Here is a 72,089-nt window from a genome sequence, read left to right on the forward strand (position 1 = left end):
CTTCCTGCTGGGGTCACAAGGGGCACTGGTGCCTATCTCAAGCTGTCAATGGGCAAAAGGTGGGGTACACCCTGGACAGATCACCAGTCTATTGTAGGGCAACACAGAGACAAACAACCATTCACACACACTCACACCTAAGGAGAATTTAGAGAAGCCAATTATCCTAACAGTCATGTTTTTGGACCATGGGAGGAAGCCGGAGTACCCGGAGAGAACCCACGCATGCACCAGGAAGGACATGCAAACTCCATGCCGAAAGACCCCAGTCTGGGAATTGAACCAGAAACCTTCTTGCTGCAAGACAGCAGTGCTATCCACTGCTCCACTGAGCAGCCCCCTGGTAAACCATAAACAGCATTTGAAAAACATAACCTAATACTTAGAGTCCAGCACAGTATTAGTCTTGTAATGGTCTGGGGTTGCTCAGAGGATTCAGGTTAGCTTGCTGGAACTGATGGAAATAAATAAATTCTTAAATTAATAAATGAACCAAAAAAAAACAGGCCCAAATTAAAACATTTTGGCAAGGATCTGTAAATTCCTCCCCGTTATAAAAAAAAAAGGCTCTAAAAGACCTGTAATTATAAACACTTGATTCCACTTGCCATTTGTGGTACAACAAGTTATTAGGTTTGGGATGGGCAGTGGCCCCCATGACCCAAGCAGGTAAGAAGCAGAAGAAAGATGAAAATGTGTGATTGAACAAATTATTGTACCTACTTCCATAAATATGTAATGTAATAGAATGTTACAATGATAGCATTTTTTTTCACTCTTGAAAGTAAGAAAATCAAGAGGCATACAACTCAAGAGAGCTAGATGTATGCTTTTCTTCATAAGTCACAAAATGGAACAAACTAATGAAGAAAATACTTTATCTAAAGTTGCCCAGATCTACAGGAGTAGCAGAAATAGAAACATCTAAACAGAATATCCAATGCACACTGGGAGAGGGTTGTGTGCACATCTTAACCAGGGGATGCCAATAATTACCAGGGTCTGTTCCTTAGTCTACATCGTACCCAGCTAAATGTTGCAGTCATCAATTCTATGCATTCATATAACCTGGTTTTATTAATCACCTCCTTCCTTAATTAAATGTTGCATGCAAAGTCGGCCATTTTATGTAAGACCTTTTCTCTGGAAAGCAAAAAAGTAAAACTTTAAAGAAAGCTTGCAAGTAAAAAGAATTGCTGAAACCATGCTTAAGTCTGTAATTGGATCAGACAGTGATATGGATTTACTTGCAAACATCCTGTCTGTGTTCTACCGTCTCCAGGTCAAGGTACTGTTAGAGTAAGCTGACATGTATGTTGGCCTCCTGGATGCAGACATAGAGGCTCTCTGGTTTGTCTCAACCCCATACCTCTGAGGTTGCCACTGCCTGGGAAGTGACCTGTAACCTACCAGGTTGACTGGGCTGGAGGCAGGGCTTCTCAGCGGAGACATGAAAGATGCAATTGGAGCTCGGCTCTGACCGCAGCCTTGGCTCCAAGCCTGGGTGCCTGTTTTCTGTTGTGCTGGGTAACTGATTCTACCCTTCCACTCGACAGGAGGCTCAGGTAGGATTTTACGACAGGCAGCCAAGTGGACATTTGAGGCAAGAGACTGCTGGAGGTCTTGAAAAGCAAAGGCTTCATCCACAAGACCCAGGGGGTGGCGGGAGGCAGCCTCCCAGGGGGTGAGGGGTTTGAAGCCTTTGCCCAAATGGGGTGTCTGCGTCACCGTGGGGTTTGTTGAAACTCGGGTTGGAGGCTTGGGAGAGGAAGAAGCAGACATGGATTTCTGGCCTTTGAATTGCATCCTGGATGGGGGAGAAAGGGAGTAGCTTCTTCCCACTGCCTGTAGACAGATTCAGAAAGACTATTTTTAGAAACTTGCTTATTTGTCTGGCAAAAAAATAAATAAATAACATCTACAAAGATCTTCCTCATAAAGGTTGAATGTCATTATTAAAAATAAATGTAAATTAAAATAACTTCAAGGCTACAATAAGCCATTTTGTCAGAACAGAGCAGGATAACTCTTCATTCCTCAAAGCAAAAGTTTTAAGATTGTGATTGTATTCAGTGAATGTGTGTATCAGAGAGAAAAGAAGTGAAGGAAGGTCTAAGGTGAGGGTGCACACCAGTATTGTCTCCATGTTAGCACAGTCTGTGAAACACAGCAGACAAAATAAGAGGTAGGTGCTGCCATCCTGTGGATAGTTATATGTACTCTCTAAACATGTGGAGAGGAAAAAAGAGCTTAGAATAATAGGAAAAAGGTTAAATCCAGGAGAAAAGAAAAATTATTTAAATACTGCTGTTTTAAACCAAAAAAATCTATAATTTCTTTATATTTTCCTTCAAATGGAATCTTTTTCTTGCTTCTTCACTCATTTTTCCTGTCTCTTCTGTAAATGTAATTATGGCAAAGTATTGAGGTTATGTACTCAGAAAAGGAGAAATGGGAAGAGTGTAAAATAAGAAGCCTCAAATAGAAAAAGCTGATAAAGATAATGTCTTTGGAAAATTGGGGGCTAGATGAGACCCATGTCTAAATCTCAGGTTTGAGTCCATAACTCCAAGTCTGTTATTTTTATCAAACTAAAGAAGTTGGAGTAACGTGCTTCTTTGTAACCGGCTGCTTTTGATCGAGTGCCCAATGTTCCTATTTCAATTAGCCATAAGATAGCTGTGATGCTTTGATTTATCTACAGTATTAACCTACAGTATTAAGTTCTTATGTAATTTTTATTACCTTTTTTGTCTTAATGGTTCATAGTTCATGCACTGGAAAAAAATATAAATCTAGATAGGTCATAGTGCCTTTGTTCTTGGATTGAGGAGGTAAAAGAGACATTTTGCCGATGGAAAAAAACAATTTACATTTAAAATAAGAAAAGACAATTGCATTGTTTTATTTCAAGTGCATATTATTTAATTATCTTATTTCAAGAGTAAACACACTCATTTCATTGGCAAGCTATCTCATTTTACCTTCTCAAATTAAGGGTAAATACACTTAATTTTAGAGATTTTTTACTTATTTCTAGACTGTTTTTCCAGCGTTAGTATGATGTTTAATAACAGTGGCAAGTAATGAAGTGATAATATGAGAAAAAGAAATAAAGCCTGGAGAACTGTCACTCTATAGAGAGATGCTGTGCAAAAATACTAACACCCCTGAAAGTATTTCCAAGGTGATATTTAATCCAAATGTGGACTGAATCATTTTCAGTCTTTTCTAGGGGTCCACTTTTGTCCAGGACTGTTATGTGAGTTTATTTACTTTTTAATCATGCTGCTAAAATAAATGTTTGAAAAGCAAAGTCTGACTTTTGTTAACTATTGTTACTTTTGTCAGATTTAAGATATTTCTGAGACCATATGGATTTATATTCCATTTATTTTTTTATGAGTGTTCCACAATATCTTAGTTCCCTCATTCTGTTTTCATTTATGAGTAGTAAGTATTTAAATTTGCAAATATGACAACCATGCATATTTGAATGGTTTGCTCAGCATGTACTGTATATAAAGGTACATATGGAAAAATAATTTATGCCAGCTAAAATGCACTCACAAATCAAATTTGTACCTTCTATGAAGATTTCCTGAGTGTATAAAGATGTTTGCATATTTTCTAATACCTGTAAACCTTTTGAAGATTAGGTCCTAAAAGTAAAAGGTGACCATAAACTAACTGTGATACAAAAGTCTATAATAAGAAATTGCTAATCTTTTTGAAAAATGCATTAAACACTTGACCTCCTGAATTAAATGAGACCACACTGGAGTCAGCCAATACCTCTCATGAATATATTATCAGACTGTCATTCTCCAGGAATGTGCTTCCTAAGCACACCTTTTTTTTAAGATTATAAGATGGCAAGTCAGTTGCAGAATATTTTTTAGGATATAAACCTTGTGAGACTAAGGCCTCCTTTCATTGGGAAATCAGGAACAGAAGAAAAAGACAGAAATAGCAAGGAAACCCAAAGCATACCCAAAGTAAAAGAAAGGGAAACCCAAGAAAAGGAAACAGATGATTTAATGGCACTGCAGTTAATCATACATAAAGTGCACAATAAAAAGAATCAAGCAGAAACACAACAAAAGAAGCCCTGTACCATATGTACATTGTACTCATAAGACATAGTCCTTAACTTATGAGGTTTTAAAAATAATTATCGAAACAATATGTTAAACAGATAAGGATGTGTTAATGATAACCCTGAAAGAGGATAACTCACTAATGTCTAAAAGGTATTAGCTTTCAGTTGTCTGATGAGAAATCTAAGCCTACAGCACAATGTGGATGTCAGAACTGGACTTCTCTTAAGGCACTTTAAATATAGCATCTAACATGATGCAACAGCTGGTAAGCAGCTTAAAATAACACTAACCCACCTAAGAAGGAGATATTAAAAAGAAATTACATAAAAACAAAGAAACTCAAAATACTTTCTGTAAATAAGAATATTTTCATGCTTTTAGTGCTATATTTCATGTTTCCTTGCCTTGCTGCTGGATTGTAATTTCCAAGCTTGGAATCAATTATATATCAATTTAGTTCAGATTATTTACATGGGTCAATTCACATCACATCTCAAGGCACTTTACAGATATTTCAACCAGATCATACAGTCAGATCGGTTCAAAGCTCTCTATCTAAGGAAAACCAGCTGATTGCATCAACTCCTTGGCACAATGCAATCCCTCACTCAAGTATATCCATTCCATTCAAAAACTGTTCACTGCTCTTCAATTTCCACACACTAGATTGCAATCTTTTTGAACTACAGCAAAAATAATTTGTGGTTGTTTTGAACTTAACTTTACCTTCAAAGCCAAAGGTGATTTCTCATATCACTGACATTGCATTTGTGAATACAAACTATACCTTTCTCCCACAACCCCCTTCCCTCAATTGCTATCAGTTTGGAATATAATATTAGGACTTTTCAACATTTCATCTTTACACAATTAAACACATTTTCTCATATCCTATGTACCATTCACTTCTACTCCCCTCCATTTTGCTTTCCTTTTAAAATGCCCAAATGCTCCCCTACATTCTTAACATCACCTTAGATTTGCAGACAACTACCCAGGTTTAGCCTACTTCTTAAAAGAAAAAAAATATATATTTTACTAATCTGAATAAGGGCTGAAAGTTTGTAATCTAATAACAAATAAAAGTTTTATCATTATAACAATCCAGGAGGCGGAGGCATTGATTCCACCAGAAGGTTTGCACTATTTGTTCAAATTCTTCCACTGGCCAATTTGAAAGAGCACTAACTGTATAAAATAGGCAATGTTCCTGCCATTTGCCTATGAAAAATCACTCTTTTTCAGCTGATGTCGGCTTCCACACCTGAGCTGAACTCTTGTTAGCTGTAAACTTAGGTTTGGGGGCTGCCCCAGTATTGCCACCACTTACAGACTCAAGCCTGGGAGCTGAAGGGAAACTTGGTTCATTGTAACTACTACTAGGCTGTGCTTTGTACTGAAGTGAAGGAGTTGCCATATAAGGAGGGCTACTCGCTGGCTGGTAAGCAGGTTGCTGGTATGGTAGGTTTAACGGCTGAGGGGCTTGGGGATGATAAGGTGGTGGCACAGGCTGCTGATACTGCTGGTTATAATCTTGTTGGTACACACCACCAGGAGGTGGTGGATATTGGTAAACATTAGCTTGGGCATGCTGATACTGGGGATCATGCATTACAGGCTGTATGGGTATCCCATAGCCTTGGGGATAAGGAGGTGTAAATGGCCCAGCTTGCTGAATGGGAGCCATTTGTTCATATTTAATTGTTTGGGTGTCAGGATTTGTACTAGGAGGAGAGCTGGGCTTTGGTACAGGTGGCTTAGAAGCCTCAGCTCCTGGGCCAAAGATAAAGAGTGCAGAATCTAATTTATAAGGTTGATGCTTCATTACATCGATAACATTAAGCGGTTTCAGGGCAGGCATTGATTTCTCTTGGTCCTTTTTCTTTGCTTTAGTCAAAGGACTACTTGCAGGGGGCTGTTTTGTTGCTGCTGGAGGATAAAATGGAGACTGAATAGGATTGTAAGCCCTGGGAGGTGGAGCACGTACATTGGGTGTATATTTCCACTCATTTGGTAAGGATGCAGCTGGCGATGTTGATCGGCTTGCTTTGTTGGCTTCCACAGTCTCAGAGTCCACAACAAACTTCTCCATACGAGACTGTCTCTTGGCAAACATGTCAGCTCCTTTTCCTTTGACAACTGGCATCTCAAAAGCTGAACCTTGGGTCATTTTAGGATTTAAAACAGTAGCCATCGGGTTGACAGGTGATGCAGCTTTTTGACCAACAGTATAAGAGACCATTCGGCGTGGAGGAGGAGGAGGAGTCTGATTTTGCGTTGGATGCCACGGTTTGGGAGAAGATTGGGTGTTAACTGCAGACATAGAAACATTTACAGGTGTCTGCGATAACTGTGGTCTCCACTCATTAACCGGCGTTGGAGGCTGAGCTTGACCTGAAGACCATGTACTAGGTTGTGGCTGCTGAGATGTGCTTGAAAAGGACTGCTGCCAGTTGGACTGTTGTGTGAGCTGTGAGGGAACTGCTGGAGCCCAGGGTGGCTGGTGTTGCGCCGGATTTTGCTCTTGGGTCCAAGAACTTGTTTGCTGCTCACCACCATGTTCCGGAGGGTACTGAGCCCATGATGTCTGAGGTGGATTTTCAGGAACTGGTGCCCATGGATTCAGATTAACTGGAGCCTGTGCTTGACATACTTCCGGTGCATTCATCCACGATGGCTGACTTTGAACTTGTGATTGTGATGCTGGCCATAGATTACCATGTGGTTGCTGGTGAGGTGGAGTTGAGACCCAGGGTGGTTGAGGTTGACCAGGTACTTGGTTATTTGCCCATGATTGTGGCAAAGCTGGATGTTGCTGTCCCCAGTGTGACTGTGTTTCTGGCTGAACCTGTTGAACCGATGGAGGCTGTGGTTGTATATTTGGCTGAACTTGTTGAACCCATGGAGGTTGCACTTGAGGCTTTTGCTGCACTTGTTGAGCCCATGGTGTCTGCTGCTGAGAATCTGTTTGGGATGGCTGTGTCCACTGATTCCTGGGCTGTGTCTCCACTGGTACTTGTGGTTCATTCCACGATTGGTGTGTTTGCTGAAAAAGAGGCTTGTCCTTCGTGTGCATCCATTGTGGTTGAACCTGTATCTGGGATTGAAGTTGTTCTTGTGGCTGGGCCCAAGGTGGCTGAGCATTTGTCTGAGGTTGTGCTTGTTCTCCTGGTTGAGTCCAGGATGGCTGACCATGAGAAGTCCAAGTATTGGTGTTTGGTTGGTTCTGGGTAGGTTGTCGTGTTACCCATGGTGGCTGTGGTGGAGACTGACTTGGAGGTGGATTCTGAGGCTGCATTTGTGTTAATTGCCACGAAGAAGCAGACGACTGTTGATGTGCTTGTGACGATACTAAACCCCATGACATGTTTTGAGAAGTCTCAGAATGCTGAGCAGAAATCATGTGTTCATGTGCCTCTTTGGGTGCAACTTGTGGAGGCTTCTGTTGGGATTCTGGCTTTGGCAGAGTCCATGTTTGCTGCTCTGTTGTGGGATTTGCAGTAGTTTCCTCAGGGGTATGAAGGGTAGAGGGCTCAGGGGCAGGTGCAGTAGTTGGCTTTAGTTCTGAAGCAGGGCCATTTTCTGTAGTGGGGGCTGCAGCAGGTGTTGACAGACTATTTTCAGCACACTGAGGTATGTCCTGGTTGGCTGCTTCTATCTGAGCAGACCAAGGAGGAGAGTTGGGGTTGATCATAGGCTTTGGGGCAACGGGTGGAGGAATCTTAGGTTTAAGTCTTTGGGCCTGTAGAAAATTGCAAGCTTCAGCCCCTAGGCTAAGATAGTCTTCCTCAGGTCCAGACTCAAACCCTTTTTTGTCATTTCTGTTGAGAAGGTTCAGTAAAGCTGGGTTAGGCGATACTTTGGGGGCTTCTTTAAATGTGAACATAGGTTTGCTTGTATTCTTTTTCCTTGAGTCCAACAGCAGGCCGGTCCTGATTGCAGGAGTAGATATGCGCTCATCTCGGGAGGCTATATTTTCTCCTTGGCCCACAGAATCTTGATTGGTCCCACTTGTTGCATGAGAATAAGGGGTTGCCACCACATTTTCTGCTGTAAAGGGCTTTGCAGTACGATTAGAGAAAGAACCCTGAATTTCATTTGTCTCATGCTGAATTGTACCATTGGTGTTTGTAGAATAGTGGTGCATTTGGTGCTGCTCTTGGTGATATTGTTGTTGTTGCTGATACAGTTGCTGTTGCTGGTATTGTTGTTCATACTGCTGCTGCTGCTGATATTGTTGATACTGTTGGTGCTGCTGCTGGTATTTCTGTTGTTGCTCATAGTACTGTTGCTCCTGATACTGCTGGTACTGTTGTTGATTTTGTTGGTGCATATTTACATCCATGTAAGCATGGCCTTCTGGGGACTGTATATAGGACTGCTCCACTACTTTTTTCTCCAGTGTTTGTGTTGCTTCCACAGGTAATCCTTGGCGCCGAAGTTCCTCATGTTCAGCAGTAATTTCATCCATCCTCTGCCGCCTTTGTGCAAACATCAGGGCACCCTTGCCCTTGGTTTCAGGCAAACATTCCATCTCTACTTGGTTGTTCAAGTTATTATTCATTTCAAGAAGACTTTTCTTCAATTTAAAAGTTAGTACACCCTTACTACCTGCAGCAATCAAAGGCAATCTCTTTGTTGATTTAGGATCTATCGTTGATTGGAGGCTAAATTCACCAGCTGGGTTTTCTTGCTTCTCGTCTCCGTTCACTTCGTCTTCTTCGTCACTGAACTCTGGTTCATCCTCCCCTGTACCGTAGCTTACAAGTGTAAACTGCTTGGCTCTCTGACGATGTTTTTTAAACATCAACAACCCCTTGTTATGGGGGTTTGATGGAGCGGCAGACAGAAGGAGAGCAATACGCTTACTTTTGGACTTATTCTCCTTCAACTGTTTCTCTGACAGACTTTCGTTGCGTCTGAGCCCTGTGTAGAGAAGTAAAAAAAAAGTCCTGTGTTTAGAATATATCAAAGTACAATGAAACTCCTGAATTATAGGGGAAAGAAATTACCTTTTCCTTAATTTAATTTCAAAATAAAGTTCCTAATTACACATTTAGAAACTAAAAGAGACTAAATTTATGAAAAAAGCTCAATTAGGTTAATAACATTACATATTGTTATGATAAGGGTTGCAAAGGAAAAGTATTTTCAAGGCTTGAGAGTGAAATAATTGTTTTGGTCACATTACACATCTTGAGTCTAAACTGGGGGGTGAAATATTACTGTTATTGAGCAATTGCCAGGAACCGTGAAAGAACATAAAACCCTAAGAACTTATTGACATAAAAAAGGGCAGAAAAATATGAATCAAATTAAACATTTAATACAACACAGATAAAATATTTTTGTGCATCATGAGATTATATATGTCAATTGTTTTAGAAAATAGCTAAAGTGATAAGATAGAGTTAGGTTTAATATATACCTTTTTTCTTGCAATATGGTTAAAAGATTTAAACATTCAACAACTAAAACTAAAATTAACCCTGTGTTTGCATGATCATATCTTATATTCCTATTTGTCTTAAAGTCTCCTGCTTGTAACAGTACTGTATATTAAGCTGTGTGAAATAGCAATCCAACAGAGGACCAATTAAATTATCTGACCTATATGATATTTGTTTTTGTTGTTTGTTTTTTGATTCACTCATAAAACATAAAATACCATACATCAAATCAACTATTTAGACTAACAAGCCAACTATATCAAATCTAGAAATAGCATGCATGAATTGAATCTAAGAGTTGGTTTGTCTTAAGAAGTTGTTATCTGTAAGTTAATACAAATTACAACATTTGAACTGAACAACCTGACAAAGCAAAGTTATTCCTCAAAAAAGCAATCAGACAGGCTTACTTTTCAATGTTCACGCAGGAGAAACCAATGGGTGGAGAAGACAAGGCGAGTGAATAACACCCTCACTTTTTCAGCCCAGTTAAAGCACCCAGTTTGAAAGGATCAGGTAACAGATGAGGGGAACACATGCTGGTGTCTGTCAAGGAGCCACTTCTGCAGTCATCATCACTGTGCTCCGGTGATATTTCTGTCTTTTACACAGCTCAGAGAAGCTCCTCACTACATCTATATTTCCCCCCATACAAAACTTTTACAATGTTTGAAGAAATGACTGCTTTTCAAGAGTGACCAATACTTTTTTTGTCTTTAAAATTCTAACAGTTTGTGTCATACTTCTTAAAAATATCCTTTCTGGTTCTCCCATATCTGCTTTCATTGAAAGGAATTAGCTCCTGCCTTCCTGAGTAGTTTAAGGCATACTATTTTAAGAGTTACACACACACGCACACACACACTGGACATCAGCCTTTGGAATGCACACATGCCAACAAATGCACTGAAGTGATGCAATATATCTAGGCAAAAATAGAAAATGCTCAAAATTAACTTACTTGCGTGTTTTGCCCGATGCTTATTAGGTTTTCCTTGATCACCTTCAGAGTCAGAGTCTTCCTGCTCTTCTGAAAAAGCTGCCTCATCAGATGGAATTTCAAATGAGACAGTAAAAGATCCAGGAACAGGCTGACAAAGTCCTCCTCCTTCCTTCTCTTCCCTTTGCAACCCAATGTCTTCAATTACCACAGAGCCACCCACACTCAGAGCACCCCTCCCAGCTTCTGATGCATCAGGCGGCTGCAAAGTGACATCCACTGAGGGAGCCCTGACCACCAAGCCATGCTGTCCGAGTGGCTCTCTATCAGTGTATGGCACATGACTCGTTGAGGTGGTGTTAGTTGTTTCAATGGTTGAAAAGTCACCCTTAATCCCTTGAGCACTCCCAAGAGAGGTGCAGACCCCATTGTCCAAGGTCTGCTTAGACAGGGACACCTGAAGCTCCACAAATTCTCCAGGGGAGAAGCACCTTTCAACTTCATTTTCATGCTTTAAATCCAGCTCATGGTCTCCCAAATCATCTGATAGGTTACCTTTGATGGGGGCCTCAGTGTCACTGTCCAACTCCCGGTGGAGAACATTACCTTGGGGATCAAATATGCAGATCTCTTTTGGAATTTCAGTCTTTGGAGAAATGGTGTGGAGGGTGGTGCTTTTGAAATTCTCATCTGAAGAGACAGTTTTGCCAAGGTACGTTCCTTCAGAATCAGAGTCATCAGAGGAGATGATATATCTTTCAAAGAGAAGAGTGAGAACAAAACAGCCATGAAATTAAAAAAATCTATTATTTTGTTGTATTTTCTTTGTTCTTAAAAAGCAAATTTACTTATAGAAATGTGCTTTATGATTGATCATTTGTATCTTATTATTGTGTGTAGTGTGTAGGACCTGTTGGGTATTTAAAGTGCTTCATATGTAAAACTAATATTGGCCTTAATAAATTTTATCAAGTGCAGTTTTTTTTTTCTATAAAATTGAGGCAGCTATAAAACAAAACAAATAGAAGAAATATGATAGGTTTAAATATGTAAACTATTTTCTTGTTTGCACAAGACAGAATAATGTCCAAATCGTACCATTTAAACACATAAAATTTGATTGAAGCAATAAGCCACAAGGTATAAATTGTCAAAGCAATGAAGTAGAACTAATCCTCAGTCATTCTTAAACAAAAGGTCAGATCCATAAAGGGGAAAGTAATTACATTTACACCTCACTGGTACTAATTTCCAATTTGAAGGGGTTCTTCCAAGGAAATTAAACAATCTCATTATCTTACTGGAGTCACTGAACTCCAGTCAGTTGGATTCTGAAGAATACAAATGAAAAGGGGGACCAGGTCCTCATAGATTTAAAGAAGTACACTAAAGGTTATCAGCTCCATTATAAAAGCCATTCTATATGCAGAAGAAAGAAAAGGTAACAAAGTTTAAAAGTTCACTTTTCACTAAGAATAAAAATCAACCTACAACAGTGATTATCTACAATATTATAGCATGTCTAAGTTTAAGTCTAATATGAAGTTACTTGTACTGGTGCCCTATATATTGGGGAATTTGTAATAGGCCATAATAAAACCACAATCAAAGCTATCATTTTTACTATCAAATTACTTACATTACATTACTATCAAATGTTATGTCTTAAAGGTATAGAGGACAATCTTTTATTTCTGGGTGGATCATCTTAATAATTGGTCCTCCTAATTTTCAATCATTCTGGTGATATGTTTACATAAGGCCATCCTACATGCATCTTCCCCTTAACCATCTTTTTCTGCACATCGCGCTTTCCAGCGTATATCTTTGGTGAGATATGATTTCAGACAGTCATAGAAGCTCACCTTTCTCATCGCGGTTCTTTGAAAATGGCCAAGGGTCATAAGAGAAAAAGTGTCTACGAAGTGTATGAGAAGAAACAAAAGGCCTTAGAAGAGGCAGATAAATCCTGCAATGCTTTAATCGGAGAGCTCTCCTTGCAAAGTATTATAGAATTTGCTGTCATAGCGGCCTGCTGTCGCCATTAATTACATGACAGTGGCCACTAATAAAGATTGCGCAGGCACCGTGCAGTAGAGGAGGTACTACATGACAGGGAGCAAAAAGCAGTGATCATCTGTCAGAACGGTCAGGTTAACCAAGTTCGCTATAAAGTCCACTATATAGTCCTGCTCTACAGTGGGCGCTGGTTGGAAATGGACACTTCACTCACGCTCCGCATGTTTCACGTATTGTGTGAAAAACATGTGACTACTATAGCCACTAGGTGGCAGTCTGACTCCATTTCGGCGTCCCATGAGTCAGAATTACATAGGTCGAGTAGCAGACTGGAAGGGGTGTCATGGGTTGCGAGTTTATAGCGCAGAGGTTAAGCTGAGTGGTCTTTGGTTCAACAGACTGTGGGTTCAATCCCAGCTGTGGCCCAGTTGCCTTAAATGTTTTTTTTTTTTTTATTATTATAATTATTATCGCTTTTTTATAAAGTAATGAAAGTTAGAATGTAAAGTAATGAAACCAGGTTTTCTATTTTTGAAACAACAATTGGAGTTATTCGTTGGACATTCACGCATGAGCCTGTATAAAAAGAGGAGCTGACCAGCTCCTTTAGTCAGAGACTTGCAGTAGACACCGTGTCTGTACGTTTGTGGGCCTGCAGTCAACTGAAAAGCAGGTTTATTGGGGATCTTGGTGTGATATTGTTCTATTTTATTTTGTTTTTGATTAAAATAAAGTTAATGAATTAATTTAACATTGGGACTGCATAATCTTATTTCATGAAAATATTTATAGATAGATTGATAGTAGTTATAGATACACCTCCGATCTTATCTGAGAACTGTTATTTCTATTTATCTGCATCGCTATTATTTTATGAAAAATAAAATTAATTAAGTTGGAGCCGGGGATACGGACTGTAGCGCAACCAGAGAAAGGCGACAGAGACAGTGCTGCGGCTGGTGATGTTGAAATTAAAATCATATCCAAAGTTGATTCCTCATTAAGATAAGCCAAAGTTATTCAAAAGGGTATGTAAGAAAATATATTTTCTTTAGTTTTGTAAAATATAAGTGCCGTTGAAAGCTTTGTTTTTGTGTGTTACTTTCTTGCCGTGCAATACGTGACACCCCTCCCAGTCTGGTCAAGTAGCAGACTGGGAGGGGTGTCACGTGTTGCGAACTTATAGCGCAGTGGTTAAGCTCAGTGGTCTCCAGATCAACAGCTCGTGGGTTCAATCCCAACTGTGGCCAAGTTACCTTAAATGTTTTTTTTTTTTTTTATGAAGCATCTTAATGCACCTTTTTCCTCCCTGTTTGCACCTCCAGTAACTTCTATGCCAATATGTGACGAGTGAATTTCTCCGCTGTGAGATCAATAAAGCTCATCTAATCACATCTACTCCAATCTAAATAAATAAATAAATATACACATGTTCAATAAATAAATAAGCATTCAATTAATTACCCCCAATAAATGGTGAAATGATATGTTCTCATAATAAATCATTTATTTAAAAAATGCTGTTATGTTCCTTTTTTTTGTCTGTAAGAAGACATCCATCCAGCAGTTTTCATTTTCCTTAAAATCATATGTCATCAGAGCGATTTGTCTGTCTTGCTCGCAGCTCCCAGATCAGCTTCTCTGATTGATGCGGCGCTTCCAGCAGCTAAACTTCAATTTTTCCATCTCGAGCACCTTTTTTGTAAAGATCACTATTTTTTGAAAAAACACAGTTTTTGAAAGGTATTATATATATATAAACTAAAATGCTCTATTTTCAATTTCTTCTTTAAATTGAAAAACGAAAGAAATGGAAATGGGGTTTTTACAGGTTTGCTTTGAAAAACATATTTATATAGTAGCCCATAATATAATAGTGAAACATAAAGTCAGGAAAATGTGTCATAGAGAATGTTTTTTATTTGCATTTACACTCAAATCAATGTATCACTGATAGCAAATGACATGTACAGTATCTCTTGGCCCTGGGAATATTACATGCCAGTCGCTGCTCCATTCAAGGCTATGACCTCATCGATTACGTTGTCCAGGTGATCGATGTATTTATTACAGTCCTCTCTGGTGAGTTTGTCCCTCCAAAATGACTCTATCGCAGAGATCAGTTCGTCCCTGCTCTTGGGTTTGGCCTCGCAGCGAATGTATTGTTTCATCGCAGCCCAGACTAACTCGATGGGGTTGAGATCCGGCGACTCAGCTGGTGTTGGCACCCAGTTAATCCCCTCACTTTGGATGCAGGCTCTTGCAATGGTAGCCGTGTGTTTGGGATAGTTGTCTTGGAAAAAACGATGTGTAGACATGTAGAAACGCTCTCTCAAGTACGGACCCGCAACTTTTTTGATGATCTCTTCCGCATAAAAGTGTTGATCCATAATACCATCAAAAATGAGAAGCGGGCCAGGGCCAGCACGGGAGATTCCGCCCCAGACGTGCAGTTTGACTGGGTGTTTCGCTCTAGGTTTTGGAATGCCCCTAAATTTAGTCTTTCTCCAGCACTGCAAAGCAAAACGTTCCAATGCCACAGTTGACTCGTCAGTGAAGAAGACATTGTCAAACTTCTCACCAGTAGCCTTCCATTCTTCAGCTTGACGTAGACGTAGTTCTTTGTTTTTTTCCCGGGTCATTGGAGTAAATCTGGGCTTCCCAAACTTCCAGCCAAGTTCCCTCAGTGCCTTTCTCACTGTGCATGCTCATGTCTCATGCTCTTTTCCCACTTTGTGTTGTTTTAAAATCTAATCTGAAATATAGAAATAGAAATTATAGAAACAAGATGTTTCACAGCAGTTTTTTCAGGAACAGAATCAGGTTTATTGACATTGTCAGTGAAGGAGTTCACAAACTAGGGATTTTTTTATGGTACAATCGTGCAAGATGACACATATAATATGGAATAGGGTTAATAGAATTATAAAAATATCTAAACACTGTGGCAATATATAAGCAATATCTATACCGTATATCCAGGTCTGGGACGGATTTTAGTTACATGTTACATTCTAACTTTCATTACTTTATAATAATAATAATAAAAATAAAAAAACGTTAAAGGCAACTCGACCACAGTTGGGATTGAACCCGCAATCTGTTCAACCACAAACCACTGAGCTTAACCCCTACGCTATAAACTTGCAACACGTGACACCCCTCCCAGTCTGCTACTTGACCAGACTGGGAGGGGTGTCACGTATTGCACGGCAAGAAAGTAACACACAAAAACAAAGCTTTCAACGGCACTTATATTTTACAAAACTAAAGAAAATATATTTTCTTACATACCCTTTTGAATAACTTTGGCTTATCTTAATGAGGAATCAACTTTGGATATGATTTTAATTTCAACATCACCAGCCGCAGCACTGTCTCTGTCGCCTTTCTCTGGTTGCGCCTCAGTGCGTATCCCCGGCTCCAACTTAAATAATTTTATTTTTCATTAAATAATAGCGATGCAGATAAATAGAAATAACAGTTCTCAGATAAGATCGGAGGTGTATCTATAACTACGCAACCATTTTCATAAAATAAGATTATGCAGTCACTTGACTGCATAATCTTATGTTAAATTAATTCATTAACTTTATTTTAATCAAAAACAAAATAACATAGCACAGTATCACACCAAGATCCCCAATAAACCTGCTTTTCAGTTGACTGCTGATCCACAGGACAAAAAACTGGTCATAATCAGGGAAGCAGACAGACTAAAGAAAGCTAGGAAACGTCTCACCAAAACACACAAATAACCTGGCGCTGATGGGAGGCAAACAATCAGATTAGAACCGCAGAACCAGGGAGACAGGGAGCAAGAAGCAGAGGAAAAAACCAAACCATCAGCGCCAAGATCATGACATAAAAACCCCATTTCCATTTCTTTCGTTTTTAAAATTAAATAAAAAAATTAAATGGCAAAAATCCAAACGTGTCTGCTAGTTTAAAGTCCATCTTATTTATTTGAATATTTAACGAAAACATTGCAGATGCTTCACACGCACACAAAATGACAGAAAGATCCGAGCGTTTTAGTTTCTATATATATATAATACCTTTCAAAACCTATGAGTAATTTTAAAATCTAGTGATTTTTTGAAAGAAAATAAAACAATAAAAATAGTTAAGCATTTTAAAAAAAAGGAACATAACAGCATTTTTTAAATAAATGATTTATTATGAGAACATATCATTTCACCATTTATTGGGGGTAATTAATTGAATGCTTATTTATTTATTGAACATGTGTATATTTATTTATTTATTTAGATTGGAGTAGATGTGATTAGATGAGCTTTATTGATCTCACAGCGGAGAAATTCACTCGTCACATATTGGCATAGAAGTTACTGGAGGTGCAAACAGGGAGGAAAAAGGTGCATTAAGATGCTTTATAAAAAAAAAAAAAACATTTAAGGCAACTCGGCCACAGTTGGGATTGAACCCACGAGCTGTTGATCTGGAGACCACTCAGCTTAACCACTGCGCTATAAGTTCGCAACACGTGAGTCAGGGTGTCAGGTATTGCACGGCAAGAAAGTAACACACAAAAACAAAGCTTTCAACGGCACTTATATTTTACAAAACTAAAGAAAATATATTTTCTTACATACCCTTTTGAATAACTTTGGCTTATCTTAATGAGGAATCAACTTTGGATATGATTTTAATTTCAACATCACCAGCCGCAGCACTGTCTCTGTCGCCTTTCTCTGGTTGCGCCTCAGTGCGTATCCCCGGCTCCAACTTAATTAATTTTATTTTTCATTAAATAATAGCGATGCAGATAAATAGAAATAACAGTTCTCAGATAAGATCGGAGGTGTATCTATAACTACGCAACCATTTTCATAAAATAAGATTATGCAGTCACTTGACTGCATAATCTTATGTTAAATTAATTCATTAACTTTATTTTAATCAAAAACAAAATAAAATAGCACAGTATCACACCAAGATCCCCAATAAACCTGCTTTTCAGTTGACTGCAGGCCCACAAACGTCACCCTCAGCACGGCAGAGGTCCCAAGCGCCACCTGGTGGTTGTCCGGGTACATTGCAGTTCTTTTTGAAATAAAAAAACTGGCCTCAGGAAATACAACGTGATTCACGTGGGAATCACACAGGAATCACGCAGGAAACCGTCCATTTCCAACCAGTCCCCACTGTATATAGTGATTGAGGGATTTAAGGGTTAGGGCGGACGTTTGGACAGAGTAAGCTTGTATGAGCTATGAGAACTGCAACTTTTAAACAGAGCGTGTACAAGGAGAAATGGGCTTGTGCATGCTCTCGCACGCATTTAATAGGCATTCCCTCTTGGGAGCAGGTAGAGGGTTGTGCATGAGAATTTTTCTTAAAGTGGAGAGGGCAGGTCTTTTAAAATTCGTGAAAATCCTCAACAATACCTTTAGGTGACATATCATGTCTGGACGGTTTTGGGCGTTTTCCGTGAAGGTACATCTAATGTTTTGCCATGACATTTTGATAGTCTCCAAAGTTTTTAACATCATTTTATTGATGGCCTGTTCCCATTCTGATTTCACTCTGCTCTAGCAAAAAGGAAATTAGTTAGAATGTTTTGGATTAAAATTACTGACCAACAAAGTCATGACTTCCACATGATAGAGAACCTTTGGGATAAATTAAAACAGAATGCAAGTCTTCCTATCCAAGATCGTACTTGGCAAAACAAATAGGCAAATACTTCAATAAACAGTCTGAAACATCGGAGAAAGTGCTCCAAGAGAACTTCAAGCTGGCTTAGTAAAAAAAAGTGGGTAGACATTCTAATAAACCATAAGATAAAAGTCCAGTTTGTCTGCGAGTATATCTGAAAACCGAAAAAGAAATGCTTCTGGCAACAGAGTGATTGTTTTATCAATAATGGTAAAACATTAAGTTTACGATATACTATGTTTATCTTTGCCACCTATTGATTATTTTAACTAAATGTTATAAGATTGAACAACCTTTTGAGTAGTAACTGCAGACTGTTGATGGATGTTTCAATAAGTGCTAAAGCTTGTGAAAAGGTGAGATCAGCGCAGGGCTCCCCGTTGATCGACACCACCTCATCACCCTCCTGAACTCCTGCCAGGCAGGCATGACTGCCATCTTCCACCTGCAAAGGGAATAAGATTGGTAGAAAAAAAATAACCATCAGATAATGTGTATCTTCTAGAAAAATGATCTTGATCCCATAACAGTGATTCCATGTGGCTAAAGATAAATGGCCCTGCGGCAGCCAGAGACTTGACAAGGAGGGAGGGGTGGAAACTGAAGGACAGAGAACATGACCTGAATGTGAGAATTGCTGACCATCACTCATAGGAGTCACAACAGCTGTTTTACTATCAAAGACCACTCCTGAAAAATGTTGATTTAAAAGTTTATTGAGATGAGAAGCTGAAGTAGAAGGAAAGAAGTGTGATGAGTTGTAACAGAGTAATATGGGGGTTGCAGTCTGGGACAACTGGTACTCTGGGCTGATTAGGGATGGCAGATGCTGCCCAAAAGCAGAGCTTTTTAAAATATAGCAATTGGTCAGATAATCAAATGTGATAGAGTACCAGGGATGTAGGAGAACAGACAAAGTAGGTAGCAGTAGAGACGAAGAATGAAGACTACAGCAATAAAGGAAGTAGTATGAGGGGATGAGGATCTAGGGTCCTATACATTTTTCATAAAGAAATCAAGATGATTCTGGAGTTCTAAGTCAGTGACCAGGGTACGCATACCTCTAGGAGAGGTGAGTGCATTGCTGGAGGTACATGAAAAAATTTTATTTCTGAGGTAGCAAAATAAAATAGGGCTGTTCTGCTTTGTGGGGACCTAATAGAAAAATTTAACAAGCTTTTATCAACCAAAAAGTAAGTATTTCTTATACACAGATATTATTTTATTTTATTTTGCATTTATTTATATTCCTTACTAAGTTGCATTTTGAGATGGAAAGCATAACATGCTTAGGAATGAAATGCTCAAATTGAAAGAGTAATCAGTTATTATATATTTCACTTTTGGAAAATCGTCAATACTTATGAGTGAGAGGGGGACTTAGAACCACTCTTTTAAGTCCTTTAAGTTTGCTTCTAAACATACAAACTAAAAGTATACCATGAGTTTGTGGTAGGTATTCTACAACAGACAGATATAATATATGCAAATCCAGATAGTGAGGAAGGAAGGAAGGAAGGAAGGAAGGAAGGAAGGAAGGAAGGAAGGAAGGAAGGAAGGAAGGAAGGAAGGAAGGAAGGAAGGAAGGAAGGAAGGAAGGAAGGAAGGAAGGAAGGAAGGAAGGAAGGAAGGAAGGAAGGAGAAACTAAATAGGGTAAATAAGAGGTACAAATATAGATTTCCACTGTGATTTCTCTCTTGGATTATTAAAGTATGTCTGATTCTGATTCTGGATAAAGCGGAAGAATATGGATGGATGGATGGATGTATGGATGGATGGATGGATGGATGGATGGATGTTGAAAAACTGCAACACATGTTATATTTAAATCTGTCATCATGTGGCTTCTAAAGATGAAGTAATGAGTTGTTAAAAAAAAACAACAGAAAATAACCAACAACCTGCTATCCTTGCCGTCTGTGCTGGCCAAGCCAGTGGGTACTTATTTAAAAGGGCACCTCTTTAACAGTTAAACCAGTGACAGATGGTTTCATTTTCCAGTAATTGGTTCTTGCTACCTAATGATTTATTAATAGGAAATTTTTAAAAGGGGGAGATAAGCCATAAAATTAGCTCAAAAGGCCATTCATACAGCTATGAAGATGAATTATCCTATTAGTACCACACAGTCAGAGGATACAATTCTGAAAGTATGGTAGGGCCTATTGCAAATAGCAAAACTAGATTACATTTCTTATCATGTGCAGCGGCTACAGTTGCTAATAGGTTTGAAGCTTGGACAAACTTAAATACATAAACACTAGTTTTATTATTATCTGATATGGTCCCCTCTCATTGCCAATAGACCATAAACCCTAAAAATAAAAAAAAACGAAATGGTGCATCCAGTACACTAAACTTATGTTAATCCAAAAAGGTCTTGCCCAAAATCTTTCAGAGATTCATTAAAGTTTGGAAGAAAAAATTATTATAGCATGAAAAACCTAAGTAGGGACTCTTACCATGAGGATAGGGAGCAAATCCATTAGAGTAGCAATAATTTACTGGGTTTACATCTTATACTATTGCTTTTAATGGTAAAGTAACATTTGATAGTTTATTAGCTTATTATTTAAAACTTTCTCCAATTATTATCAATTTCTTGCAAAATATGTTATTTATCATGATAAAAATCTTAAAAATATGACACTATTTTTAGGCCCTCCTCTATAAAAAACAGCCAACATAAATTATTTCCCTCAAAATATGAATTACTATACTAAATTCAAAAACACAATGATGCACACCTATACACTCAATGTCGAAAAGGTGACACTTCAGTGCATCAGTTCTTTTTTTAACATTCTATTATAAGGACAATTACACTTGCAGTAAAAAGTAATAATCACTAGATGGCGCATTAATGACATGTTCAAAAGGCATAGATCTGTTTTCCACTCTGGTTTTAAGGATTTCTCAGTTTTTTGTTTTGTTTTTTAATTTACTTAAATCTGGCATGCAAAACCCCACAGTATGGCTTACTCAAATGCAATAAAAGCTGTTACAAAAAGAAAGTTCCAAACAGTTCTACGTGCCTTGTTACTACACTATAAGAGAAGCAAGTATAATACTTTATAGTACTCCCCCTGACTTTATGCTCAGATATTATATGTGGTGCATAAACAGACCCTAAAAGGATGTAAGAGCAGCCGTCCATCGGGAATCACATCTTAGTACTGGGAGGATGGACTCTGCTGGAACCAAGTGGTAACATTTCCAAACTCCAAAAAAGGAGGGGGAATGTTTGTCGCTGCTCTCCTTGGAAGCCAAATATACACAGTCAGGCTCAAAAGGCAATCATATTTTCCCTCTCCCTGTCTTGTTTGAAATTTACTGCACATGAAAGTGAAGCGTGAGTCATTTGTTTAAAGATGTAACAGGTAAATACAGCTGACAATAAACAGGTTTGTCCACTGTTGTACAAAAAAATTTTTCACATTTACTGCGCACTTCTTAGTGAATGGTTTTAATCACACAATGCTGTATGTCAGGGTAGCCAGTTTTCTACTAGTTTCAATAAAGCAGGCTTAAAATGCAAACTAATATCAGAGGACGCATTTCTCAGAGACTACAATAGCTAAATTGAATCACATTCTTACATTTTTGGTAAATCCCTTCAACGTGCCCCGGGTTAACCTGATAACTGGTCACACCAAAATCACCAAAAGCTATTCTGAAACTGCTGAAATAGTATGAATCGAATCAGCTGCTGTACTTTAACCCTTAGGATGGTTTATTCCGCAATGCAACACCATCCTAATGGACAGCAGCCTTACTTTGACAGGATGAGGCTACAAAGTTGGAAGTGCCACCGATGTCCCATGAATAGGATGTGACAGATATGGGTTTAACGCATCACAGTAACTTTACAGCAGGGGTGTCACACTGGTTCCAGAAAGGGCTGTGTGCCTGTATGTTTTCTTTCCAACCAAGCAATGGCACACCAGACTCCTGTCCTCTCATTAAGCGAATCCAATCTTAACATGATGACATGATGAGATGGATGGTGTCTGGTGTGTTACTGCTTGGTTTGAAAGAAAACCTGCAGCCACACGGGCCCTTTCTGGAACTAGTTTGACATCCCTGCTTTACAGAATAAGACATGTTACATATCAAGTTACTAGTACTGTCTAATCAACTTATTATTATTGTTCTCAAGTCCAAAGATTTGTAAGGTTCAACCACATGTACCACCAAGCTACTTTGCAAAGATTTTTTACAATCATTAGATTTTTGACTTTTTTTCAACACAATGCCTAAAAGTATTTTTAATGGATTTTTATATGACACATATTTTTTAAGTAAGCACCCAATATTTTTCTTGTAAGTGCATATGTGTTCTTCCTCCCTCTGATAACCAGTTTGTTCTTGATGTAAATCAATTAGTTAAACTAATCAAACTGTTTTAACTTAATATTATTATGAATATGACAGTTCTCTAAAAACCTCAAACGTTTCTAAGAGTACCTTAGTAACAAGAATGGAGCCTAAGCAAGAGATAATAGTGACATCTAAATCATCACTAAGTCAGAAAACATTATAGTATGCTAAAAAACTCAATTGTAAACTTAGCAAGGCATGGCTGTCCACTTAAATGGATAGACCATGGATACGGGGTATTTGTTGGTTTTAAGGTTTATGGTAACTTTTCAGGAGCTTAAGCGATCCACAACTAGATCGGATAAATATTAGTCGTCCACTCTGCAATTCTAGATTTCTTGAGTTGAGAAGAAAACAGATATTGAAAGACACTTATCAGAAACCCCTATTTGCAGTTTAAGCCTTGTATGACTGAACTTGTTTGCCTTTATATAAAAATTCAATGTTTGGTGAAAAACTAACCAGCATACGGTGACACACAATATAAAATTGTTACACAAATATAAGAAAAAATAGATGTTTCAAGTCTCTGTGTAAAGACAGTTGTCTATAATTCTTACTTTGACAGAAGTACACAAATAGTAAGAGTAATGCACCAGAATTGTGTTGCAAATTCAGATTTCAAAAAAGGGTACAGGATACATAGTTTTGAAATTCATGTTGACATTGAAAGTGATAGCTACAATAGAACCCTTTGGCCGTGTTTAAAATGTGCATAGACTCACACATTCTTACGTTCATACTTTTGGAACTCGTGGGAAAAGAACACTATTTCTTCACCAACCTCTGTCATTTGACAGGATTTGGGGGAGTTTCTGTCCCTAAAAAGAAGGTTTCATTTAGCAGATCATTATTAAATAATGGTGGAACAATTTTTAAAATATATGTCTTTTTATTTTCCTCCATAATAAACAACAGAGGGAAATCATTTCCTTTCTTCCCCTTCACAAATGGAGAATCTTGTCAACCAGGTTACATCCTTATCTTCTATTGTAGTAGATAATGTAGCCATGGTGAAAAAAAAAAGTTTTTTCGTAGGAAGCGTAGTGTAACAAAACTGGAGATGGCACTTTAAACACTCAGAAATATCATACGTAATCTAAAAAAAAAGTATATTGTCACATAAAGTGACCATTTCTAAACCAAGAGCAGTATATTTTAAGTATATATCTAAGTATATACGTATATTTTCTTCATCCATAGAAGACAATTAGAATAATTTTAGATATCTATTCATTGCAGCTATGAAGATCACACACAGCCATAGCGCTGTTCAGCAATCCATTCCCCCAGATCTCATCAGTATTGACTTTATGGGATTATTTATCTTTATAGGTGTTTGGTTATAGTATTAGGCTGCTGGAGGACAAAAAAGACTACATTTCCTCACTCTGCTACGTGCTACTCTCATTCTTCAGTTTTGCATTATTTGTTAGTTTAACTTTTAACATTATGCACTTTCTGCTACATTTGGGCTGTGACACTGTCCTGCAGCGAGGCATCACTGCTATCAACAACTTCAATTATAAATGGTAAAGCTTGACTTTTTAAGTGTATAGTCCTACTTCTCTCTAAGACATAGCTACTGGATTAGATTTTACTGCAGCTAACTTTATTTACTCTCTTTCGTTCTTTTGACATGAAAACCAGCTTGACTGTTTCTTTCCTATGCAGAGCACCATATGGAGCTAGTTTACTACTATCCTCTCTAACAGAAAGTATTCATAGATCAATTCTACGTTCCTTTTGTGTGTGTGTGTTTCTCTCTTCCCAATTGGCTAACACAGGATGTTTACACTGACCTGGTTCCTTTTGAGGTTTCTTGCTGTTAAAAGTGCTTACATCTACTTTGACACTACATGCATGTTCGCTGTGAGGGATTGCTGCAAAGTAAACAACATGGTACTAGCAAATGCTGCTGTTTTTACATACTCATCCAGAAAGAGGGAATTCTGGAAAGTGACTCAATGTAAGCAGTTGGTTTTCCTTAGGTAAAACACTTCTAAATAATCTTTCTGTATGCTTTGAATGAACTCTGTAAAGTGCCTTGTGATGACATGTTTTGAGAATTGGCGCTATATAAATGAACCAAATTGAATTACGTTGAACTTAATTCAAATAGCATAGTAAAAAGGTAATTTAACAATAAATAAATAATCTATTGAAAACAAAACAAGAAATTAAGCAAGGTGTTCTTAAGCAAAGTTGAACAGTGTGTCAGGATGCAAAAACAAAGATATGCAACTTAACCCTCTAACTTGGTTGGTTTAAGTCACCAGTAAACCAAGAAATGTGGGTTTTTAGCCTGTGGGAGGAAAACAGGATGTTTGGAAAATATCAGTGCATGTTATGATCTGGTTAACCAGTTGAAGACCAAAGCCCAAATCACTTTGTAATCAGTGAGACATACTACAAAAAGCCAGGTTGGATTTTTCTCTAGGATGTATCAGATCTTTCTGCAATGGAGATCTATCCTTAAACCAAAACCAGCAAAAATACATGATAATGTTAGACCTTATGTGCTGTCAGAAGGAAGATGATTTACTGAGAAACACAGAGCCAATACACATGCTGAGAAATTAGTTAAGAGGAGCAGGATAACACCACAGGCTGCAACTATGCAATGCCATTTTACTGACTTCTTAATAGCTTAATGAGGTATATATGGTGCACTATCATAGCCTGATTATCCACAACAAAATGCCTTTTGGACCACATCTAATTCAATAATCCAGACAAAGAGTATTATTTATTCAGGTTTGCAGTATAATTTTTCTGAACATATTTAGATGTATATATAATAACCCTATTTGACTGATTTAAGGTTGTACAGTTCACTTACCCAAATCTTATCTAATGCATTATGAGATTTTCCATTCCAGGTTGCATTATCTTTAAAAGGACGCCACAAAATAAGAAGAGCAGTACATTTAAAAAAAAAAGAAAAAGCCCTCAAACATTCAGCTGTTTCTGTACCTTTAAAAAAGTGATCTCATCAGCTTTCTGCCTGACTTGGAATAAAAAAAAAAAAAAAACTACCTCCCTTATATGGACAAGAGAATTAAGAAGTCATGCACTCCTCACCACCGCTCTGAGCATTCACTGAGTTTGAGCAAACAAAGCTTCCACTAAATCTAACAGAATTTAACATATTTTACATATTTCTTTGCCTACTGACCTAGCGTTCTTCCTCTCTCCACTAAAAAATAAAAGGGTTTCATGGAGATCTGGTTTCATGATGACTTAGACTGATCTCCTAGAGATGACAAGCAAACAGATAATATTAAGCTCAGTGTTAAGCTGCACAATTGGACAGCAGTGTTACAGTTGAAGAATACAACTTAGCCTTGGAGTCCTGATTATGGCCCAGTGTTTTGCAAGACCCTCTTACAAGACTGAGTGCAGAATTGTTTTACTTTCAGTCTTGATCCCCACTTAGTTATTCTTGTTTTACTTCTAAACCATGTTTATGTGTTGCTTTAGAGATCCTACTACTTGTAAAAAGACTGTTTTCTAAGGAGAAACATGAACATACTATCTAGAACCACAAAAAAAGTCAAAGTAAAGTCAGAAACAAACTTCCTGATTCAGTTATTTCATGTTCGACTATCAGTAAAATACAATCCCTTCTTGCTTTTAGGGTCTCTGTGGCTTCTCTTTCAGCTGGAGCTTTGATGTTGCAAGGAATGTAGCTCAGTGAAAACATTTACATCTTCAGTATTTTGACGACGAGTTGATGAGTGATCCATGCAGCCTGCCTTACAATACCATATATAGAGCCACACGAGCTCCTCAGAAAGAAACACACTTAATTTCACCACTGTGGCTGGACTGTAGTCTTTGACAGCAAATGGTAACATGATTTAGTGGTTTTACACTAGAGCCACATCCATCAATACTCCCCTCCAAATGAACATGCTATTGTACACCAATAGGCAGATTGGTAGGCAATCGTGCGTCTACTGAGACACAGAGCATGCTTCTCCTTGAAACATTGACATGTGACAGGAGGATGCTAAAACCAAACCACGTTTTCTGATATAAATTGGAAGAAAACCATTTTTTTCAATCCTCTTGAATTACAGGCTGCAAAATGTATACCATTAATTGTTTTACGAGATGACTTGAGTTCAAAAAGGTCCTGAGTCTCGGTATAATTCGTTTGTATTGTAAAGCACCTTACTGTGTGTAAAACAACTGACAGATCTACAAAAGGATTTGCCCTGAACTTTAATTGCAGTTAGGCATTTGATTATGGTATCAAGCTTAATCAAAACCAAATGTTTTAAAGCTATATTTTTTTGGCCTCCTGTTCCCAGAGTTAAAAATCCTTTTAATGAGACGATAGGGAGAATGGCTGACTTGCTGGACAGTTTTCCAACTGTACATGGAGTATTGGAAGAATGCAGATATTTATATATATTGCTGCACACTGCTGATCAGTTGGCTGAAAAAGGTTTGATACTTTTTTGTCATGATAGCAAGAAATACTAATTAAGCCCTTTGCTGACATTTTCATTCATAAAAAAAACACAAGAGGTGAAACAAAAATATAGGTTAGGTATAACAAGAGTGTTTGATTTTCCTTTACACTGTTCCATTTATGTTTGAGTGTTCCAAATGAGATGCCAGAAAAAGAAATTAAGTAATCGACTGTGTTGTTAAACAAAATTTAGAATAGAAAAGTTTCACTTTTTGTTCAGCTGTTTGATTGGAACCGAAAGTTTAGTGAACTGTGGATTCTAAATTGTGGTATGTGATAGGAAGGTGTTTAGAGGGTTTTCTTTCCTTTTTTTAGTTCTGGTTTGAAAACATCAAATAATTTCTATCATTATGTTTTTATGGTTAAAAGTAATTTTAAGGATTCCTACAAGGACTTTTTTGTGGCTGTTTAAAGCATAGATCAGTGCAACACTGCTGCCCCTCCCCTACTAATAACTGTACACTGCCTGTCAGGTGGCTGATGTTTCCCTGCCTTATAAGACTTTTTGGAAATACTTCCAGCATCTCAAAAAAGGAATACTTCCAGTATAATTCCATAAACCCGAGTAACCAAGATTTTTTTTAAATTATTTTTTGTTTTATGCTTTTGGAAAAACCACATGCAGGACATTTTTCTTCTTTTCTTTCGGGTTTTTATATAAAAGCCATTATCATGCAAGACATTTCTATATTAGATCTTTGTATTCATATCATAAAACTGTGTTTTTGCTTTATTTACTTAGTTTTATCGTACTATGATACTCTTGGATCATACATAACCTATGTTTCTCTTAATAACCTCATTTTTAATCATTTAACTGGACCTTTTTCAAAAAGTTTAACGTTCACCTTTATCCCCTTTAGTTGACCATCTGATTTAAGATATAACTCGCACAGTTTCTTGCCCAGGTTAAAACAAATCCCTTATTTTTCTTGCAGAAGTCCCTGCAAACCCATGAAAACCTCACACTGTCCTGAGCCTCGTACTCTCTTTTTGGCCTTGACCATATAAGGATGCTGAGGAATCTCTCACCAAAACACTGCCAACGCAAAAAAAAAAAAGTCAGTCGAGAAAAAAGGTGTTTTACCATATCAGGGATTTTAGAAGTAAATGATAAAAATATTTCCTGAATCTGGATCTTAAACTGATACCCTATAAGAAAGTGATATGAAAAACTAAACAAAACAGAATAAGGAGATACCTGGGAAACGAGTAAAGGTCTGTAAATGTCCCCCTCTCCCTCTTTTAGGGTGAATCCCCACGGTGCGCCTCCACGCAGGGTCAGGCAGACGTAGTCCCCGGTGCCCATGCTGCGCTCAGCCCCTCAGCCAGACTACAAGTAGTCCTCAACAATAACCGCATCCATCGGAGCGCTGCGTAATCCCACACCCTCCCACCCATTTGATCAATTTGAGTCCGCCCGCTTTTTGGAAACGTCATCACGCACAGACCTGCAGCGGGCGGTGCGTGCAACTGGTGGCTTCACAATCATCAATTAGAGTGAAGAATACAGAATATTTATATAAAAAAAATAATAATAAGAAAAGTTTTCAAAGCATCTCAAATGCTTTTGGTTTATAATCTGTTTGTTGGCTTTACCACTCTGACCAAAGAGGCCTACTGTCTCCAAAATGTTTGGAAAATTTTTTTCCAGCTGCTCAGGTTGCTAAGGAAGAGGATTAGGGCCACTGAAAATATAAAAAAAGTTAACAGATTTTTAAATTTTAAATTTTTTCTGTATAATATAAGAAAAAAAGTAGAAATTCTAATTCTCTTTCTCAGAATTCTGACTTTAATCTCAGAGTTCTGACTTTTTTTTCCTTAGAATTCTGACTTTAATCTCAGAATTCTGACTTTAATCTCAGAATTCTGACTTTAATCTCAATATTCAGACTTTTTTCCATTCTGACTTTTTTCTCAGAATTCTGAGATTAAAGTCAGAATTCTGAGAAAAAAGTCAGAATGGAAAAAAGTCTGAATATTGAGATTAAAGTCAGAATTCTGAGATTAAAGTCAGAATTCTGGAAAAGCACTGGTATGAGAACATGGCTACGAGATTGGAGCCACAATTTGTAAACCTTTATTAAGGTGATGAAACGCATTATAACCCTTATTGACTGTGCTGACGTGTATGGATTCCCTCTGTTTCACGCATGCGCACTGCTCGTTCAGTTAAGCTAGCTCAAACCGCTTCACACAAAAATGAAAGTGAAACGGTTACCCTTTCAAAATAAAATACAACATTTAGTTATTAACCAGATATTATAGTCTAAAGACGCTTTAGGAAGTTTCTTAAGATATAAACATTGTATTTAGGACAGATAGAGTCTGTATATCTAGCATAGTGTTTTTATGTTAGCTTTATTCATATCGGGCCAAACGGTTTATACACCTTTATTTGCTTTACTTTGAAAAGCTTTCACTGCCCGTAAAGATGGCTGATTTGTCGTGACCCAGTGCACTGTGGAGTTTGACGTGGCACTCCGGTTTTCTACGAGAAGAAGAGGAGCTTAACTGTCTCGCTGTTCAGGTAAAGAACCCTAAGCAGGGATGATGACACCTTTACAAACGAACTGAAATATATTTCCTCCTTCAGGTAATGATTTATTTGAAGCTCTGTTTCACAGCTGGAAACTTTGCAGCGCTTTCCTTTTACTCACAGAGAGAAATTAGTATAAAGTAATATAATGTCACGGTTTTATTAGAACGTTTATTAACGTAGGTTTAAGAAAATACGGAAATGATAACAAATTTTCAAACAGCAGATCTGGAAAGTTGCGTTTTAATTCATAAATAGCTGTAACGCTTTTCTTTTAGCATCATAACGGACTTTGACGTGGCAATTTTCGGAAGTTGCGCAGTTACTTAATAAGCCTTGAAGTCCAAACCACTAAATTGTCAACATTTGCAAGTTAAGCAGGGCAAAACGTCTCACAATAATCGATTTCCGGTGTTTGATAAAATTGGATGACACACAGCTGTGGCTTAATGATCCAGCTGTGCCCAGTGTTCTTGTTTTAATAAGTTAAATTAGTTGTTTGTTTTTTGATTCACTCAGTTTTTGTGTGTGTGTAAATATATACTTTAGGATACTTTTAAATTTTGATTTTTTTTTTTTAAAAAGCAGAAGGTTGGATGTAATGTTTATTGTTATTATCCTTTAATAAAAGAGTTATAAGACACATAACTTTTTTTTAAAGTAACAATTACATTTTTGCAGTTTCAAACTGCAGGTAATATTGCAATTGCTCAACTTATGCAATGTGAAACAGTTTTTTGTTGTTTTTATTTTTAAAGAAACGCTTTTTTATGCTCCTCAAGCAGGGGCGTAGCCAGAATTTTTTATAAGGGTGGCCAGGCAATAATCAATGTACACTGAGGGGTGGCCCAAAGCGGATCGGCACCAGAACTTCACGGTCAATCTACACTGTTTCAACAGGAACATTGTCATCCATATTTTCTTAACAAAGACAAACTATACTTTACTACAGCCTTTGCTAACAAATAGATGCATATATTTAAACATTCGTAATTTCTAGATAAATGGTATAGTTGATAAAATTCTTTCAGTTTTGAGTTCTGGGGCATAAATCTTTTCCATTGTCATTATTTACCTACTTCTATCAATAAACATTCTGCCTAAAAGTGATATTAACAAGAACTAATATCTGCATAAATATTATGCATATGCATATTTGATAAGTTTTTATTAAAACTGTTATTTATCTTTAATTTCACTGAAGACTCCTAGATGACTTGCAGATGCACAGCATTTTCTCTTTACCCCATATAACACAGAATCTAGCTTTGAAAAGAGCATGAATTCTGTAGTTATCATTTTTGATGTTAGTATATTGATGTGTATATTTACCCACAAAAAAAATGTTTTGAATATTCCACCTAAGAGTATTACGGTTGCCACCATCAGTATTAGAGGGAAAAATGGTAGGGATGGCCACAGATTGGCTAAGGGTGGCCATGGCCACCCCTGGCCCCCCATCTCCGCCACTGTCCTCAAGGCAAAGTATGTTGGAAGAAGGAGGCTACAATAGTTTGCCAACTCATACATACACTGCTGTTTTGCATTCTTATTAGAGTCCTGTCATTCCAGTATCATTGGGTGAAGATGGTCAAAGAGTTGTTTTAAAAAGGTCAATGGCCACACCCAGGTTTTATTAATGACTTACCGGCAAAATTAAGATTTCACTTAAACAGAAGCTGCTTGACTGCACAAAGTAGGCAAAACAATGTCATATAACAATAACAACATACTGTTATGGTCCTATATAAAAATAAATAAATAAAACAACAAAGAAAACCATTTCAAAGCTTGCATATTAGCTGGAAACAAGGTGAGAGACACACTGAGGACTACATCATCTAAAAGTTTAAATTTAATTTAACAGCATTTTAATATCTGAAATACCCAAGTTAAAATGTCTAGAATTAGTCAGATATGACTGGTGCATAAAAGAGTTGATAAACTTCACTGATTCGAGCTAATCGGTTGAATTTAAGCTTTTAAAGTGTGGTGTTTCGTAGATGAAAATGTCCAACTCATGCAACATTGCTTTATCTGTTAGAAAGTAAAGTCGAAGGTCTCTCCCACAGCATTGATAACAGAATGAGGTCAAATCTCAGCTGACTTTTGTGTTGCTTGTTTACATCTGTTTTAAACTGAATACAACAATAAATGAACCACGAAACAGGGAACTACAAGCACAGCTATGTAAGTACTGTTTTATTATACTTTTTCATTCATTTGATGAGCTTTATGTTTCTCCATTTTAGCTTGATTAACATTCCCAACTGGTATGAGCAGAGAGTGACAGACAGAATGAGCCAACAGGGTTACGTAGCTGCACCCCCGTATTCCCAGGCCCAGCCGGGAATGGGGAGCTACCAAGGTGGGTTTGGAGCTGCCCCTGCCCAGCCCCTCTATGGACACTATGGAGGACCACCTCAGGCATTTAGTTCTCCACCAGCAGGTACAGTCATGTTATTTTTCAAATCTGAACAAATGTTATTTTCGGTTGGTTATCTTGTTTTTTTGTTTTTCACACAGTGTGCAGGTTTTGCAGATATTTTTACATTCACTTTGAATGTCAAGATTTAGCATTTTCCTAAATTGTTTGTGGAAACTCCCATTTATTTATGATCATCATTGAAAAAAACAGAATCTTCAAAATCATCAAAAACTTAATAATGAATTGAAACGAATTATCCCTTTTACAACAAGCTATTTTCACAATGTTTTTGCATCCGGTGTTTATATATTTTATAGCATGTTATTTATTTTGCTGATAAGCATTATATGTATATATATATGTATCCAAACAATAGTATCCAAACTCCTTGCACATTTTTATAATAGCCTTAAACTCTTTGTTTCATTGAATACCAACAGAAAATGATGGATAATTATGAAAAATGGGGAATCAAATAATGCCTGGTTTTTAATTTTAGTTTTAAAAAGAAAAATCTGGCAAGTATCAGCAACCATATGTGATTTCATCTCAGTAAAAATCCATCAGTTCTGTAAAAGCCTCAGAGGTTTTTTAGAGAACATTATTGAACAAACAGCTTCATGAATTTCAATAAACAAAATAATCTAGATAGTTGTGAAAATTCAGGTAATAAAATATTTATTTAGGTTCATTTAGTTATAGTGATGATAACTGTAGGATTTGTTGTGCACTTGATAAATTAGGCATTTAGTGAAGGTTTATGGGAAGTTAGACTTAAAAAGACATTTTAAAATGTGTCATAAGTCATATAGATGACAACAGCAAACATGAAGATTGGAGTTTGTTCATGGGGTAACAATGTACTTGGTTTTAAAGCACAATGGATATTAAATGCACAACAATCCGTGTATCATTCGTTCTTTCTATTTTCAATTGCCAATCAAAAAACAAAAAATAAAAAATTGACTGGTTATTTTGTTTTTTGTTTTTTATGGTTAAACCAAAAACGAAAAAAGGATTTGTTTTTCATATATCAATTCTAAGCTCAGATCAAGAATACGAAATGGAAAAACGGACAGCGACGCATAATTTGATTTTAATATTTAATCGGTACAGTTTACGTGACCCGGAAATAGCTCTTAGCGCAGCAGTTGGGGTAATGAAGTGGCTACCATGGCGACGCTAGAACCATACACTATGTTGATCGAGAAGCTGTTTGTTGTTGCTAGTTAAAAGTACAGTGCACAGAAAAGTTTCAAGACAAAAGTTATACCTGGAAAATCCTGCTGATTTTCTCCGTTGTCATATCCTCCTCCTTAAGAGTCACACGCTTGGATCCTCGAAATAACACGTAACTGTCCATGGCTGATAGGTCCGACTGCCTTATCTGGTGCAGCTTGATCGAACGTGGTGGGGGTAAGCCAATTGTTTTTTTAGCTAACGCTCCACCAAACTTCCGGGTCACGTAAACTGTACCGATTAAATATTAAAATCAAATTATGCGTTGCTGTCCGTTTTTCCATTTCGTATTCTTGATCTGAGCTTAAAATTGATATATGAAAAACAAATCCTTTTTTCGTTTTTGGTTTAACCATAAAGAACAAAAAACAAAATAACCAGTCAATTTTTTATTTTTTGTTTTTTGATTGACAATTGAAAATAGAAAGAACGAATGATACACGGATTCACAACATACTTTAAGATTCCGTATTTACCTTTTGACAAAGTTTTGAAAACCCGCCCACTTCCCAGTGATGCACTACCTTGTGTTGGTCTATCACATAAAATCCCCGATTAAATACGTTTAGATTTATAGTTGTAATTTGACAAAACATATAGAAGTTAAATGCATATAATTTACAGAGTGTAATATTTAGAACCATTTAGGTTTATACCTCATTGTTTAGGACAGCTACAAAAGATCAGATTATATTTCTGCAACTGCACACATCAAATGTCGCTTGCGTCTGGTTGCTAAGCAGTTTTGCTGGTATGCTTCTGCAATGTCGGTATGAAATTTCTAGGGATGCACAGCTGTTTCCCGCACAAGAGCAAGGGGGAGCCTATTCGAGAACCCGCTTCCAAAACAATAATGGCGCATTTGCAAGACATCACGGTCACGGAGATGGATCTAAAGTTGCTAGACATCGAAGAGGAACAGGTTCTGAGCTAACCTTCTCGATTAACCTTTCAATGTAGTTGTCCATCGTACTTGTTCCTCGGTTTTTAAAAATGGCGCACCCCGGCACCAAATCGAGAAGGACGACCACACAGACAGCTGGAAATCATACCAAGAACCAATCACAGCTGCTTTTTGTCTGCCCACTTGAGGTCTGTGTGGGTTTGCGACCGTCCCGACGCGTAGTCAGGATTTTTTTGAGGTGTGCGACAACGGTTTCAGAGCATCTGGGCGGGGGGGCATGGTCGCGGTCACAGAGACAGATTTGACGGTTACAGAGGCTATGCGTCAGAAGCATAAATTGGCCATAATGCTTAAAGCTATAATTGGTCTTGCCTAACACTGATTTTATTCATCTTAGTCAGCCAGGATGCACTCTAATCTCGGGTCTGAACACAGTCAGTGATTCATACCTGGATTTTCTCTGGATTTCAGTTGTAATAGTCTATACTTTGGTTTCTTCAGTGTTTGCTCTCTCATCTGCAGCTGGTTTAAACCAAAACGGTCCGACTTCTGGCTTCTATCTACCACAGACTTTATTTTTACAGGAATTCAAAGATTAGGTTATCTTTATCTTCAAACTGTTAAATAAACGGAAAGCTTCTTATGTATCAGATTATCTGACTTTTGTATACTCCCTTTCAGGAAGTATACACCTGTTTGTTTTTTTCTGTTGGTTCATAAATGTATTCTTTCTATATGCTAAATGTATATAATGTTTATAAGTTTATATTTTTATGAAGTCCTCTTGTTAAACATCCTTTCAACTTGCTATGTCCACCCTCAAATCACTCAATGAACCTACTCTGCATTCTTCCTCTTTTCTTTGTCATTCCCAGCACCAAATTTAAATTCTTTAATCAAATACATATCCAAATATCTAAGCCTTGTTCCCTCTAATTTTGACAATATGCAATTATTTAATGCATATCTAAAGAAGAATGTCTGCTATCGTTGCAGGTGTAATGAAATCACCAGCTTCCTCCCCTGGAGGAATGCCACCGCCTCCTGTATCCAGTCAGTACAATCCCAATGTGCAGCAGAATGGAGCTCACCCACAGAGGTAACGTCCACGAGGCAGCAGCTGCTTGAAAAGTGGAATTCAGTAAAACCATTACAAAGAGGGTAGCGATAATAAAAAAAAAAAAACTGTCATGCAACATGAAGGCTCTTCAGTGCAAATACTTAAAATATTATTGTACAGATAAATTGTTCTTTGATCTGTTGCTTTGGAGAAGTAGAATAACCCACCTGACCACTTGGATTGGATTTATATGTACAGGCTTGCCTCTCCATCAGCTGCACCCCCAACTTATGGCCAGCCTTCGCAGTCTGTGTACAACAGCATGGCCTCACCTGCACCACCTCCAGCACAGCAGCTAACTAATCAGATGAGTGCTATGAACCTAGGTGGCTATGGTAAGGTTGTTAGTTACTAATGCTTAATTGTTGTAGTCTGTTTAAACCTTAAAGGACAAGGATTTAAAAAAAAAAAACAATACTCATTTTTGATACTTAGTATTTCTTAATTCTATGATTAAATTGCATAGCCCCAGGTGCCATGCAGAGCCCCCCACCTCCTGCAACAAGCTCCATCGCCCAGCAGCGTTTCCAGACACCACCAGCAGCAACGGGTCACCCGCAGATGCATTCTGCCCCACTGTCATCACACATGGCCCCTCCGATTTCCCCACCACAGTCACCCATTACGAACATGCAGGGATCAGGACCACCAATGGGGGGACAGTCAATGACAGGACCACCAATGGGAGGACAGTCAATGACAGGACCACTGATGGGGGGACACTCAATGACAGGACCACCGATGGGAGGACAGTCAATGGGAGGACCACCGATGGGAGGACAGTCAATGGGAGGACCACCAATGGGCGGACAGTCAATGGCAGGACCACCAATGGGAGGACAGTCAATGGCAGGACCACCAATGGGAGGACAGTCAATGGCAGGACCACCAATGGGCGGACAGTCAATGGCAGGACCACCAATGGGAGGACAGTCAATGGCAGGACCACCAATGGGAGGACAGTCAATGGCAGGACCACCAATGGGTGGACCAGGATCTTTCCAGCAGCCTGGTAGTGGACCCGCTGGTCTAGAAGGCTACCCACAGCAGGCAGGTAAGTAGCGAGCAATAAATTCCACGACAGATTTTCTATTGTTTTAAATTCTGTATTATAAAAAATCACTAAATTTAGGATATTTATTTATCTTAATACCAGAGTTTATGATCGATTCAAGGCAGTTTAAGGAGCCATCTCCAGTTTTCCCCTCTTAGATCCTCAAATCCCTTTGAATAACCTTCTCTTTAGTACGGAGGTCTTCAACAGGGGGTCCGTGACCCCTAGGGGGTCCACGGAGGTACTGCATGGGCGTCGCAAAAGTTTTGGTTGATTAGACTTTTTTTTTTTATTCCTCCCCTGCAATTTTTTCCACTAATTGAAATGTCTTTAAATACACATTAAGATGAATTCAAAACACTGTAGTAAACAGATAAATGAAAGCAGAAGATTTCTTTCAGTCATCAATGCACTAATTTAGCGACACACAGGGGCTCTTTCAAGCTGGGCACTGTTTCATTCACAACACCTGTCCCATCAACCAGGAATCAGAATCAGAAATACTTTAATAATCCCAGGGCGAAATTACTTTCGTTGCATTACTCCATCTGTAATAGAGTGACTATAGGACCAGTTTGATATAACACTATTTCATACAATATATCTACTTAGGGGGTTAGATGACAATAAGATAGATGATAGATAAAATAATGTAATCATCCCAGTATTGATTTATATATGAGTTTATGGAATGATGTCAGATATTTCTTGTTATAGCTCTGTGTGAAAAGGGCTGAAATTTAGTGGGATCTGCTTCCAACAAAGATGAAACATAAAAGGGGAATAAAATAATCAGAAGTGTTTAGTTGTAGCCTGTTTTATAACACTGTGCTTATTATGCATTTAATATGTGCACAGGTCAGTTTGGAGGACTCATGTCTGGGCCTCAGCCAGGCATGCAAGGGGGCTTTCCTGGAGCACCAGGAGGACTTTCTGGTCCCCCTCAGAAAAAACTGGACCCTGATTCTATACCCAGCATAGTGAGTATCTGTAGACTGTATAATATATACTAAACATGGTTTATAAGCCATATTTTTCGGCCATAATTTCTGCTGCAATTTTTATTCTAACCCAAATGCAAAAAACACATCTTTTTTATTGTAAAGGATTACTGGAAAAGCTTTTTAATCTCTAACTTGTTTGTTTTAGACCCAAGTTATTGAAGATGACAAAGCCAGGCTGGGAGGACAGGTCTACAGCACAAACATCAGAGGACAGGTCCCGCCGCTCGTCACCACAGATTTCACAGTTCAGGATCAAGGTAACAAATATGGCCAATCTGTAATAATCCGAGATAAATATTCAGATTGCTGGTTTGTATTTTATTGATTGATCGATCAATAATATTCTTAATCTTAAGTCAAATCCTTGTTTTTATAATTTGAAATTCACTTACGTGTGTTTTAATAAATCAGAATCCACCAGAACTTTGGAGCTTTAGACCCAATAATGCTATTATTGCAGTGAGTGAACGCTAATGAGTGATCTCACACCATAAAAGTATTTTTTTTGTTATTAGAATATAAGAAATAAAATATGTTGGTTTGTTGTTTTTGTGGAGTATTTTCCATTTAAATGTAACCTTCATGTAACCTTTGGTTAGAGTTTAGGATTTCTTAAATTTAAAAAAAAATAAACTTAAAAGAATATAAGATTCAACTTTCTTAATTATATATATAAAAAAAAACATTGTATATAGTGAGTATGTATAGAAATTGAAAAGCTCTCTGCTTTCAAAAAATTAAGGTACATTTCTTTCCAAATAGATCAAAAATAGTTCATGATGCTGTTGTCCTACTTTTGTTAAACGTAATGTGGCCAAAACTGAGAGCCTCTGCAATTTGAAAAAAAAAAAAAAATTTAAATCCTCATCATATTGAAGAACAAGTTAATTGCCCAGCCCACTTCTGATTAAATAAACCTTTTTGATAAGGGATAAGTTTGTAATACTGAGGGATTGGTAAAATGAAATTTAGAGCTAAACGAATGATTATTTTTCAAATCGATTATTGGGTTGATAATTTTTTTTGATTAATCGATTGATTGGATTGCCAAAGAATCCTTAAAGAAGAATTTTTACGAAATTAAACCAGGTGAAACTCAAACTGTTCCACTTGAGGAGTTCTGGATAGAGCATATTGACGGACGAAAAAGTGTTTTTCATCTTAAGTCCAAAATGTTTAAAATTATTTTACGATTTTGGTATAATTACTGCTCTAAGTTGGTTGCTCTGTCAGCTAAAGAGGTGTTTGAGAGTCTCTATACTCCAGTTAATGATTAATCAATTACTAAATTAGTGGACAATTATTTCAATAATTGATTATTCACGATTAATCCGATTAATTGTTTCAGCCGTAATGGAATTCCTTTCAAGTGCCTGCATAATTAGCTACTGTACCCCTTTTTGAACACAATAAATAATTTCCAAGTGGAACAGCAGTTTTTGTCATTTTGAGGTAATGTTTGATGTAATATTACAGTTTATGAAAAATACTGAATGTTGTTTTGTTGACTTTAGGGAACGCCAGTCCAAGATTTATGCGCTGCACGACCTACACCCTGCCCTGCACCGCTGAGCTGGCCAAACAATGCCAAGTGCCTCTAGCCTCCATCATTAAACCATTTGCTAAGATGCCCAAAAATGAGGTAAGCTACCGTCTTATTCAGACCATCAACTAGAATAGGAAGATAAAGTTACAACTAACGAAAAACCAAAATAAAAATCTCCTGCTTGTCACTTCTAATGCCTTTGATTAAATGAAAATGTTTTGATCTTGGTCAAGCATTACTCAAACAGTAAACACTTTTCTTGGACATTCTTTTTTTTGTTTGAAATGTTCTTCTCCATTAGAACAGTTGCTGATGAGATCCAAAGGGAAAAAGGAAAAAAAAAACTTTTGTGGGATTACTGCATTAGCTCTAAATTATACAGTCTCTCCTCAAAGATGTTATTCTCTCCTCAATCAGTTTCACTTTTAAGGAACATTTAGATCAGCAAAGCTGTCTTTCTGCTTAAGTGATCACATAGAGCTTGGAATTTGGTTTTATTTAAATGCAATTGAATCTATCATTGTTCTGTGCTAGTTTGTCCTGTAAGTAACCTCTTCTTAAATAATTATTGGAAGAAGAGATGTTTTTCCCCTGCACTCACTCTGTCCCAGCCACTTCATGGCCTTTTTAGGAAATGTTAGCTTTCCCTCATCTGGCTTCTAGACTGTTCACTTAGTGTTAGACCTGCCAGGGCAACCAAACAACAAAGGTGGTTTAAAAAAAAAAAATCACATGGGATGAGATTAAATATCCTCCTATGGGGCATGAGTGTGACATCATGTAACTAGCACTAATCTGTGAATCTAGAAACATCTCTAAATACTGAACACTTTTTCTTGTCTCATTTTTCAAGTAGCAAGTAATCTTATTTAAAGCAGCTTTAGTTTCTCTTTTTCAGAGAGCCTTTAGTTAAACTTGATGGTCGCCGTGACGATGGTGGTGTGCTCTAGTTTAAAGTAGGGTTAGATTATAAAAACAGCATTTACACTCAACCTGCGGAAAAGGGAAACTGGATGGAAGAAAATATTTGTTTATTCCAGAAATCTAGCATTTATAAAAGGCTAAGTCATTAATGAAAAGAAGATGTAGGAAGTCCTGTTTGCATATAGATGACTCAGCAAATGTGAAATAAAATGTTCTTATCCAATGTCACCAAAATTAAACTGGGAAAAAATTTTTTACTTGGATTTCACATTGAACCAATGGTTAAACATGGTGGTGGCTGCATCATAACCATCAAAGCCAGAGAACGGCACAAGAAGGAGGTTCTAAAAAGAAACTCTATAGTTTACGCCTATCATATTTCTTTATGTGAAAACATTTGAAAATGTTGTCAGTCAATTTTACAGTACTGTGTTAAAAACAAAAAAAGTTTTCTTTGTAAAATTATACTGAGGATTTTGTGGTGTCATAAAACATAGACGATGTGGGCTTTAAATTCATTGAAGCACCTTTTACCAACTTAAAACAAACGCTTTTTCTGCGTCTGCCCTCTGTTCAGGCTCCTCTGTATGTTGCCAATCACGGTGAGACAGGCCCGATCCGCTGCAATCGATGTAAGGCCTACATGTGCCCCTACATGCAGTTCATCGATGGAGGCCGTCGCTATCAGTGCACTTTCTGCAACTGTGTCAACGAAGGTATGATGTGATGAGATGGAACTATAGATATTAGAATGAGACAATAGTAGAAAAATAAAGTTGTTTCCTTTCCCTCCTCAAGTGCCAGCCTTCTACTTCCAACATCTGGACCACATGGGCCGCAGGGTTGACTTCTACGAGCGGCCTGAGCTCTCCCTGGGATCCTATGAGTTTGTTGCCACACTTGATTATTGCAAGGTACACAACAACAAACAAATCTATCTGTCTGCTGTTTTTCAGCACACAGACAAACAAAAGATCAGTTGACGTCAGAAAAAACACCTGAATTCATCAGCGGTTTCCGGTTCATTGCTGATTTTAGGCAGTGATTAGTAAACACTATAGTCAGATTAATTTATAGGACATTTAATACTGTAAGCGAAACTTTCCAGAGACTGTGTTATTAATTATACTGATTAGTCTGACTATAACAGATAGTTGGGGAGGGGGTTAAGCTCACTAATCAGAAGGCGGTGGGGAGACAAATGATCTGTGTCCCCATGACGACTGCTACTAAGGAAAACAACATGAAAGGCTTCAAGTTAGCTGGCTAAGCTGAGTCACTGCGCTGATCTATTTTCACTTTGTTTACAGCAAATGAAAAACAGCCATGACAGCTAAATCTGTCAAACACAGATACAAATCTAGAGGTTTTTGCCAGACTAAAACAAAATGATGATGTTGACTTTTCTGTACAAATGAAAATCTGTACATTCTGACATCCACATATGTTCAGCTTCCTTTGACTGTCCCCCTTATCGAGGTTATTATCATTAACCAAAACTAATGAAACAGCAGAAACTAGAATTGAAAAAAACATTTTTCTTACCTGGAATAAAAATAATAAAACTAGACCTTGCCAAAAAAAACAAAAAAAAAAACAAAAAAAAGCTAACTGAAATTGAAAGACGAGTTTTAAAAATTAAAAAATATCACTGAATTTTAAGAGAGAAACTGCTAGTTTTTTGTTTTTTTCTTTATCGTTTTGCCAGTGCATGGCAGGTATAGCAGTCAGGTGCTGCAGTCTGTCCTTTTATTCCCTTAAATTATTCATTTACTTTTTTTTGTCTTGGCCATTGTATCTAAGTTGTATTATATTAAAGACTAAAGCTAATAAAAACTAAACTGAAACTAAGAATTTTCAAAATTCAAAACTAAGCTAATATCTAACAAATACTGAAAAATATTTAAAACTGAAATAGAACCGAAAACCAGAACTCAAAACTAAATAAAAATGAAAGCAAATTATAATTTCAACATTATTTAAACCTTGATGCAGAGTGCTTGCCTCTAGAACATTTAAAAGTCCCCTAATAATTAAACAGATTATAAATCAATGTGCATTTCTTCTCATAATATGCAAACTAGTAGATTGCTACAGTGAGATGTTGTGCTGATCCACCTGCAGCTGCAGTGGTGGGCGGTGCCTGCTGCGCCCCAGCAGAGCAATGCTGCGTTTCATTTGGTGGAAAAACAAAACACTCTGCCCATCAATCGATTCGGCTTGTTAAAACAGCCGTGTGGGAATCCTTCCCAATTTGGTTATCTCAGCCCTGCTTTCAAAGCTGGCTTTCTGTCTGCTGGCTGGGCCGAAGCACCGGTGTTTACCTTTCAGGTCGATGACAGCGTCGGAAGGATGCAGGGTTCACTTTTTTACAGTGCTTTTCTTACATATATGTGCTACACTGAATATAAGGCCAGTGGTAAAAAGAAACAGTTTGAAAGCAGGGCAACGGTTCACCTTTTAACAAGGCAGTGTCTTTGTCTATCATTTTGATCAAGATAAAACACTTCAAGTCTGTTTTTGTAATGTGGAAATAAAGTATAAATCAGCAAATCACTGTATGATCAAGGAAAATCAGATCAAATCAATGTGTAACGATTATATTATTTACAAATACCAGTTTTCAACTTGAAGAATAGTCAGATTTGGAATGTTTTAAGTTTCAAACATGCATGTATTTTAATTCATGTATTTTCCTCCTGCTTCATGAACATGTTCATGAAGCAGGAGGAAATCATTTTTAAATGAGCTGTTGAGCTTTTCATCTCTATATTAAGAAAAAAATAAATCAAACAATTTTTTTTTCTTTTTCCAGAACAACAAGCCTCCCCATCCTCCAGCCTACATCTTTATGATTGACGTGTCCTACACCAACATCAAAAGCGGACTGGTCAAACTGATATGTGATGAACTCAAGACTCTGCTGGAAAAGCTGCCCAGGTACACACCTTAATAATACAAAATTATTTGGTTTATTCTCAGTCTAACATAGCAGGCTAATAATAATAATTACTAATAATTGAATCCAAATTGCAATTATTTTCAACCCAAATTGTGATTTATTTATTTTTTTCCACTTTTATCGTTATTGTTTTTGACAATAAAAGATACAATGCACAAAACCAAACAAAGTGAACACTCGTCGAAACCCAAGACAGCAACAGGTTGTCATGATAGAAAAGTCAGACAGTTTCCGAGGCCAATTTGTCTTTAAATTGAGCTTTTTTCAATCACATTGGGGAAATTTACATCTGCATTTAACCCATCCCCTTGGGGAGCAGTGGGTTACCAACATGGGGCGCCCGGGAAGCAGTGTGGGGTTAAGGGTCTTGCTCAGAGAGCCAGAGTTGCAGTCTGTGGGAGTGGGACTTGAACTCAGAACCTCAGGATTCCAAGCTCTATGCCCTAACCACTAGGCCGCAATTGCCCTAAGATTCATCAGCGAAAACAAAACCTGCTTCTCTGAGAAACATCAACTTAACAGGTTGTTCTCAGAGTCAAGTGAATTTCAAATTTCCTAGATGTCGAGTTGTCACTATCAGTGAAACCATAAACGGCAGATCTTTTTGAGTGGGAAGAAAAGACCGCCTTCAGTAGGAGGGGAAAGAGACGCTTTGATTTATCTTTGCACTTCTCCAGGTTACTCCTTAAATGCTTCTTAAGGTGCAGCAACAACATTCGCTGCTTGGATGCTTACAGAAAGATATTGTAGATAAGAGTTTGTTTAGTTTGAAATACTTCATGATGAATTTATTTAAGATACTTTGTGGATGAAAAGCAAACATGTCTTTTTTTTATTTCATGGTTTGAGCAAAGAACTAAAGATCAGCTCCCCTGAAAAAGTGTTTCTTTTTTTTTTTTGCAGAGTAGGTTTGGTCATAGTTTTTCAAGCTCAAAACATTGCAATTTCTTTATCATTACACACTTCTCACTTTATCTGAGTATTTTTATTTGATTCTTCTTATTGTTCTGAAATGGATTTTAGTGAATTTAGTTCAGTCTCCTCTGTAGGCTCATGATAACTAGAATAGAGAGATAGAGAGGTTATTTTTTCCTGAGTAGGTTCATCACAAATATCCACTCAGATGAAGACAAACATTAACAAACAAACCCATCTTGAATCATACTCCAGTCCCGCTGGATGTTTATACTCGCCTGTTTGACTTGGATGGTCCTTTTGTTAAACAAAACGATGGTTGACGGTAAAGCCGGACCCAAGGTTAAGCCAGGTTATTTTCTGTTTCACGTCACGCAGCTTTAAATCAGAGGTTTTCAAAGTCAGATTTACTAAGAATCCTCACTTGTAATTTAACATTTAGGTCATGAGTCATTTCAAGTTTAAGGTAATTTATTGGACCTTGTTCTTTCCAGTGTTGGAAGATTATACATCACACAGCTGTAGTGAATAAAAAAAAAAAATAATTCAGCACAAAGGTCTGAGGTTACTCAGGATCCATTTCTGTAACTTCTCAGTGATTGCTATTTGGTTAAGTACATACGTACATAAAAAACAAACCTTTTTAGATATCTTCAAGCTTCTGATAGATTAATTACTGGAAAGTTTTCTTCTCCAGGCAAAAAACATTTTCCCTGTTTATATCCCAGTTTAGGAAATCTAGAAATGCACACAAATGAAAAAGATTTAAGGAAGATGAGTTCTGTTGAAAAACATAATCAGTACACCATAGCTGTAATGCACCTTTAGTGTCTCCATACATGATGTGTGTTTTACCATGGAAGCCTTTATTTAAATGTTTTTTAGCCGTTTTATCCGACCAGCTGCAAATTTTTGTCAAGCTTGAAGGTGACAGTTTTGGAGCCTGGGTTTCTCTCATCCTGGGGCATTGACTCTATTTTGGAGACGGACATCATATTTTTAACCAGGATTATTTATATTGGAGTCTGTATCCATATTTTATATTGATTATTTGGCTGATCCTAAAAATTGACTAAAGTTGCATGTCAAGTGAATTTCCACCCTGACTAAAGAGCAGAACAATAAATCCCAGAAATCAAGGATTTTCTAATCAGAATTGTAGTTTTGTTTTATACATTAAGAGAACAGGATATAGGTAAGTAAATGTATTTATTTTTCTCTTTATGGGAAAAAAATACTCTTAATAACCCTGACAACTAATCCATCTAACAATACAGTCAGTAATTTTGTTTGTAAATAATTTTTTTTCACTCATTTACTGCAGCTAATCTGAAAATGGTTGAGACCTAGTTCCTGTCTAAAAGGTCTTACATGTGATTTTTTTTATTATTATTTTTTTCTTTCAGGGAGGACGGAGCAGAGACCTCTGCAATAAAAGTGGGCTTTGTTACTTATAACAAGGTGCTTCACTTCTATAATGTGAAGAGCGCTCTGGCCCAGCCCCAGATGATGGTGGTGTCAGACACAGCAGAGATGTTCGTCCCACTACTCGATGGCTTCCTCGTTAATTACCAGGACTCCAGGGCCGTTATCTACAAGTAGGAATCATCCTTTATCTGAAAAACGAGTAGGAGACGTGTGTTATTGTCGTATCTATGGTCTGCAAATTATTTTGTAGAAACTGAGCTGGTGGAAAACTGACTTGTTGCTCTAAAGGACAGCCTGTAATCTTTGCTCTCTTCTCTTCAGCCTCCTGGATCAGATCCCTGACATGTTTGCTGACACCAACGAGAGCGAAACGGTCTTTGCTCCTGTCATCCAGGCTGGAGTGGAAGCATTTAAGGTTAGCATCAGTCAGACATCTGTCAGCATGAAGGGGGACATACTGTAGCCACACTTCCTGTCCTTTCATGTTACAAACACAGCTTTGGGTTTTATTTACACTGGAATGTGTGTTTATGTGTAAAAATTAAGTGCTCAGGTTTGCTCCTATCTGACCAGATTTCTGTCAGAAAACAGAGCTCTGTTTCATTTTTTATCACCTAAACCTGTTGGTGGTAAATTACAGGCAGACAGATTCCATTCACTGTGGCTGGCTAGAATTAGAAAAAAAGGGTCTGCATACAAACACAAGCTGAACTTGATAAGGTCTAAAATATGTAAGACATTTAAGGGATACCAGTATGTTTTCATTGCTTTGTATACAGTTACTTTAGTTGAGTTTAGGTAGAGCTAACAGGCTGTTTGTTTCTTGGTGGAAGATCAGGGTTCACAGTTATCTGTCATTCTGAAGCAACGCAGCAGAACTAGATTATTTAATTGTCCGTTTGCCCAATTCAGGATTCTTTGAACGTATTTTGTGTTAGAAAACAATGAGAATCTGTAAACATATGATCTATTGTCATCCCTCCAGGCAGCAGAATGCAGTGGGAAGCTCTTCATCTTCCATTCGTCTATGCCCACTGCTGAGGCTCCTGGCAAACTGAAGAACAGAGACGACAAAAAGCTGGTCAACACTGACAAGGAGAAAGTGAGCTGCCTTCTTTTCTATTCACTTAAATGTCCTAGATATTGCTTTGAATTGTTTGCTTTAAACTCTGTTTATGATCTGATATTGACAATGACTTACCAAACATTTCTGTTTCCATACATAGACTCTGTTCCAACCACAGAAAGGAGTGTATGAGCAGCTATCAAAAGACTGTGTGGCACAAGGATGCTGCGTGGATCTCTTCCTCTTCCCCAGCCAGTACCTAGACCTGGCCACCATGGGAGACGTGCCTTCACACACCGGAGGCTCCATCTACAAATACAACAATTTTCAGGTAAAGATTTCAGCCCAGCCTCTTGTCAGTGTTGGCAAATGCGTTTTCAAAACACAGATCACAACCCTGAGGTTTGTGTTAGAGGTCATTCTGTTTACAGTTTATGTGCTAATTTATACTGCAGAACTAGAACCAGTTTGGAAACAGCTGAAATTAAAACTCACTTAAAGAATTATATACTTTTTGCTCTATGCTCTAGTTAAACATCATTTAACTAGAGGACTAAATTTAACACTAAATCTGATTGTTTCATCTTTACTACATAGTTTGATCATGACATGTTTTATAAAAACTAAATTATTTTGGAATGTAAAAATATTCCAGAAATATGACCTAATTATGCAAAAAAAGTATCCACAACTCAGTAGGACAGAAAACTCAAACATAAAAAGGGTTGTAACAGGGACCCCTTTTGAAGGCAATAAGCTACAACCCAGTCTCATGGGAAAATGTACCCCCACTACGTTGGTCCACACTGCAAAACGTAGTGGAGGTACATTAATGCCCATTTTTTTGTGGTACTGTTACGTTTCTTCTGCCTATACGCTTTCTATTGTTTTACGTCCTAGTCACGTGACTTTCAAGATTCCAGCTGGGAGAAGAAAAAAAATATATATATGGCCGACATTCGCTCATTTTTTTGTGGAAAGATTAATGACTTGAGTTTGTTTTTGCATTAAAATGAGTTTTGATTACATTTCTAGTGAGAAATGTATAGTTTGTTGCCAGAATATTTACTCAGGGAATGTACATATTCACTTGCTTGTTCGTTTCTTGCAAAGATTTTTCAAGATAATGTGAAACTGTAACATTTTGGTATAAACATGGCTGAGATTTCTCTAACTTTTAGTGGGAAAATCAATAATTTCAATCAGTTTCTGCATTTAAATGGGTTTTGATTACATTTATAGCGAGAAGTGTAGGGTTTATTTACATAATATTTACTTAGTGAACATACATAATCACCCGCTTGCTAGTTTTTGCTACGGTTTTTCGGATCTCGTCAGGATTATGTGAAATTGCAACGTTTTGGCTGCTACCCATCGCCTAGCATTTAGCTGCCGCCCCGATTCAACATTGAATCCTTTGTGATTTAACTCCATCTGACGGATCAAACCCTCGCCACTGCGTGCGTTGCGTCTGAGGTTGATTTTCAGATCAATGCATTACGTCGTGGCATACGGGAGAAACTAATTAAACTAGTTAAAAAAAGGATCATGGGTTAAGATCGGATGTGTTTTATTTGGAAATCTACCGGATCCTTTGTGCAATTAACTTCCTGTTTGGTGCGATCTCATTGATGGGTTTTGACCAGATTTTGACCAAAGAGGAACTAAAAAAAAGCAAAACAATTTAAATACACAACCAGCATATCTGGAATCAATGACAGAGAGCATACATAATCACCCGCTTGCTAGTTTTTGCTGCGGTTTTTCGGATCTTGTCAGGATTATGTGAAATTGCAACGTTTTGGCTGCTACCCATCGCCTAGCATTTAGCTGCCGCCCCGATTCAACATTGAATCCTTTGTGATTTAACTCCATCTGACGGATCAAACCCTCGCCACTGCGTGCGTTGCGTCTGAGGTTGATTTTCAGATCAATGCATTACGTCGTGGCATACGGGAGAAACTAATTAAACTAGTTTAAAAAAAGGATCATGGGTTAAGATCGGATGTGTTTTATTTGGAAATCTACCGGATCCTTTGTGCAATTAACTTCCTGTTTGGTGCGATCTCATTGATGGATTTTGACCAGATTTTGACCAAAGAGGAACTAAAAAAAAAACAAAAAAACAATTTAAATACACAACCAGCATATCTGGAATCAGTGACAGAGAGCGACTGGGACCAGAAGTTTATTAATTTCTCCCCACTGATTTCCATTCAAAATGTTTTCGATCCCACCGGGCTCTAGGGAAGGGGCGGGCATACCGCCACCTACTGTTCATGAGTGTGTAGCAACATTGTTTTACATCTATTAAATTCTATTTTTTAATTTTGTATTCTGAAGATAAATAAATAATGCTTTCCTTAATCTATAAATATCTTTTATATTTCCTTTATTTCCCAATAATCCTTTAAGACTCCATTCTTGGCCTGTCCTCTTTTCAATTTCTTCCTTTCAGGTTCATATGTTTTGCAGTTCATCAATACGTGTTCTATATTTTCTATCTCTCCACATCCTTCACATTTATCATTATTTTTCCTCCCTATTAAGTATAAATTGTCATTTAAATAAGTATGACCTACTCTTAATCTGATCATTATTATTTCTTCCCTTCGGTTTCTCTCATTAATATTTCTATTTAAAACTGACTTTTGTACTTTATATAACCTTCTTCCTTTTTTATCTTCATTCCACCTTTTTTGCCATTTTTCAATTTCTTTCCTCTTAATAAATGATTTTCCTTCCCCTTTCCCTAAAGGAATTGTAATTGTTATTGCCTCCTCTAATTGCTAATTTGTCTACTACTACTACATTTTCCCACTTTGACCTTTTAAGGTTAGCATATTGACCAAAAGCTGACACCAAAAATAAAGCAATCGATTATTTCCAACAATATGCTACATTTAATGAAGACTAATACAGATTTTACTCTCTTATAAGAATTAGTTTCAGGTTTTATAGGGGAGAGTTTGTATCGGCAGTCATCTGGGAATCTTTTATGTATTTTCTGGTAAAGAACAACCTCTCAACCCATTTAATGTAAATGTTGCGTCGAACCAGAAAGTTATTTGAAGAGCATAGATGCATAAATATATGCATAGCTTTAACAAGGGCCTCATGAAGGTCTGTTCTGTTATTCTCTTTTGGAGAATATAGACATCGTGGGCATTCATTTCCCTGATAAGCTGGTGAAGATTCTTAGACATCCAGGTCATAATCATTCCAAAAAAAAAAAAAAAAAAAAAAAAAAAACTTTGGACTTTGTTTTTCAAGTTTGAAGACTTCCCATTCAAAATTACAGTAGCCCAACAAATCCTTGTTTTGGCTAAGAAAATATGCAAATTGAACCTGATGCCTGATCCCAATAGCTTGACTCTGAACCGAATTTGATCCCTATTACTTTTTGGCCACATGCACATTATTGTGCTGCCTGGTCAACCCTAAGAAAATGTTCTGGAACTGCCACTGAACTGACACCCAATGCATGGAGGGTAACCCAAAAAGGGCCATTGTTAGAGAAACTGGGTGCCTACAAAGTGCTGTTTTCAAGCTAATTAATCGAAAGTTAGCTGGAATGAAAAGTAGACAAATAACTACCCATAGCAAAACATATGAACCTGAAAGGAAGAAATTGAAAAGAGGACAGGCCAAGAATGGAGTCTTAAAGGATTATTGGGAAATAAAGGAAATATAAAAGATATTTATAGATTAAGGAAAGCATTATTTATTTATCTTCAGAATACAAAATTAAAAAATAGAATTTAATAGATGTAAAACAATGTTGCTACACACTCATGAACAGTAGGTGGCGGTATGCACGCCCCTTCCCTAGAGCCCGGTGGGATCGAAAACATTTTGAATGGAAATCAGTGGGGAGAAATTAATAAACTTTTGGTCCCAGTCGCTCTCTGTCATTGATTCCAGATATGCTGGTTGTGTATTCAAATTGGTTTTTTTTTTTTTAGTTCCTCTTTGGTCAAAATCTGGTCAAAACCCATCAATGAGATCGCACCAAACAGGAAGTTAATTGCACAAAGGATCCGGTAGATTTCCAAATAAAACACATCCGATCTTAACCCATGATCCTTTTTTTTTAACTAGTTTAATTAGTTTCTCCCGTATGCCACGACGTAATGCATTGATCTGAAAATCAACCTCAGACGCAACGCACGCAGTGGCGAGGGTTTGATCCGTCAGATGGAGTTAAATCACAAAGAATTCAATGTTGAATCGGGGCGGCAGCTAAATGCTAGGCGATGGGTAGCAGCCAAAACGTTGCAATTTCACATAATCCTGACGAGATCCGAAAAACGTAGCAAAAACTAGCAAGCGGGTGATTATGTATGCTCTCTGTCATTGATTCCAGATATGCTGGTTGTGTATTTAAATTGTTTTTTTTTTAGTTCCTCTTTGGTCAAAATCTGGTCAAAACCCATCAATGAGATCGCACCAAACAGGAAGTTAAATGCACAAAGGATCCGGTAGATTTCCAAATAAAACACATCCGATCTTAACCCATGATCCTTTTTTTAACTAGTTTAATTAGTTTCTCCCGTATGCCACGACGTAATGCATTGATCTGAAAATCAACCTCAGACGCAACGCACGCAGTGGCGAGGGTTTGATCCGTCAGATGGAGTTAAATCACAAAGAATTCAATGTTGAATCGGGGCGGCAGCTAAATGCTAGGCGATGGGTAGCAGCCAAAACGTTGCAATTTCACATAATCCTGACGAGATCCGAAAAACGTAGCAAAAACTAGCAAGCGGGTGATTATGTATGTTCACTAAGTAAATATTATGTAAATAAACCCTACACTTCTCGCTATAAATGTAATCAAAACCCATTTAAATGCAGAAACTGATTGAAATTATTGATTTTCCCACTAAAAGTTAGAGAAATCTCAGCCATGTTTATACCAAAATGTTACAGTTTCACATTATCTTGAAAAATCTTTGCAAGAAACGAACAAGCAAGTGAATATGTACATTCCCTGAGTAAATATTCTGGCAACAAACTATACATTTCTCACTAGAAATGTAATCAAAACTCATTTTAATGCAAAAACAAACTCAAGTTATTAATCTTTCCACAAAAAATGAGCGAATGTCGGCCATCTATATATATTTTTTTCTTCTCCCAGCTGGAATCTTGAAAGTCACGTGACTAGGACGTAAAACAATAGAAAGCGTATAGGCAGAAGAAACGTAACAGTACCACAAAAAAATGGCCATTAATGTACCTCCACTACGTTTTGCAGTGTGGACCAACGTAGTGGGGGTACATTTTCCCATGAGACTGGGTTGGCTAGTGTGTGTATCACTGAAATTCTCCCCTACATCTTCAGTTGCCCTCTAGTGGTAAGTGTGATTACAGTGCGATTAATAATTAAGACCTTGCAGCTAACTCTATTCAATCAATCTAACCTAGAGGTTAGACTGTAGTTCTCACACCTGCTGCCGCTGCCCTGCATATTTTAGATGTCTCTCTGCTGCAGCTCTCCTGATTCAAACAAGTGCATGACTTCCTTAGCAGCCTTCAAGTGCTGTAGAGGTCTGTTAATTGTTACATTATAGAAGTCAGGTGTACGGCAGTGAAGATGAATCTAAAACATGCAGGGCAGTGGTACTTGAGGACCAGGATTCAGAACCACTGGGTTAGACTAATTGTATATACGAATTGTAAATAAAACCAAATAGTGACAGTGGTGCCATCTGCTGGCAGGTGGAGACAGATGGAGAGCATTTCCTCAGAGACTTGAGGAAGGATGTACAGAAGAGCCTTGGATTTGATGCCGTAATGAGAGTTCGTACCAGTACAGGTAAAAAATAAACAAAAATAAAAAAATTATTATGTGTGGTGTTTTTCTCCAGAGCTCCATATGACGTTCTGTATGTGATTTTAATTTTTCCCCCAGGCTTCAGAGCTACAGACTTCTTTGGTGGCGTTTACATGAACAACACCACAGACGTAGAAATGGCAGCTGTGGACTGTGATAAGGCTGTGACAGTGGAGTTCAAGCACGATGACACTCTCAGCGAGGAGACGGGAGCTCTTATACAAGTACGCATTTAAGAAGCGACACCTGCTGAATACGCTGACATGGTTGTAGAAAACTTGTAATTGTTCTGTTTCCCAGTGTGCCTTGTTGTACACCACCATCAGCGGGCAGCGACGCCTCCGCATCCACAACCTCAGCCTGAACTGCACCTCGCAGCTGTCTGAGCTGTACAAGAGCTGCGAGACCGATTCACTCATCAACTTCTTTGCCAAATCAGGTCAGCTTTGGTTCGCTTAAAGCTAAACGCTGGATAGTTGAAGTCTCCTCCAGTTAAGGGGATGAAATCAGATCTAATGTGAAGCCTGTGGAGAATGTAATAAAGCTCATGGGCTGTTAGAAACCAGAGCTGTTAGAAATCTGAAAGCAGCAAAAACCAAAAACATTCAGAGTTTTTTCAGCTCAAAGCAACAGAAAATGAAAACATTAACATATCTTTGATCAGTTTTAGTTGTTGGTTTCTTTCATTTAAGGTTGGAAGAAATTGCCTATAAATATTTGTACCTTGCCGGCAGAATGTTGTGACTCTAATCATTCAAACTGGATTAAATGTGAAAGAAAACTGAATCAAAGTTTGTTCTTTAAGAACTGCTCACAGCAGTGGTTAAACATTCACTCCTTGTTTCTAAAATCTGTCTAGAGGTTTTAAGAGATGCTAGTTGAATGTTTACAGCATTAAGAGGAATCCTTTGCACTGTCCCCTCAGCTTACCACGCCATCCTGAACCAGCCGGTGAAGAACGTCAGAGATATCCTGGTCAACCAGACGGCCCACATGTTGGCCTGCTACAGGAAGAACTGTGCCAGCCCCTCAGCTGCCAGCCAGGTCAGGGAAATTCAGAAAAAAAGACGTGTTTGCATTTTGGCATAAAGGTTTCTGTGTAACTGTGTTTTTTCTGGTCTGTAGTTGATCCTGCCCGATTCCATGAAAGTTTTCCCAGTCTATATGAACAGCCTGATGAAAACAGCTCCTCTAGTGGGCAGCACTGAGCTCTCCACAGATGACAGGGCCCACCAAAGACTATCAGTGATGGCTATGGGGGTGGAGGACACCCAGCTGCAGCTCTACCCACGCCTCATCCCTCTGGTAGGAGTGAGAAGACAAACTGTTCATGGTTACTGGTTCTTTGATTAAAACATAGCGGGAGTTTAAGCCCGTGGGGCTTAAACAAAGCAGTTAACTGTAGATTCTGTCTTCCAGCACAACATAGATGTCAGTAGTGAGGCAGTGCCTGCTCCGATCCGCTGCTCTGCGGAGCGTCTCACCGACGCCGGCATGTTTCTGCTGGAAAACGGGCACTCCATCTTTCTGTGGCTGGGCCAGGCGTGCCCCCCAGATGTTATCCAGAACCTCTTCAATGCACCCTCCCTCGCCCACTTGCAGCAAGGACACATGGTGAGAAGTCCTCTATTCCACCTAAAAAAAAATCTTTTTTTTTTTCGGTTGAAGAATCATTTGGATGCCAGACGATGCTATAGAACATTCATTTAGCATCACAGACTCTTTTTTTAGACTTGAACCTGCTTTTTGTGTTCAGTTTTCCCTGCCAGAACTGGACAACCCGCTGTCCAAGAAGGTCAGATCCATCATCAGTGAGCTGCTCGACAAGAGGCCAAACTCCATGAAGGTAATGGAATGAACTGGTAACACTCAGCCTTTTCCCTTCCTCAATCCTCCCACTTTATTTGAGGGAATGTAAGCATAGAAGACACCTATTTTTATGATGAAGCATCAGATATAAGGATTGTATGTGATAGACCTATGCAGAGTTGTTCATATTTGAAAATGAGGCGTAGACCTTAAGTTTTTCAACTAATGATCCTTTTAGGACCACCTTCAGCAGACCATATTATACTTCAGTCTCTCTCAGCTGAGATTCTTTCCAATTCTTTACTCTCTACATTTCAGATCATGGATAGGATCTGTTAACACCAGCTTTTAATTCTTATCACATATTCCGAATTTGAATTAATTTGATCTACACTATTCCCTTTTAGCCTTGGTTTTAAGTTTACGGCTGTTGTCCAGCTAAAAGAAGAATCCAAGAAATATCAGAGGCCACAGTTTTTATACCCAATATAATGAAAGCTAACTAGTTCACTCTGATAGAATCTGTTTTTGGAGTGGCAGAAGTTTACCCTCTCCTCTCCTAACGTGGAATTTGCCCCTTGAATTTATCGATTAATCTCAACAATAAACTGAGCAGAGAAAAGCTTCCTGAAGGTTTAAACCCAGGATCTTTTTGAAGACCAATACAACCTACATAAAGTATTTTCTTTCAACACCACAGAAATCTGATATATCAAAATGAGATGATGCATGTTAAAAATAAAAATGCCCAAATGATGTTGGGTATAATTCTTATTGGGTGTAAAGGGCTGGTTATACTCCTGCAGCAGTGTGTCGCAGTGAGCTTGACGCAGACAGTTTTGATTTATGCTCAATATTGAAGTGTGGTCTGCACTACGTTATTCCACGCTACAACACAAGAGGGACAATCAGGAACTAGCTGTGGTCTAGATATGGCCGAGGTGGTGAGGAAGTGGAGACAAGTTTGTCAGACAACGGAGGGACATGAGGACGAAAAAAACGGGGATCCAGGTGGAAAAAGGGTCCCAGCGTTCTCATGCACCTCGCTCTTCTAGCTGATCCAACTTCTCGAGTTGTTTTCCACAATGGCAGTCATACAAACAAAACAAGCCGGCAAGCGCATGTAGATTTTACCAATCAGAAGCCTCCTGTCTGCTGCACTTCCTGCAGTCACCTACAATGTGGGAGTGGTGCAGCAGAGTGTCTACGGAGAGGGCAGGGATGTCTTTGGTCCACTGCAATACCTACGCAGATGATTTAGTTTCGAAGTATAAATCAGCCTTAAGACCCCAGCACAGAAAGATTTCGCTGCTGCACAAACCGCAGATAAAACTATCCAAAAAAACGTCACTGATTCCAGCTATTGCATCAGGAAAGTAGGCTTACCACTTAAGCTTTTTCTTATTTTTTCATCTTATTAAAATAAATTATGTATTAATCAAATGTTTGTAGAAATGAACAGTTTTTTACTTATTAAAATGTGAAAGGGTTGCTTAAAACTGTATTTTTAATTAACCTTTGAAGAATAACCTTTTACTGCTGTTATAGCCAGATGACTTTACTTAGGTCTTCGCCCTCATAAGACAGCTATCTCACCGTTCCTGAAGAAAAAGATTCCCCCAGCATGCCACCACTGTGTTTCACTGTGTGATTAGTGTATTCAGGTCGATGCTCACCATTTGTTTTTCCTCCTTTCATATAACATATCGATGTTAGAGTCTTCTGGGGCTTTAACAGAGAAACTGGATTAAACTGAGATTAAACTATACTCTAAACTCCACTTATTAGGTGAAAGTAATGGATTAAACTGGATTTTATTTGTTTTTTTTGTCATAAAAGGGGCTTTATGCAAATGAGTGACACACATTTCATTTAGTATTAGTTTAGTCATGAAAAAAATCTAGCTGTTTTGCACTTTGTTACATGCAATCCCAGTAAAAAAAATGGACATTTGTTTGTAGTTTGAACAGGAGTTAAGAGGTTAAAACAAGTTACATATTTTGAGAGGTGTCATGTTGTTTTGAAGTTTGTAGAGGACCCAAATGCTGAAGCTTCTTCCAGATATAATAACAAGTGGTTGGAAAAGAAGCAGAAATCCAGAAACGATTAATTAAGGAACACCTAAACCAGAACAAAGGGGAACACATAGCTTAGGGAAGGAATGAGGAGAATCCAGCAAACAGTAACTGCAGAGGAGGACTATTTATTCCAAACGGAACAAAGAATGGAGTAATCAACTAATTGGGAGCACGTGTGGGCAGAAGGATCTAGAAGGGGGCTACGGCTAACAAGGGGGCAATGGAGAGTACACAAGAAATACATTGAAACTCAAATACAATCAGAAAACAACTAGAATGACACAAAATGCAAATGGAACAAATTACCTAGAAAACACAGAATGACAAATCTGAGTGTAACTGAAAATTAAAATGAAAACTTAAACAGAACCAAAACGCCCAGAAACAACAGAATCATGACAGTGAATCACTTTGAATCTACAAGAGGAACCCTCTTTTTTATGTGTTGTTGCATTTAATAACTTAAATCATTTGACATTCATAATTTTCTCTTCTCTGCACAGCTGCTGATCGTCAGGCAGAAAGACAAACCAGAGATGCTGTTCCGTCAGTTCCTGGTGGAGGACAAAGGTTTGCACGGCGGTGCCTGCTACATGGACTTCCTGTGCTATGTTCATAGAGAGATCAGGCAGCTGCTCACCTAAACTTCCATGCCTTACACATTAAAGGTGTCCTATACCGAGGTTATAAGAGTTCCAGATGAAAACAGTCTTTAAGAGTCCAAAGCCTTGTTATACACACAGTATGACCTAAAAATAACCACTTGTCATTGCAGTAAATAAGGCCTACTTGTTGTGGATTGTTGTTGAAATTATTTTTGGCCTGAGCAATAAAACATTCAAATTTCATTAGGTTTGGTACGTTTAAGATCTTGAAAAGACAAAAAGGTTATTTGTAGGCTGTACTCTATACATTCTGTGTTAATCTTCCAAGAAGAAAAAAATATTTAAGTTGTTTTTTTTTGTTATTTTTTAAACAATAAATACTCAAACAATATTTAAATGCCTTTCAGAGGCACGTCTTACATGTTTATATTATCTGACTGGAAAATGCTTTATAATAATTGCATAATATTTGAAAATGTCAGAATGTCGGTGAAACAAGCCCCCATCAGCAGGAGTTGGAAATCTATCCTGTTTTTAACTCTAGTAGTGATTCAAAGTGTTTGATACACCCATGCCTCCCCTGAAAGTTGCATTCTTTGTCCTTTTATGGCAGAGCTTCCATCTGCACAACCTGCAACCATGCAGAAAGAGCTTTGTTTTGGTGTTCGGAGCTCACAATGAAGTGAATACAGCTGTTGCTTGGCAGCAAACGTGGGGAGGAAGAGAAAAATATCTTTTTCTCTTCCTTTGTGTTGTTTCTACTAAAAGGGAAAATATTTAACTGTGGGAAAACATCAGAAAAAGTTTTTATTTAATTGTCAGTTGTTGAGTTGATTTAAGATCAAACTTAAACCAGTCTAACTCGGTCAACAAATGCAAAGTTAGACTTCAGTGCCAGCTTTATGCGCTGACCCTCAGTGTATACGTCCATTCAATCTATGTAAAGAGAGCGGTCAGTACTCTATCATCTCAGTGGATTATATTGCCTCTGTGTAATTCGTCTTCATTCCAAATATCGTCCTTTTGTCAATGCAGCCAGTATATTCCCTTTTTATACATAGATTTACAAAATATTACAAAATGCCTTAGTTTGACTTGTTAAAGATGTTTAGCCAAAAATATACACAACCAGCAGTTGTGTCATTTAAGTTTGTATGCAAACCTATCTCAGGTGATCTCTGTCCATTATTATTTCAAGATGAAATCAGTGATATATTTTGAGCTGGAATGATGATGGTGACTAAGTGGTCCTTAGTGTACGTTTCATTTCATGGCTGTAAACGGTTTTTGGTAATTAAATTTTCAACACAAACAGTGTCACTCCTTTTGTTTCTCGTTGCATTCTCTACATACATCTGCAGAAATAAGATGGAGAGATAGAGCTCTCTGACAGGCATTTCAATACATATATTTATACCTTACAAAGTCGCACATACTCCACCCAGGGGAACAAATCCACCCCCTGCATTAGCAAACTTTCTCACACTTGAACATTTGGTTATTCCCAAGAAAAAACAATTCAATTCATCAAGGACATAAATTTTAGCCAGATAAACGCTCAGAACAGGTCTCCCATTCATGGCATGAAGGAGGCTGTGTGAAGTCACTTATCTCTCATTGCCTTCACCCTTTTCTAGATTAGGGAGGCATCTGCTTTCTGTCCCTCCTACCTTAAACATTTCAACATAGAGGCTGGTACAAGATTTCTCTGAACTCACTCCTATTCAGGCAGGCACACACTAAACATTTTATCTCACAAATAGGCCAGGGAAAAATATGGTTCCACACACCCATAACTGATTAATACTTTACAATCCCATACAAAACAGGTTTTAACAAAAATAACAGACAATGCTAAGATCAAATATTAAATGCACTAGAACTTTAAGGCTTTTAAGAGTAAAGAAACCTTAAAATGATGTCATCTACAGAATATTCACATGGTTATAGAATTGCATAAAAACACAGTCATTTAAAGGTTGAGCTGATAGAAATTTAAAAGTATTCATAGTAACAAACACGTTTATAAGAGTCGTATTAATCAGAATATAAAAAAATAAACACATTGCAAGTAAGATTGTGGGAGCAGCTTTGACTGTTCAGTAACCAAACCTTTTTTTTTTTAAATGTTTTTTTTTTTTTTTTGTAGATTTAAGAGCTGTTAGATCACAGGAGGTATTGTTGGAGAATACTCTCCTTCCGAAGATGCTTCTCCTTACAGGGAATAGATGTTCAACTCCTAGACCCGTTCTTGTTGATCTGCTTTTATTTTGTTTTTTTCTAAATAAATTCTTGCAATGGAGAAGGAGCCATTTCACTTGCCATTTAAATACTAGATTGAAGAAACAATACTAATTTAGGTTCATTACATAGAGTGGGATATATTTCAATATTTTACTCCTGTTCCTTTTGATGATTTACAGCTAATTACAGATCAGCTGAAGGTCGCTATGAATGCAAACCTGGCCTCTACATCTTATCAGTGCCACTGGCTAAACAGTCTTCATAGATTTCTGGGTAGAAATCCATGCAAAAGGATTAAGCTTGATTTCCATTTCTGGATTGTCAGTAACTATAACCATCATCATATACATTAACTTGTATAAACCCGGTTTATTCTAGCGGGTGAAGCAAATGAAAGGATTTAGCTCTAACTCAACTGCAAGTTGTCAGAATTGACTAAGTCTCTTGGACAGCTGTCAGCAAAAACTGAGCAAATAAGAATAACCCTGTATTGTGGTTGCCATTACCTAGATAACTGAGAATTTGCACAGGCCCTCACAGTCAAACTAAGGTTAATGGTAGGGTTGATCTATCTTTAAATTGACTAGATTTAAAACAATTTTAGATTTACAACTGAAATTTTGACTTTCTTCCCTCTGTTCCCGGTTACAGAGATAAAGCTACAACTGAAATATTTATGGATATCGATCGAGGGGAAAGACTTCAGTTTATAGCCGTATCAGACTGCTCAAGCTGGAAAATACAGGTTAAGCCTTAATGCACCCGAGATGGCTCATGAATGATGTTTTCATCTTACTTTGTTATTCATGAGAGTTTCTAACAGAAAGGGGCGAGAGTCCAGCCTCTTGATTGATAAAAAGCCAAAAGTATGACTGTCTAAGGATGTTGACAGTGGACTTTAACATATCTCCTCCGGACAAATTCACACAGACCAACAAATAAATTTTCCCTGTTGTTGTGTCTGCAGATGCACCAAAGCCTGTATGCTGCCAGTGTTGTTTAAGCTCTGCAGTGGTGCCAACAGGGATCAGTAGCCCACACTTCCTGTACATTCTGGTCCTTTGTAATCCTAAAAACTTTCACTTTATGGATAATTATCTTGGTGGCAATTTTTATTTTTATTTTTACACAAAACCCTTTTGAAGAGTAAAGACATGCAATATTTTCTATGGAGGAAACTAAAGTGAAGCAGTTTCCCCCAAACAATTTGTGCATAAGAAAAAGTACGGTGAAAGATTATTTCTATAATAAAGCTAAGTAAGTTGATAGAGAACTGCAGGGAAAGAAAAAAAAAACGGTCATGGTAACAACTGAAGCTGTAAAAGTTGCAAAAATACAGATTATTTTCGGGATTACAATAAATTATGTAAGCCCCAAACTCTCTATGACTGTCAGTTCAACATTACATTGAAATTTTCGTACAAATTAATAATAATTTCCTAATATGAGATCAATAGACGTTCTCCCGAGACAAGGTTAACTTTTCACCTGTGTTAACCTGTTACTGCCACAAGGGGGCAAGAGCTTACTTTCCTTTAGTTTGGAACATCTCTCTCAGATACATTTTAACCTGGACATCAAACCTTTATTAATACCATGACAGTAACACAATTAACCAATTTCTATAAACTAATGAATCTCTCGTTTAGTCTCTAATTTATGCTTGAAGATTCCTGGAATTGGCTAAAAATATAAAAAGTCTTACTTGTAAACTATATGGTAGGTAAAAAAAAAAGGTATCAATTTTTTCTAATTTTTCTTCCTGAATAAAGTCAGTGTTTACCAAACCATTGCAACAAGCTTGCTCCTTATCAAGGTCATTGTTGTGGATTTACTTTATACTGTTACCTTAACAAGCTGACTAGTCATCATACCGCAGAGCTTAAATTAACTGATTTTTGTAAAAAGAAAGTAAAAGTAATGTATAAAAAAAAGGTATGGGAATAAAATTTAAATATATGACATAACCCTGGTATGTAACATTTTTACGATCCTTTATTGACCTTAAAAGAATAATATGAAGTGCAGAAAACATTCTTGATCTTGAAGTTGAATGTTCCTCTACCAGAACCTGGTTGTACTGCATTGCTGAGTATCTATATTCTATTGGAATAATGTTTCTTTTACCTCCATAGTGTGATGTTTTTTAGCCAAACGCTCCATTTAATGAGATTGTTTTGAAGAAAACAGATATTTTTGAATGACCCATAGAGATGGAGTCGCTAACAAGAAAAAAAAATGCTGCAAAGGTCCAGCTGATAAGATTTATATAAATCAAAAAAGTAAATTTAATTATTTCACTCGTATTGTCCCTATAAAGAGTAAAAAAAAAAAAGAAAAAAAAACATGTACGAATAAAAACGTCAAAATAAACCCATAATCTCTAAAATATACCTGCATTTGTCGGTTATTTGATGAGTCTAATTTCTGCATCCAGGTTGCTGTTAGAGAGAAACAACAGACTAATTGTCAGATGAAAACCAATCAGCAACCAATCAGGCGGATTCAGAGATCACAGTTCAAACCCAAGTGACTTTTACTAATAAAGTAAGTCTGAAGACCAGGAATTCATCTGAGAGCAAATTCTCATTTAATACTGTACAGCTGACAATCTTTATACAGTGACCATGACCTGGAAACAATGCTGCTGGGAACTCCTTTACATTGCCAGAATAAAGAAGAGTAAAAATTAAACAAAAACATATTGATGCTTTACTTTACAGAAAATATACATACATCATGTCAAATAAATAATACATTAAAAGCAGCTTTTTCCCCCTCTTATTTTTATAAACTTATTTTAATCTAACATGATACTTGCGGTAAAATCGTCCTACAGACACGTACATTTGTTGGAACCTCCAGTATAGATATAGAAAAAGTTATCAAATTGGAGTATATTTCATATTAGAACATTTTTAAAAATTCCAAACCTTCATTTTAACAAATTTGGAAGAAGGCATTCTTAAAAATATGATACAACTGAAGCATCTTCACCCTATATTTGCAATTAAACTAAGCTTTTGTAAATTTTTAAGTCATTGAGGACTGAGCTTGTGTAATTTCTATTTGCTGCTCTTCCAAATAGGAAAGACAAGGAAACAATAATTGAACGTTATTGATCTCACATTGGAGAAATTTATCTCTGCAGAGAGCTAGAGTGGCAGTGGGGCTCAAACTCAGAACCTTAGGATTCCAAGCTCTATGGCCTAATCACTAGGCCACCTCTCCCCATCTTGCCATCTTAGTAAGGCATAAAAAATGTTAGGCTTCATAAGGCAACAAATTGTTATAAGAAAAACCTACTTATTAGGGGGCCGTGTTTGTAAAATAGCCTTTTTAAAACCATAACACATGTAAATATATATATATATATATATATATATATATATATATATATAAACACCCCAGGTACTGTTAAATCGGTGATGCTGTGGGCCTTATGCTAAGTTCACACCTAACACGATTGAAGCAGCAAAAGCAGCTGGTATGGTTGATGCACATCAAGGCGCTTTAAAGGGTCCTGCAGCGCCTTTTGAGCAGCAGGAGGAACGCATGTAAAGCAGCGCTTCAGGGAGCTGCAATGCAGATTGCTACGATCGCTCCCCTGAAACTGTTTATTAATGCTTAAATTAACTTAAAATTTGAAACCTGCTGACAAAATATATCTGCTTTTATTATTCTGGTCCTTGCAGTTTGTTCCACATACCTTAAAAACACTAACATCTACTTCCAGTCACTTCGAACTACTGCTGGGGAATCCTAGTGACAGCACACCGCCGGTATGTGGGGATCTGAGCAAAAATAATATTTGAGGCAGGATCGTAATCTTGATAAACCGACTGCACAAACAATGTTTTCAGGTGGACTTTCTTGCATAAAAATATATTAAAACCACTTTTTACCAGCTTATCAGCCAGTATAGCATAGCTGCCCTCTGCCATTGAACACAGGAGCAGCAGAAGCATCAGATACATCTGTGCACAATTTCCTGAACGCGCTTCAGTTGCATCACAAATGCTCTTGACGTGGGTCTGACCTTAATGTGTACAAGCATCAAAAATGAAGCAGGAGGCGCTTTTTTGCCAACCAAAGCGCGTCCAGTGTGAACGTAGCATAAGTCTCCTCTGCAGTCTCTCTGAACCATGTTGGAGTCCACTGCATAATTTAAAATAAAAGGATGTGAGGTTTAAGATTTATGATGTGTTGTTAGAAGCTGTAGCAGAAGGAAACGGTGGTATTTTTTGTTATGACCTAAATAGGCTTTTCCCCGAAAAGCATTAGAAAGAGAGGACACAAGTATCACTTTAAAATATCGCTGATGTATTTGTCTGTTGTGCACTGAACTAGTTTTCTAACAATTTCTGAAGGTACAGCCAATTGGGAGTTGGTGGCCATGTGTGCTCAGTAGGAAACCACAGCGTGTTATGGAGGGAAAAAGAAGTAGGGTTGTTTGTGTTGTTTGCTGTCAAACATTCTGTTCCGTTATGGGTGTAGCTGCTCAACCAGGAAATATAAAGGAATGTTTTTACAAACTGAGACAAAAATTCATGTTTACTACAGCTTCAGGTACAGCAGTAAGCTACTGACTGATATAAAATGTAATATTGAAATAGCCCAATGTTAGAATAAATTAAAAACTCATTTATCAACATTTATTTAAATTCTTTTAAAAAATGTTAATAGTTTTAAAAGTATAAAGCATTAAACAGCATCATTTTTATGGCTATTATGTTCTAAAACAACCAACCAGGCATTTTGAAAATGAAATGGTAGAACCTGCATAAAAACAGGATATAAAGAGTGTGAGCATGCTTGGAATAGACATGCTTACATTTCACTTATTTTAATGTAAAATTATGCGTAAGAAATAAACAATTTCAAGGCTTAGGACAGATCTTTACCAGAGGTGCCAACAAATTTTTCCTCATCTGTACTCATGTGCTTAAGATATGGTCCAATTCTGACATCAATACAATCCTTGTTTTGTGTAGTTGGCAGGTAAACATGAGCAAAATCTAAAACTAATTTCTCATTGTTCAATCTTCAGTATGTACAATTCAAAATAGTACAACATATGTGTCTTTTCTCTCTAAATAAAGAGTAAAATCACACACCACACTTTTCTAAGTCTGGTAAGAACTTAGAACACTCTGGAACTTCAAATTGTTCAATTTGTCTAAAGTTGTGAGTCACAGTGACGTCATTTGGCAGTAAATAAAACAAGGCTTAATGGGCTGATTTTGTGTTTTCATTTGAATTAACCTCCTATCCAATAATTCATTTTAATTAATCCTATTTTAATATCTTATCAAAAGAAAATAAATTCCAGAGCGTTCCCAACATGCTGCTATTTCTAATTGTGGCCCAAGAGTGATAATGAACAATCTATCTATGGTCAAAAGTCTGCATAGCACACTGTAGACAGTATGAGTCCAAATCAGTAACTGGGCCATGCTAAAGATGAAGCTTCTCTCCAATGGTTGGCTAAGCAGCCAAAAGTTAGAGAACATTTTCAAAGAGATGCATCGATCGCATGATGTTTTCATCCTGAGGATTATAAAAAAAAAAGGGAGACAATAGGATTTATAATGGTGAGTTAAAGACAACAATAGTGAAAAGTAGTGGAGCGGGGAATCCGGCTTACATTTTGGCAACAGTCAATGAACTCGTCTATGGTTACCACACCATCTTTATTTTTATCCATCTTCTGTCAGGAGGAGAGAATAAAACATATAAGCATAGGAAACAAAGCTAGGGGGATATTTCATTAACTATAAATATAGAAAAAAACAGAGACTTGCTTGAAAGAATACTTCTACGTGCTGACGAGGCGTCTCTTCTTTAAGGACGGGGTAAGTACATTTACCCATCATGTCATAGATGGCCTTCATGATGTCCAGCATTTCCTGCGAAATGCACAAGCAGACAGAAAACCCCCAAAGTTATATGTTAAAAAACAACAATATTTCATTAAAGTTAGGACATAATATTGAGAATCAACTTTTCAGCCATTCAATTTGGATGAAGTTTCATTGGATTTTAGTGCAACAACAAGCAGCTTTCCTGTGTTTTTCTGACACAAAGAAAGCATTTAATACAAACTCATCACGAAACAGAAAATGCACTACTATACATGGAGTAATGAGATAAAGTTAAAAGTCTCAGACTGTGACTGACAGTTGCTGTTGAATTAATATGGATAGTTTTCTTTACAACACAGTTGTCACTACCCAATCTGTACTGGATGCACGATCCGTACCATCAGCTCATTTGTGCATGTGCAACAAGACATACATCAGGGTCGCCCTCTAATTTATTTTGTAAAAAAGACCTAAATTGCATATTTCACTCCCAAAATTTTTTAAATGTTCTAAACTATAATGTTAAAGGTTATTAACATATTTCCCGAGAAAATAAATGCCTAAAATCCTTTCTTTTTTATCGCACTTCTGTGCCCGATCTGTACCAGAAATTGGATCCTATTTACGGGCTTTGGATTTAAACATAAATCTAGTCTTTTTAAGATTTATGATTTCTTTTGCTGTAAACAATATAGTATATAAGGTGTAAGCTAAGAAGAAAAACCACTAATATGCAGATAAACATGGTTTAATCATATTTTGCCGGACTACTCTGAGCATGTCCGATGATGACATCAGACAAGCAGTTTAACAGAAAAAATGTAAAAAGCATCAAATGGGTTGAATTAAGGATAGAAATAATTTATTATAGCACCATAATTACATTATTTATGACGAATGAGCTGATGGTACGGATCATGCTTCTAGTTCGAACCGGATAATGACAAGAATATCTTTCTAAAAGGAAGAACTTTAGTGAATATATGGCAATATGCTGGCCCCAGTGACAGTGTGTGTCCTCTGTCAGTATACAACATCTGCTGTAAAACTGCTTTCCGTACAACTTTAGCCAGAAGAATTTGCTACAGCGGAGAATTTTTTCCCTCAGTGTCTGAGCTGAATAAATGAGTCATAATCAGTATTATTGTGCAACACATTGTCCTTGAGCCCATCCTTTTTAAGGGCTAATTGATATAATTTTGTTAGAAAGCTACAGTATTATTCAATCATTAAACTCTGGAGAATTACAAATACAGTTTTCAAATTCCTGAGCAGCGCTCCTTTTAGTTTGGTCTGCTAAGCTCTAAAAAGAAAATGCTGCTCCAAATTAGATTAATTGCTTCGATTGGTAACATGTAATTGAATCAAGTTGATCCCACTCAATTTATTAAGTTTATAAGTTGAAAAATAAATAAAGGTATGCAAAATTAATTCAAGCACTTGTCACAAATTGAGGAAATTATTTTAATTAGGGCCGCATTTTTTAAGGGTGTAACACGTCAGACAGCTTTTTACTGTTTCCTCGCAGGACCAGTCACCACATAAATCATCAACTTGGTGCTGAAGACTTGCTTTTTCTAAAATTTGTTTTTACTGCTTTTGACATACATATAAATTTTTTGAGGCGATAAAAGCCATATGCTTTAAAATCCCATCCTTTACAACTAAATTAAACTGTTTTAATTAAAAGTAGTTGTAATTTGGATAATTCGTACACAGTTCAAAGATTAGAAACATTACATAAGATTGAAATCTATCAACAAACAGTGAATCAACAGGAACTTATTTAATCCCTAAAGTGTGAATTATGGTCCCTAAAAGTGAACTTTCATCTAGTGCCAGAATAAAGCAATCATCTGCCAGATACTTTGGTCCTAAAACTTCAGAGCTAATATAACTCCTTAGAGTGTTGCCTGGTAGAGTTAATTATTCCTTACAAGTTAATTTTTTTTTTTTTTTTTGCAAATCACTTTGATTTATGTTATTCCAACAAACTTGCATCAATAAAGTTCAGTTTAGAGCAAGTATTTGCCAAATGATAAGCCTCTACTGAAGACTTGCACAGCAGGAATATGAAGATGGCATCATATAAAATCCAAACAAGTCAACGAAACAAAGTTTCTCGAAAAAAAAACAAACATGGGCCAGTTTCTGGTTCCAAGGGATTTAGAGGCACATTGGGAGGAAATTATTTTCCACGGCCTATACAACTTAATTGCAATATACAGTCAGTTCCTGATAACAGCCTTAAAAGCCATTTGCTATTAGAAACAAAATGTTTGCTGTTTTAAAAGGTTTCTGGGAAGACTCAGACTTTGAGAAGAAAACATTTTCTTTTACTCTAAAAGCTTATTGGAGCTATACAATGAGCATTAGCATGTCTACTGGTACTGTCATGATCATGGCCATGATGACTGGCCCGATTAGTCTTTTCATTCACCTGCTTTGCTCCGCTCAGTTCTCATTATAGCTCATCTGATGCACCTGCTTCAGCCTCTATTTAACCTGTCTTCTTCCAGTCATCAGTGTCAGATTATTCAAGCTTTTGATGAGAGTTCTCTAGCGTACCTGATTGTGTTTCTGATTGCCTGATCCGGACCAGTTCTGCCTCTGGACCTCTGAGCCTGCCTGTCCCTGTTCTAATCTGTTTGCCCGACCCGTCATCGGACTCCTGCTGGATTCTGTCCGCGTACAGAACCTGGAACTGTTTCCTGACACCGTCCTGGATTTTCCTTTAGCACCTCTTTGGATCTCTGATCTCCTTGCTCTGACTTCTGAGTATGTCAACATTGGCCTTGTCTTTGCCCTCTGAATTATCCTGCCTTCCTTCGCGTTTGCATCTAAGGCAGAGGTTCCTGCCTTAGATGCAAACGCCATTCTCCACAGTTCTGTCTTGATTAAACACTTTGTGAAACCTAACTGTCTTTCTGCCTCGAAAACTGGGTCCTCTTGTTCTGAGCCTGACAGGTATAACAAATGGTGTCCAAAATATTTGCTACCGAGGCAAATAAAACCTGTGAAATGCTGACCAAATTCCATAACTTATTTTAAATCTTTGTTTCCCTATATGTTGTTATACTGACTGAAGCATAGAATGGGAGACATGAATCTTAAAAAGTCAATGACAGAGGCATGGGTTATTAATGTTAAGATATTGCATACCTCTTTAGTGATGTATCCATCTTTATTGATGTCATAAAGGTTGAAAGCCCAAATGAGCTTTTCCTGGACTGTGCCTCGCAGCAGGATTGAAAGGCCCATAACAAAATCCTGTAACAGAACAAGAAGTTCTCACACGTCAGGAAAAAAAATAATGATAATCATCACTTCTCAGACTTGAAATCTCCAGAGGTAAACAAAACCAGCCTCCATATTTCTGCTAGCATACAGAAAGCATGTTGGTTATTAATTGGAGATGAAGGATGAAACAGCAAAAGTGAAACCTCAATAAATCAAAATACCTCATTATTCAAATGATAAGAAAGCTTGTAGTCTGTGTGGGACCCTACAGGGAACCGCTGTTTTTCTGCAGAACGGGACGCGAATAAATCAGGAGGGGGGCTTTAGTAGGACGTGATGACAGCTTCTCTGTCCTAATAAGCAAATATCTGTCCCTCATAAATATTAATAAAAAAACAGCCAGCATTACAAGTCTGCTTGGTTGGATGGAATAAAAATGATTGAGGAAACATGTTTGACTTGATTCTTCAGAAGTTATTGTGAAGGACTTTATAGTCACTTGATGGATCAAACTTTAAAACTCTTTAGGCTTACGCAATCTTTTTGTATTCTCTACCTCTGGCAGCTCATAACCCAAATATCTGCTGCAGAAACTGGCTGATTACCCAGGTAAACATGTGTAAAAGGCTATAGAACTTAGAAATAAAAAAAACGATATATGTAATGATTAAAAAAAAGCTTTCCAAAATGTAAAAAATGAAAGATCTTTAGCTTCCCTGGGGTAATAATTTTAGCACCGGGTCCATTTCTCCTAGGCACTTAAAAACAGGAAACACAGGAGAACAAACAACTCAGGTATATAGTCAGGCTATAGCTACATGTCTTACAACAATATATAGGCAAGGCAAATTTAATTTTATAGCAAAACTCAGTAAAAGGGCAATTCAAAGGTCTTTACAAGAATTAAACGATAAAATAGAAGAAAAGTAAAAGCAAGTAAAGATCGAAACCCCCCAATAAAACCATGTACTGTAGTAAAACAAATAAAACAGTTGGACCAAAACCTTATACTAGTAAAACCTTAGTTAATAGTTAAACATTAACAGTCAAAGGCAGTCATTAACAAAGAGGATTTTAACTTTCGCTTAAAAGAACTCAGGCTTTCAACACTTTTACAACCATCTAGAAGTTGATTCCAGATAATTGGATCATAGGAACTAAATGCTGCTTCTCCATGTTTGGTTCTAGTTCTGGGTGTACAGAGTAGGCTGGAACTAGAAGACCTGAGTGGTCTGGGAGGTTGATCACTGACAATAAATCTGTTATGTATTCAGGTGCTGATCTATTCAGTGATTTATTGACTAACAAAAGGATTTCAAAGTCTATTCGCTGAGCTACAGGAAGCCAGTGTAAGGACTTCAGAACTGTGCTGATGTGCTCTACTTTCTTAGTTCTAGTGAGAACACAGGCAGCAGCATTTTGGATTAGCTGCAGCTATCTGATGAATTTTTTAGGCAAACCTATGGAGAAACTGTTGCATTAATCAATTCTACTAAGGATAAATGCATGAATGAGTTTTTATAGATCCTGCTTGAACATTAGTCCTTTAATCCTGGAAATGTTCTTCAGGTGATAAAAGCTCCACTTTATAACTGCCTCTATGTGCCTCTGAAGGTTCAGGATAGTTGAAAACACCTGAACCTGTAGCATACTACTTGTCTGGACATTTAAAATATGTTACATCAAAACTTTTAAAGTTTTAAGAAATGCCAAATAAAAATGTCTCCAAACCAGCTGTTATATAAATGGGGCATACAGGTCACCCAGTCCTCATTGTTCCTTGCATGCCTTTAATATCAGTTTTTTAACCTTCTACTTCTTTTATGTTTCTGCTTTATCATTACTTACCCTCTTTCCTTTAATGGCCACTTATATGATCACTTTGGATTGTTCATGTTTTTAGATGTTGGTCACATAGAAGAAACCATAACACCTATAGAGACCTTTTACTTGTGAAAGTAAAAGTGAATTTTGAATACAGTCATAGTGACATCTTATTTTTTCCTACAGTTCTAAATAAATATATATATATATATATATATATATATATATATATATATATATATATATATATATATATATATATATATATATATATATGTGTGTGTGTGTGTGTGTTGAAAGTATTAAAGGCCAAGTGGGGGCTGTTTTATTGTTTTAAGATAACGTTTTAAGATAACGCTGTTGAAACAGGGAGTTGGGTGAGGAAAGAAAGAGAGGTTAGCCCAGGGCACCAATACTGCAAGGATTGTCCCTGAGGAGAGTCGTGCAAAGTAAAGGTCTCAACAGAAGACTGAGTGGGGTTATATTTGTATAGGAGAGGTAAAAAAAAAAAAACAGCAGCAGTGGTGACAGCAAGTATGGCGGCTGTGGTTGATATTATGCGACTAAATTTCTATAGAAAAATATATTTTTTTGGATATTTTTACATATTTTTCCAGAAGTGTTGGTTCAATGTGAACTTAAAAGTATATTTGAATCTATTCCTAATCTTTACTAGACTGTAACAGGTTTTCTGACATAAAATAAATCACAGCAGGCTCACCTCGAAGCTCACAGACCCGTTATGATCCGTGTCAAACGCGTTGAACAGGAAATGTGCGTACGTCGAAGCATCTAAAAGAAAAGAAATTCAAAATGATTTCTCCTCAGTTCAGCCCATCTAATATCAAAAAGTAAACCTATTACAAGAAAGAAAACGGTTCAGAGTTTTTTTTTTTATATTACTTTATTTTGTAGTTTTCTGTTCAGCTTCAAAGAAAAGAAGTCTTTGATGAGAGAAACGAGAGTTTTCTCATTGTTTCCTGTATGGAGAGGCTTATCTGTTTACTGCTCTGCCTTTCTTCTCTGAGGGGAAAAATCAAGGCCTCCTAATGTTTTCTTCATATTTCCTTGAGTTGAGTATATTTGCTTAATGATAAAAGCCTTCAGTGAAAAACCGAAGGCTGCACATGTAATAAACAACAAAAAACAACCGAAATTTCAAAGCATTTGCTTTGATGGAAGGTTAGATTCAAGTGGGTTTTACTTGATGAGACGAATAGACTTGTTATTAAACAAGGTTACACAGGATATCTGAAGCAGTTGCTACACACTTCATACCTCCTTGTGGAAAAAACTGTGCGTAGATGTCTTTAAAGGTATCTTCATTGACGACTCCACTTGGACATTCCTAAAATATAAATAAAAAAAACAGGTAATTTTCCATCCATTACAGGTTTGAGTTTTTCTTAAAGTACCAATATAGACAGTAGAAAGGGCTTTTTTTTTTTGGAACCTTTCTCATTACTGTGACCCTTTGTGTCGACCATCCCAACCTCAGCCTGGTGGCATTCAGCAGCAAACCCTCAGCAGTGATCTTATCTACAGCCTTTTAAAGTCACCCACCTGCTGGTGGCATTCACTGAAAAGACATTTATGTAACACTTTCAAGAAGGACATTTTTACTGCCGTTTTAAAGAGTCAAAGATGTTCCTGATGACCTTGCTCAGCACAGTGCTTGTGTAGGAAGTTACTTTTTGCAGGCTCAGGTTTGCTCTCTTGCAAATCTGAACATTTATGAAATAGGAAACTGAAATGGAAAGAACAAGATCACTGATCTGGGTACATTTGGGATCTTAAGAAGCCTAAACCATGTTTTCTAAGGGTTGCAGGGAAAGAAGAAATAGCAAGATGGAGAAGTTAGCTGGAAATCAGAAAGAGCACAGATTGCTGATAGAAAAACTTAAAATAAGGAGATATAAGCTGTAAGGTAAACAAATGCAATGTATTCTGTATATTCTTATATATAACTATTATTTTATTTAAAGGAAAAGCACAGTAGTGTCTGACTTGTGCGTTTCCTTGCAGCTATAAATAAATCTTCACATTATCCATTGGAAAAACATAAGCAGAAAAAAGGAGTGGTATCCTGTAGGGATTAGCTCTCATCTCATATTTGGCCAAAGGCTAACTGACCTACTGTATACTTTATATACACCACATTCTGTAAGTCCTCTCCCTGTCAGCTTTGTTTGCTTTCGTGCTTCTCATAAGACAGTTAATATTCAGTCCTCCAGAATAAAGGCAGGCCTAACTATTCTCCATCATATCTCACAATTTTTCTCCAAATTACTATTAAAACCAAAATAATACACTCATGTGAAAACACCACCACTAACATCTGCCAAATTATTTTTTGAAAAAGGTGTGATGTGAAGTGGAGATCGGGCACTTGACAGATT

General features: G+C 37.3%; 3 protein-coding genes across 7 annotated transcripts in view; 1 reads left to right on the forward strand and 2 right to left on the reverse strand.

Moving 5' to 3' along the window:
* Nucleotides 1-4,020: 4,020 nt before the first annotated feature.
* LOC119771478 (synaptopodin-2) lies at nt 4,021-28,400 on the reverse strand. Its single transcript, XM_038267502.1, has 4 exons — nt 28,260-28,400; nt 18,488-18,639; nt 10,515-11,248; nt 4,021-9,029 (listed from the first exon to the last, which is right to left on the reverse strand). The coding sequence occupies exons 1-4, from the start codon at nt 28,365-28,367 to the stop codon at nt 5,335-5,337; spliced, it is 4,689 nt and encodes a 1,562-aa protein (XP_038123430.1). The 5' UTR covers nt 28,368-28,400; the 3' UTR covers nt 4,021-5,334.
* A 1,074-nt stretch (nt 28,401-29,474) lies between these two features.
* Nucleotides 29,475-57,242, forward strand: sec24d (SEC24 homolog D, COPII coat complex component). 3 transcript variants are annotated; one of them, XM_038267504.1, is made up of 23 exons: nt 29,475-29,588; nt 31,850-32,046; nt 35,165-35,267; nt 35,487-35,623; nt 35,755-36,342; nt 37,201-37,322; nt 37,492-37,603; nt 38,861-38,988; nt 40,394-40,532; nt 40,615-40,730; nt 42,632-42,756; nt 45,100-45,291; nt 45,443-45,536; nt 46,107-46,223; nt 46,348-46,518; nt 51,909-52,008; nt 52,105-52,250; nt 52,327-52,465; nt 52,952-53,070; nt 53,152-53,331; nt 53,446-53,640; nt 53,783-53,872; nt 56,417-57,242. In XM_038267504.1, the coding sequence occupies exons 2-23, from the start codon at nt 31,896-31,898 to the stop codon at nt 56,555-56,557; spliced, it is 3,405 nt and encodes a 1,134-aa protein (XP_038123432.1). In that variant the 5' UTR covers nt 29,475-29,588; nt 31,850-31,895; the 3' UTR covers nt 56,558-57,242. The 3 variants fall into 3 exon arrangements, with proteins under 3 accessions (XP_038123432.1, XP_038123434.1, XP_038123433.1); XM_038267506.1 differs by having other exon boundaries at nt 51,912-52,008; XM_038267505.1 differs by having other exon boundaries at nt 29,564-29,654.
* A 5,982-nt stretch (nt 57,243-63,224) lies between these two features.
* kcnip4 (Kv channel interacting protein 4) overlaps nt 63,225-72,089 on the reverse strand; it is an 82,812-nt gene continuing 73,947 nt past the window's right edge. For all 3 annotated transcript variants that reach the window (XM_038267497.1, XM_038267496.1, XM_038267495.1), the window contains exons 3-8: nt 70,969-71,038; nt 70,412-70,482; nt 67,789-67,896; nt 64,567-64,671; nt 64,410-64,472; nt 63,225-64,312 (exon numbers count right to left, since the gene is read on the reverse strand). In XM_038267497.1, the coding sequence (XP_038123425.1) occupies nt 64,265-64,312; nt 64,410-64,472; nt 64,567-64,671; nt 67,789-67,896; nt 70,412-70,482; nt 70,969-71,038 (465 nt within the window). In that variant the 3' untranslated portion in view covers nt 63,225-64,264. The remainder of the gene's footprint in view (nt 64,313-64,409; nt 64,473-64,566; nt 64,672-67,788; nt 67,897-70,411; nt 70,483-70,968; nt 71,039-72,089) is intronic.

Source organism: Cyprinodon tularosa, unplaced genomic scaffold (assembly GCF_016077235.1).
Source record: "Cyprinodon tularosa strain WSP-4 unplaced genomic scaffold, ASM1607723v1 ctg674, whole genome shotgun sequence".
Lineage (NCBI taxonomy): Eukaryota > Metazoa > Chordata > Actinopteri > Cyprinodontiformes > Cyprinodontidae > Cyprinodon > Cyprinodon tularosa.

Excerpts from the sequence above, each read along its gene's own strand:
- LOC119771478 (XM_038267502.1), bottom strand. The coding sequence starts at position 28,367 with ATGGGCACCGGGGACTACGTCTGCCTGACCCTGCGTGGAGGCGCACCG. Across the intron at positions 11,249-18,487 it reads CTGCAGTTACTACTCAAAAG|ATATATCATCTCCTCTGATG; the intron begins GTTGTTCAATCT and ends TCTCTTTGAAAG. Across the intron at positions 9,030-10,514 it reads GCATCGGGCAAAACACGCAA|GGCTCAGACGCAACGAAAGT; the intron begins GTAAGTTAATTT and ends TTCTCTACACAG.
- sec24d (XM_038267504.1), top strand. The coding sequence starts at position 31,896 with ATGAGCCAACAGGGTTACGTAGCTGCACCCCCGTATTCCCAGGCCCAG. Across the intron at positions 42,757-45,099 it reads CTGCTGGAAAAGCTGCCCAG|GGAGGACGGAGCAGAGACCT; the intron begins GTACACACCTTA and ends TTTTTCTTTCAG. Across the intron at positions 53,332-53,445 it reads ACCCACGCCTCATCCCTCTG|CACAACATAGATGTCAGTAG; the intron begins GTAGGAGTGAGA and ends TCTGTCTTCCAG.